The following is a 72,089-nucleotide window of genomic DNA, read 5'->3' as shown; positions in this document are numbered from 1 at the left end:
TTCAGCCTGAAGAGCTTTCTGCTCAGTTCACTTTCTGCTCCACAGTCTATTCCATATGCTATAAGTAGAAAGCATAACATCATTCAGGTTGAATACTACAGCAGTCACTCAAATCAAAGGGAAGGGGCTTTGGAACCAAACAATGCACAGAACAGAAAGCTCTTCAGGTTAAAAGCCATTGCAGAAACTGTATACCTGCATACAGAATTCACCTTTCACTTTGATACTGTACATTTGGCTATGGTGTGCCTCTTCCATGTGATACACTGACACATTTGGCATCACGCCGGATAAAGGCGCCCCATCTAGGCAAATTTCTTTCCAGGTGTAGGTCCATTTTGGTACTATTTCGGAATGGATGTTCTTTACTCGGTCACTGCCATTAATATTTCTAAGATATTGTAGTACCCTATCTACCTCCTTCAACTGACACATCTTTGCGAAGCTTGGATGCAGGCTATTCTGGTCTACTATGCCCCTGATGAGCCTATTTCTAAAGGTGAAACATGACATTCTTGACCGGGTATGACCCTGAAACCTATAACTGCCTACCTATTGCTGATACCTACTATCTTTACTGTCTAGGGTGCATTGTCCCTTTAATATAGATAGAGGTTCAGTTCTGACACTGTATATCTGTACTTGCCGAGACAGTTTCTTGGATCCCCCCTCCCCTTAAGTAGGGATCGTGGGCCTATAATAGGTTAAGGTTCCAGTGGGGGTGGCAGCTTTCTTGGGCTGTTGTGGAACAGGAAATTACAGTACCCCCCTCTTCCTCTAGGGCTTTATAGGGTACCCTGCACTTCACACACGTAAGAGTGCTCCCCTAAGCCCTGTCTTTTTTAGACACGCATTGTCTTTTTCCTTCTTTTACTACTTATTTTACATTCTGCTCCTGTATATGGTTTTTGGTCCATATCGAGGTGTATACCTCTCCATCCACATCCGAATATCTCTTATTACAGCAGTGCATACAGTAGATTTGCCCATACCTCTTAGTTAACAGATATATGACCACTTAAATGTGAGCTTGTTATGCACATAAGGGAAGGCATTGTATACTGTGCCCATGTCAGGAGTACATAAGTAATTTTCCTTGCTGGTTGGTGTCTTTAGCGCTCCAGTTGGAGTCTATTTTATTATTATTCACATTCTCTTTTATTATTATATATTTATTAAAAGTTAAGTTTTAGATAGGTCAACTGCTATTATGTGCTCTCTCTATTTCTTACTGACCTAGTGGTCATGGTAGGCAGTATACACTACCCTCCTCCCTTTGTACTTCTGTAAATTCCATTTAATGAACATGGTGCTCATTGATTACACATGTAGCACAGTTGTACCAGTTGTACAGCTTCTGCAATGACGACAGCAGAGCTTTTTATTGGATGCACTAAGCTGCTCCACAGCTCCTTCCCTCTGCTATGAGTAAAAGCTGCAACTGAATTCTAGCAGTCACTCAGAGCAGAGTAAAGAGAAATCCTAGTGCAAAGAGCAGGAAGCTCTAAGAGGTCTAAGACCTGATGACAGCCCTTGCAGGAGCTGTAGAACTAGATAGGATGTTCTATTCCCAGAATCATGCTGCCAATTCACTTTAATGTTCAAGCTATGAAATCAGTGTTTGAAATCAGAGTTTTTTTTATTGTGTTTTTCAGTAATTTTTGTAAACATTCTAGCATCCTGCTGAGTGACGACATGCAAAACTTTTTGAGAAATTGTTATAAATAGAGATGAGCAGACCCAAATTTTAAGTTTGGGTCCAGGTTCGGAGTATGCCCCATGCAACCAAGACTTACTGAGGGCTGGAGGCCAATCCGGCAAATGGACGCCGCTTCCTACTATTCATAACAGTGATTGTTCAAGGGTGTAGGTAGTCAGGGGTTTCAATTTCACGGATGGGTTGCATGGCCCTCAAACTGGCAATATTTCTCAGTTACATGGGATGCACCCAAACCCCGGACGCAAACTTAAGGGGGTTTCTCAAATTTCAATCCCCTAGTGATGTTTCCACAATAAAGATAATTTTAACCCCTTACAATTATACTCAGTTTTATTGCTGTTTTAGCTCCTATCACTCCCTTGGCCGGGGACTCTCTAAGCAGACACTTCATGATTCCTATGAGATGCTGTATTCTGCCAATGTGGTTAAATTTTCAGTGTCCTATTTATATACACTTAACTTCTATTTATTTAGCTTCTGAACACTCCCTTGTTTCTGACACTGAAAGAGACAGATCAGAGATGAGAGATAATGATAATTGATAAGATGGGTATAACACACAATTACATTCTTAGCTATGCTATATCTCATCCACAACATACACTGTCAAATCTGCTGTGCCTCCCCCCTTGGATAAAGACCTTATCTGTCGGTAGCTTGTAGATTTACTCTTCTCACACTGTTGCTTGCAGGCAGGAAGTCCGTGTGTGAGAGAATGTCTTGGAATGATAGGAGTGACTGCTGCAGTGAGACAGGGGAACAATATGTCTTCCCAACCCTAAAGTCAGAAGATTAACTGTCAGATCCAGGGGCAACCGATGTTGTGTACACTAGGACTAATAAAGACAAGTTGTAATTATGTCAATGAAATGCTGAATTTTTTGTGTTAAATTTTTATCCTGAGCATACTTTAGAATCCTGCTCACCAAGGCCGGACCAGAGGGACTAGGGCCCACCAGTGAAATCTATTCCGGGGGCCCAGCTACTGCTACATGGAAATATTACTTGTACTTTCTTATGCTGCATTTATACAATGCATTTTAATTGCATTTTGAAATACACAGCAAATGCATCACAAATCACTTTAGTCTTATTAATGGTAAAAATGGAGATGGCCCAAAATGGCCCACATTTATACCCTGCACCAGTTTTCTGTCTGACTTTTAAAGTTCTTTTTAGTGCAAACTTCTTTCACATGTATTTAAAAAGTGTCTGAGACACAGTCCATGTCGCATGCAACACATTTGTGTCACGGCTGCACTTATACCCGAAGCTACACATAATTCTGCACATAAAGGGGCGTTCCGGTGCGCCACATTTATCAATAGTGTCTGAAAGATTTGGGTGGCACGCCCTATGTTAAAGGTGCACCAAACATAATTGCGGGGGAAGTGAAGGGGGTGCCAGATTCATGAAGAATTCATGAATCTAGCGCTCCCTGCACTCTCCACTGTATGCAGTTAGGAAGGTTTTTGATAAATATGGGCCCAGCCTATGGCCATGTTCACAAAATACAACAGAATTTTGTTTTAAAATGCATTTTAAGCGTATCTGGAGACTCTCCTCCCTGATGTTTTAAGACCTAAGATGTTTTAAGACCTAAATGCTTGTGTTCGTTAAGTAGCAATGTGTTTTGCTGTGTTAAAAAAAAAAAATTGTCACTACTTACCAGACACAGACATTTGGATCTAATCACTTTTTCGTTTATAAAGGATAAATTCCTAATACGTTTTAAAATGCAATTCAATCTTTAGATCATGGAGTTAAGGTCCATCATTACATAGGGCCTCCTTATTAAAAGCATTCTTTGCCTCTGCCAACTCCTATTGTGGCCCCTTCACGTCCCCCTTAAATTGTTTCCCCATATCAGCTCACCCCATACTGTTGCCTTTCATCTTCCCCTTATATTTTGACCCCTGATTTCTGTCTTGTGGCCTCTCATCCCCTTTATATTGTGCCACCTCCCATCTCCCCCTGGTATTTTGGCCTCTAATCTCTCCCATTTCCCTCTCTTATATTCCCCTCATATATGTGGCCCCTCATCTCTTCCTCATATTATGACTTCTCTCAGCTCCTCCTCATAGTGTGGGTCCTCATCTCATGTGGCCTCTCATCTCCCTCTCATATTGTGTGCCCTATATCCCCCTTATATTGTGGGTCCGTATACATCCTTATATGGTGGACCCTCACACTCCCTGATCTGGAGGCCACATATCCCCTTATATAGTTGCCCATTATGCCCCATCATCTTACAGATTCTCATACTCTTTATATTGTGACCTCTCATTCCCTCCTCATCTTGTGGCCCCCTTACACACCCTCATTTTGGGGTTTTTAAATCCCACCTCATTTTGTGGACCCTCATCTCTTCCTCCTTTCCTTGTTTGAACTGTATTAAAATATAGTAAACACCACTTACTTACCTGTCCCCATTCCTTCGCAGCAGCCCTCCACTTCTCATCTTTTTCTGTAGCTGTGATGTTGGCAGATGATGACATCATTAGCGTCTGCCGGCATCACAGCTAAAGGGAAACAATGATGATGGAGAGAACAGAGTTGAAGCACAGGGGCAGAGCTAGCACAACAGGAGCATGGTAATTTACCAACAAGGGGTGATGTAAAATGGTGTTGGGGCCCACTGATGGTTTCCCCAACACACTGGTGACCCAGTTCAACCCTGCTGCTCATCCCTTTTTTATAAACCATGCAAAAATGTCTGTCAACCTCTATCTTCAATATTTTCTTGCAGATTTTTTGAAATCATTGCTATAAATGTTTCTTAATCTTTTTTTTTCATTGTGTATACCTCATCACGTCCTTTGTATGTTCTGCATTTTTTTTGTGAACTTTACTTTTGCGTATTGATACAAGTGTGATATTTTCCTTAGCTGATGCAAAGTGGGATTTGCCAAACAGAGAATTTCATGGCTTGTCTCCTGCTCTATATCCACTGGAGCTTGGTACTTTTAGCTAATTAAAGCAGCGAAGGGTGAAGAGAGGGAATTGATGACATGTTTTTCTATGATATTTTATGAATTTTGCTGCTTTCAAGCTCCATTTCTGCTTACAGAAACTTTTTCAAAGTCGTTTTCTTTTCAGCTACAGATCACCAGTGTAACTTTATGTGTCCGGTGTTGGCTTTGCTTTTTATAGGACATAAGCAGAATACATAAAACACACATAGCATTGGAGCAATCAGCAGACCAGACAAAAATGCCTCCCAGCACTTCTCCCCACTCCACACTCTTGTCCCTATAGATCGGTGAATGTCTATGTGGGTTTTACAAATTGGGATACGTAGCTTTACAGTTAGGGAAATTATACTCTCCCGTGCCGTTATAATAATTCCTTTTCGGGAGTTATTAGCCCTCTGGTGGTCCCTGGCCATATGGGTATTTCTTCTGCCTTCATTATGGGAAATTTCACATGATCTCAACTACCTTAATGGTGTTTTCACATACTGTTTTGGGAATTTCTCCAGATCTTGTTGTATATTTAGAATCTCTCTGCAAAATATGGAAAAAGAAGGGAAAATAAATATGTTTTCCTTTTGCCTGTAAAGCTTTATTCTTTTCCATAAATGGCACAAAGTCCACAAATGACTTTGGTTTTGTAATTTTTCCAGTATATGGACCTCTAGGATTGGAGGTAGCATGGGTAAATCCTACTTATTGGGGCACATTTACTTACCTGTCCTAATGTGTTTCCTGAAAGTGCACTGTGCGACCGGAATGCACTCTGCCCCGAGGCATTAAGATCGTGCGCCCGATATCCTGCATGTGTCGCTTCCCTGCTCAGGGCTGACAGAGTTCACCTTCTTCTTCCCGATGCATGTAAGTGCTTGGGCTTGCAACACAATTTAAATTCCCGCCCTCAGTCCGAATCAGTTGGATAGACTGACGGCACGCCCCCCCCCCCCATTTCTGTCGCATAAAAGCAAGCGCAGCTGCGCCAAAATCCAATCCCGTGCGACACAATCCCCATTAAAGTGCAGACAAGCCCCATTGTATTGGATATTCTTAAATATGAAGCTATAAATTAATATGCAATACCAGGTCTCACCACTTGGAACACTGCTGAAAAATAGTATTTGCAAGATTGATGGGTCACAAAGTATTTATTTCTGTCACAACACATGTATAATAATATGGGAGTGTTTAGGTATTAGTAAAATTGTCTCCTTTTTTCATCAATAAAAACGCTAATCATGTATTTTCCTCTGTTTATTTTAATCCAAAGCTAAAATACTGATAGGGATTAAAGTACAACTGTAAAGTAAAATTTCTTTTTGCCTAACTCTGCATTAAGCAAAAATAAGCAATTCTCTAATTTACTCTAATTAGCTATCTGCAACTGCTAAGCAACTAGCAGAGGTTTTACTTTGCTCCCAGGCTAATCTACATTTGCCATGCTTTCTGGTTGCCATTGGAAACCATATAGAACAGCAAGAGATGACAAAAGGCTTGCTTTGTCATCTCTTGCTATCTATAACTTACATATCAAGATAAAGTAGGCAGCATTGTCATTTATGTAAATTTTTTATCCATATTATGCTTAGTCATAACTAGAGATAATCGGACCCCAACTTTTGTTTCAGTTCTTCAGTTATGGGGCTCACAGAATTTCTATTGATCCCTAATATGACCCCACAGTGGATCCTGATCACTATCATCTACCTACAAATAGCATTTTTGAGCCTAGTGTATTCTATTTTTTTCTTTGTGTTATGGATGACTTAGGAATCTGCCGTTCACAAATTCAATCAGACTTTTTGTGAGATCTTATCAAAACAGATGTTTTGTGTCAAATGTCACTTTTTAATTTTTATTCAGCTCAAATCTGGTTCTTTTGAGTGGATAAAGAGGAATAACATACCCAAGCTGTTTGGTAATTATTGTTGAATTTGGCTCAAAGTAAAAGACAGCTGGATATCAAGTACCGGAATTACACAGCTGGCCGTTATATTTTACTACAGGCTCCGCTGAAATGCTCTAAAGTAACACAGGATATCTGCAAAAATTTGTAAAAAATGAAGTTTTAAAATCAACCAACTGACATAAAAATATAGTACACCATAGCAGTCAGTGGCCAAAAGCATTGGGATACTCGAAAAAGTACTTATGATACTGAGCACCAGTCATCATAAAATGTTTAAAACTCCATCATTTAACTGATTTGTACTTGGACAAGACTATTGTGGAAGTGGATTGGCAACTCACGTTACAAGGACTAAAGAATATTAAAAATAGTTGTAAAGTTGATCTTCGCCAACAAAAGTATTTGATGCAACCTCCATTCCCAAGCAAAAGTATAAATTATGTTTCAAGGTATATAAAAAAAGCAAAAAGATATATATTTGTGCATATGTGTCGAAAAAAAGATAATAAAAATTTACTTTTTGAATAAATCAAGCCTACAGGCAAACAAAAAATTTTGTAACTTATCTTGTAGGAAAATATCTCTTCTTACTCTTATCAGGCTCCTCCCCCTTAATTATGTGGTTAATAGGGATTAGTGGATCTGAACTGCAATGTTTGCAGGTGTTAACACTTTAAAGGCAACCTGTCAGAAGAAATTGACCTAATAAACCACTTCTGGTATCTTTTCAAGCAGCTTCAGACCTTTCAGATCGGGTCTATTTCATGGTCTAGTGCTATAACATCATCCAGAAAATCAACTTTGAAGACACATGTAAAATGCTTGCATAAAGTCAAGGACATGGAAAGTTCAGCACAGAAGTAAAGCTCTCTCTGCTTCAGAACATTTTGATCACTGTAGTTAACAATCCTACATCCAGGCAGATAATAACTTCACCTTCAAATTTGGTGAATGATATCAATCCCCGCAGTGGAGGGGCTATAAGCTAAAGAGAGCTTGACATCAGTGCTGTTACATCTTACCATGTTACATCTTACTTCAAAGTTGATTTTCTCGATGATGTCACCACTCTGGTCCATGGAAGAAACCAGATCTGGAAGGTGTTTATCTGTTTGACAACAAAGTGATAGTGGTTTATTAGATTAATTTCTGTTTGACAGGTTCCCTCTAGGATAATTGCTCCCCGTTACCATCATGGCTTTGCCGTTGGCATTTCGAGGGTAATATTTTGAGCGTTCAGGTTCATAAACCTGAACTGAACAATAATGTAGACCATCAAATTAAATGGTATTGTCTTTTTACTTGTTTTTCTGTCCCCCAGCACTGATCAGTCTATCTGATAGCTGTTGCATGTAGTTATGCCATACATACAGATAAGGAGAGGAGGCTGAAGCTGTATAGTAATAAACTCCTTAAAGGCGTATTCCCATGGAGACAAGTTTCTTATATGTACTCAGGATAACAAAATAACACATTCTCTAATTCACTGTTATTAACAAAAGTACAGCATTTCAAAGATATATATCAAACCTGTCTCTGTCAGTCCTGCTATGCACAATTTCAGTTTCCACTAGACACAAACCTGTAACTTCTGACTTGGATGCCATCTTGGATTCCTGTGTGACATTCTGGAGCTGAGAGTTCTCTCTATCTCTGCTGTGTGCCTGTTGCCCTGCCCAATGCACGGAGCTGAAAGACATTCACATCCTGTCAGCATATTGTGAGCAGAGAGAGAAGCTGCAAACTACAAGGAGATGAGTGATCCAGGGGAAGGGGGAGGCAGGCACATATCTGTGAGATGCAGCAGAGCTAAAAGTGTAACAGTGTAAAAGTCTGTCAGACTCTGTCTGTCATGCTGCTGTGTAATCTCATGCCTCTCATGCATCTCTGATCCGTCTCATCTCTCTTTCTATGTGTCAGAGTGTTAGTACAATGTCATAAGCCAGGTGAAAGTGCATATATACCTGTACCCTGATAATTTAACCACATTGTCACCCCACAGGACTAGTTGGGTAATAATGGGACACATTTACTTACCTGGTCCATTTGCGATCCCGCAGCGAGTCGTCCGACGTGGATTCGCATCCTGCCGGGATTCGCTAAGGTCATGCACCCGATATCCACCAGGTGTCGCTGCGCCAGAGTTCACCTTCTTCTCCCCGGTGCATGTAAGTGTAAGTTTCTTTCATGGGAAACCCCTTTAAAGACCTTAATAATTCTTTATTGCATAATATAGCTCTGTAGCGAGAGGTCCATGAAGTCAATTACTATCCAGTTAAGGCATAACGTTATTAAAAACTTTGACAAACTTATCTACTATCTGTATTAAGGTTGCAAGTCTATGGAGAGACACATTTTAGACACAATGATAACTGATGCGAAGGAAGAAAGGGAAAGTGCAGATTCCAGATGAAATCCAGGTAGCAGCTACTATATTCTGATCACTTTCTAGAGAACATTTATGCATTTGCTGCGATCACCACCCATAACACAGCTGTGGGGAGAACGGGTTTATTTTTAAAGATTCTAGTAATTTGCTCAAACATTGTAAAATTGATCAATCATGGTAAAAATACATATAATGGCACCAATTTATTACAATTAAAACTGTCAATTAATATTTTTCTTTAAAGTATCCAAAGTTTTGCAGATTTTGTTTGAATGTATAACAAAAAAAACAAATGCAACAGAGAAAACTCTGATCCAAAGTCCAACATTATTACTCTTTCTATGCTGGTGTATTTCACTCCTTATATAAGCCATGTGTTACCTGATTGCACTATTTTATATTTTTGTACAGTGTTGGGGGAAAAAAAATCCAAAGCAGAGAAATGGGATAAAGCACAGTTGTGCCAAATTCATACCAGTATTTTATGCAGTAAATTTGACATGATCTATTTCTAGGATCAGTTTTCATTTCTATGATCAATATGGTTACAACTTATACAGTTTTTTTGTGTTTTAATAAAAAAATGATGGAAAAGTCTTCTTTAAAATACATTAGAAAGTATTCTGATACCCTCTAACTTTTTTATGCTGATTTAAGGCCCTGAGCTAGCAGCATAAGGATCAGTTGCAGTTTTTTGGGCCCTATACATTTTATTGGGGGGATGAATCATACGCTGGTGCACCCTAAGCCAGCTAATGATCCAAATCCCGCCCTGCAGGAGGCTCCCTACACATTCAGAACTGAATACTACCAATTTATATTGTCAGTTATTATCTAGTAAACATTGTGTAACATAACAAAAGGGGATACTATCAGGGTAACCCTTGTTCTGAAAACATTTACCTCACTATAGAGCCAGTAAGGCTTTTGGACCCTGTAGAGAAGAAGTCAATGTTTCCATAGCCCCTTTTCTACTTCATTGTAACAGATCGGTTCAGTTCCACTTGGAATGGTCCCACCGGTCTTATAGGTTGCTTTTTCACTTGAGAAAATTGATGAAGAGATGACTACGGATGAGAAAATCATCAAAGATTTGATTTGGGGAAGCTTTGTCAAATTTTTAAAAGATTTTGGAGTTTAAAGAGAACTGCACTGGGCTGACCTGAACTGCAATGTTCAGGCTCATGACAAGCCAGAAGTTCATGCTCGCTATTTGGGCTCATCTAGAAAAACTGGTTCAACCAGTTTTTAACCTAAAGTTAAACATGCTTAAAGAGAGCTCATAGGCTGTTACACCAATTAAAGGGTTAACACCCGTGATCAGTGCTGCAACTGTGTGTTGCTGGTCAGTGTTTGCTGTACCCATGTCAACCTGGAGTCTGTAGAAGACTCTAAGCATGCCATTCTGTGTGCCTTGTAACAGTATACCGGTGGCACACTGTTACAGATTAGTAGACAGTTCACCATACTGCAATAGTGTAGACCCCTTGGATACTCTAACCAAACTTTTGTCCAAAGTTCAGTTGTACTTGGCGACACCTGAAACAAGTTTGCTTGTCACAACTCAGTACCTAATCAACAAATTTTGTTGGAATTATCTTGGAAATTGGATTGGATTTGGTGGCTATAAAATGGAAGACTTGAACTAAATCCATGAACCCACAAATACATTTGCACGTCTCTAGTGATGGCCTATTAGAGTGGGCAGTTTGGACACTTTAGTGGTGCTTTAAAACTCTTGATATCTTGCGTGAAGTAGGTTCTATAATAGAAACCAGCACCAGAAACTTTCTGGTTCTTTCAAACCAACTCAAAGATATACCATGTATTAAAAAAGTGCCTTTAGGGACTGTGTTCTCAGGACCACACATAGGTCCTCTGGGTAGTAATTTTTGTCTCTATATGATAACATCTACCTCCTATGTAGTACAAGATGAGCCACACCTTTAACTTTTGGTCCCTTTTATTAGTCGCAGCCAGAATCATGAATTTTTCTTTCGTAGACTCAGCTGTCAAAACCAATTTGGGATAAAGGAAGAGCAGGGACTGTGTCTCAGCAGTTTTGTTATCTTTCCTCACTCGGAATTGTAATCTTTGATTACTAGAATGGGTTACATCTTCTTAGTTCTTGGCAAAGGACAGCTTCAATGATTATTTGATTGCCCTTGTCCAAGGCTTAATAGATAACAGTTTTGTGTATTTTATCTCTCCTTAGTCAACAGTAAAGAATTTCTAAAGTAGTTGGTAAATTAATCTTCCCTTAAAATAGTAGAAAAACTTAAAATCTGTAAAAGTAACTTAAAGTGACAGAGATTAAAATAAAATCTTGAGTGTTCTAGCTAAAGTGACAAAAACATTGAAGTCAGTTGATAAAGGACTATGAGAAAAATTTGTTTGAAAAATGTCTTTTCAGTGATTACTTACTCTGGAGATAAGCAGACGTCCCATCCACGCTGATTAATAGCTCTTTGCTTTCATTAATACACCTCTTTCACTTGTAGATATGTGATAGATACACGCTGTCGTCTGGCAGTCCTGCTAAATACAATTACTTGGTTGACAGCCAAAATGCAGGCAAATGGTCTGCACTTTGCTAAGTGTATGGGTAATTTAAAGCAACAGTAATCTTATTTGGCTTTGTGCTTTCAAAAATTACAACAATAATTGGAATTGATAGTTTTTCGGATCGTGCTTTTAACAGAAAAAGGATTGCGTAAGACAAAGGGTGGTTATGATGGTGGGTGGTGCAGTGGCCCCTTAGTCTAGTCTACATACAGATCTGTTTACCTTAATCTAAGGTCAAAATTTTCTGGCAAACAACCTTATGCTGAGAATTTTTCCAGACTGGGACAAGGAAAAACACACCTCTTTGGCTACCTTGTAAGGCAACCCTCTTACCATTAAGCTGACATTCAGGAAGCCTAATGACATGATGAGGAATAAAAGTCAAAGAACTGATTCCCAACTGTAGACAGCACTGTTTCAACAAGTCTGCATCTCTTCAGTACAGTGTAGGAAACTTATATAAGCGGGGTGAGAAGCTTTCGACTGTACTGTACACTGTACTGAAGAGACACCATGTCAAAACACCACTGTCTACAGTTTTGTAATCTTTTCCTTCTGGAATAGATATACTGATTTGGCTTTAATGCCACATCATGTTACTAGGCTTCCTGAAAGCCATGCTTGATCTTAAGGGGTCTGACTTCTAATCAGCAAAAGATGCATTCCCCAAAACCCCCTAGTGGAGTATCATTGGCTAAAAGTCTCCACACACCTGCAAGGCACTCATAAAGGAAACCTCCCATGGGGAATCTACATTCTGAGAGATTCCCCATTGTTGAATCCCCATCCGGGAAGCAGCTGCCTCCCGTTTTTCACTAATTCAGGGATGCAGCTACTGCAGAAATAAAGAATAATGCTTAAAGGAAATCTACCATTTTGAAATGGGCATACTGACCCAAACATACTTTTACACAGGGGTAGGAAAGCTGATGCTGGAGGTGGTCTTGATATGGCACAGAAATTCCAATTGTGTCAAAAAATTAATTTATACACTATGGAAAGGACCCATTCGGCGCTCGTGGTCACCTGACACAGGGTGCTCTGTGCATGGTCTCTAGCATAACAATGCATGTGCCTTGCGTTCTTGAAACTTCTCCTCCGACCCCTGCTCCCGAGAGCCGGTGATGTCACCGAGCTCTCGGAAGCACTGGTGCATGTGCACTTTATCTTCACTTCGCACTGCGAAGCGGATGGCCGCGCATAATGAAGATACAGTGCGCACGCGCCAGTGCTTTCGAGAGCTCATTGATTTCACTGGCTTTAAGGAGCAAAGGAGGGTGGGGAGAGAAGTTTAAAGCATGCAAGGCACGTTGTTATGCATTGTTATGCTAGTGAAATTCTCAATTTTCAATACAATTTCTAATGCTAAGTAGATTGGCAGGATTCATGCGTAGTTTGCCACACTATTGTTGAGAATGGTTCCCAGCAGTTGGACACTCACCTATCACCATTTTATCCTGTTTTTAGGGGATTCTGTTTTTAGGGGATAGTTGCTAAGTTAATACAATCCGTGTAACCTGAATCCAAAACTTTATGCTCAAGGATATCACGCAACAAATGCCATTGAAATCTATGAAAACACATGAATGTTAAGCTTTGCGGAATCTGTTCACTTATTGTATATACTGGAGTATAAGCCGAGTACTGAAAAAGCCCCACTCAGTTTATACTTGCATATATAAAGAAAAAAATAAACTTAGTACTTACCTCGGGTGCTTCCCACAACTTCTCTTCTCCCCCAGCTCCAGATTCTTCTCCCTGCTTTCTGGCAGTGCAGGCAGAGGCAGGTCTAAGCACTGTGCCAGCGTACACAATATGATGTCAGCAGGTGGCGTCACCGCTGCTTCATAGAGTGTGCATGAAGAGGAGCTTGGGGAGCAGAGGAAGATAGAAGTGAGTATAGAGTTAACTATTTTTCAGTGGGTTCTGTTGTAGACATTTTATTAATGAGGGGAGGCTGCTATTAACATTACATTATTAAGGGGGCTCTGCTGCGGACTTTTCATTGATGAGGGATGGCTGCTGTGGACATTACATTATTAAGGAGGCTCTGCTGTGAACTTTTTATTGATGAGGGGAGGCTGCTTTGGACATTACATTATTAAGGAGGCTCTGCTGTGAACATTTCATTGATGAGGGGAGGCTGCATTGGACATTACATTATTGAGGAGGCTCTGCTGTGAACATTTTATTGATGAGGGGAGGCTGCATTGGACATTACATTATTAAAGAGGCTCTGCTGTGAACACTTTATTCATGAGAGGAGGCTTCTGGACATTTTATTGATGAGGGGAGACTGCTGAACATTTTATTACGAGTAGCTTCTACTAATAACACCTTAGGCTTATTATTGAGTCAATAAGTTTTCCCATTTTTTTGTGGTAATATTAGTTGCCTTGGCTTTTACTTGGATCCGCTTATACTTGAGTACATACGGTAACTCATTTACTGTCAAGTTAAACTTGGCTACATCTGTAATTTGACCCCATCTGGCATCCCGGGCATATTCCCAGCCAATGTCCTCTTAGCAATGCCCTTGCAGTTAACATTCATCAGAATAAATCTACCGAGCTGATCTTGTGTCTCCCAGTCATGAATTTCCCTCTTTAGTTGAACAAATCAATTTACATTATGAATATAAAATTGCATGTTGCTACAGTCTATAATTCCGAACGTTATTTGCGTAAACATGTCCTTGAGCTTTAACTTGCGATAATTAATCTCTGTCCGGTTTTAAATCCCTCCGATTTATGATTATCCCGTCTTCATTGTGGGAAATCATACCTTGTTTACTGGAGTGGCTCGATGCATGCTAAATAGCTTTGATTTTCTGTTTCATCAAATCAAAATGTTTTTCAACTATTGTTAACTTGTCATTAAGCATTTAGAAATGAAGCGCATTCATTGAGTGCCTTCATGATGGCGCATTCATTTACATCAGATCTCTCTGTCCCGTGAAGAGCTTTTGTGTCAAAGCTATTGATTCAGATTTAGTCCCGACTAATGCAAATGCAATAGGCAAATTTGTTTCATTTTGCAGTTGTCTGGATGTGTAACATCTCAACTCGTTTGGAATTTATCACATATAAATAAAATCTTTCATTCATGGAGCCATTAGAATAAATAATTTTCCTCATTACGGCTATAAACAGCAAGTAAAAATATATTTGCATTTTATCATCATCATTATAAATGGAATTTCTAATTATTATGGAGAAGTAAAAATTGTACGCGATCAGTGTCCTGACTCGCTCCCGCTGTAAATGAGATGAATATTTTGACTCTTGAATTAGACTTTTTTTTATAACCTTGAGAAGTTATAAGTCACGGAATAAACTTTGCTCTGGAAGTTTATTGGTTTGCAATTAGGATGAAGAAGAATTATAAATGAATGAAACTTGTGGCTGAGTCTTCTAAACACTGAAGGTCTATCCTTAGCATTACATAAACCGAGGGCTTTCTGATCTGTCCACTCTTGGTTTCGTATTCATTTTGTTGAGGGCTTTGATTTCTCATTATTTAGAGACTGTTAACCTTTGTCCACCTCATTTTCACCTGGAGCCACATAAGCCATGTGGTTGCTTCAGAAGGGCCATGCCTGGCATGTACATTCACAAAATCCACCCCCAACAAGGACCTTCTCCTTATCCCAACTCACCATTCTAGCAGTGATATTTGTCTAATGACACTCCAGAGCATGGCCATTATTCTTTTTGTACTGTAAATGTCCTTCCCACAAGGACACCTAAGGACAGAAACATTCTCCTTCATGTACCAAATATCTCCTTATAAAAATAGTAAAGGGCAGGAACATTCTCATTAATGTACCAAACATTTCCTTGCCAGGGCACCCCATGCATGGACATTCTCCTTAATAGACCGAATATCTCCTAGCCAGGATACTCCAGGGCAGGAACATTCTCTTTAATGTACCAAACATTTCCTTCCCAGGACACCCAAGGGATTGGGCATTCTCCTTAATAGACCAAATATCTCCTTACCAGGATATTCCTGGGCAGGAACATTCTCATTAATGGACCAAACATTTCCTTTCCATGACACCCAAGGCCATGGACCTTCTTCTTAATAGAGCGAATATCTTCTAGCCAGAATATTTCAAGGCAGGAACATTCTCATTAATGTACCAAGCAATTTCTTTCCCAGTGCACCCCAGGCATGGACATTCTACTTCATAGACCAAATATCTCTTTCCCAGGATACTCCAGGGCAGGAACATTCTCCGTAGTGTATCAAACATTTCCTTCCCAGGACGCCCAAGGACATGGACATTTTCCTTAATAGACCGAACATCTCCTTCCCAGGATACTACAGGGCAGGGACATTCTCCTTAGTGCACCCCAGCCACACCTAAAGCCCAGGGACATTCTCCTTATTGTACCATACATCTCCTTCCCAGGACACTCCATGACAGGGATATTCTGCTTATTGCTTCACAACCACCAATAATACCATCTCCCCATCCCCAACTGCACAGGACATTTACCATATTGCACAACTATCCCAACTAATATCTTAGGGCTCCTCTCCACCCCACAGTCAATATCGCCTAATTATACCTCCATGCAATGTTGTACAGAGGTGCCTGTAAGTGCATTACTACAGGTTAGGGTGTTACGCACAAGATGTACCGCAGGACCCTGTTGCACCATATGGATCTAATACATTCTCTCGCCAACAGGAACTCCAATATGATTCTCCCATGGGATTTGAATTTGACACATGTTATAAAAAGGTAGCAACGTTACTGAGTTCATAAATGTTATAAAAACCTGTTAGTTGAGAGTCTAAATACTGTACATGTGAATAGCCCTTTAACCATATCTTAGAACTTGTTGTAACAGGATATCATACAACAAAAGCTAAAATAACGTTTGCTGCATCATTGTTTCATTTTAAACTTTGCTTGATTTGTAAAAATATGGAAAATTTTAGTACAACATGACATGTTGGCAAAGTCCTTAAGAGTCCAACAATGACACTACTACTACCACTGGGGGCCCTCACTGGCTGGGTGGCACATCTTCCAATAAACTTCTGTAAAATCATGTCTTCTCCCTACTTGTGATCTCATTCCACAGATGTGGAGTTATGTCAAGCCAAATGGAAAGGTAAGAAAGGATACGTCAGCTGAACCTACAGCTCAGGGCCGGCAACAGCACTGGGCATACTCGGTTAAGTGCTGTGGCCTAGGGATCCTGGGGGGGCTCACATAAGGCTGTACATAAGGAATCCATGGGGATGAGGGGGGATTTATATCAAATAACCATGAGGGGGCTGTTCAGAATTATAAACTAACAAATATTTTAGAGAATAGGAGACTGCCTCCACGTGAGTTTACTGCAAAGGGGCCCACTGAGGCTCTGTCGCCCAGGGGCCTACTGAAACCTGGAGCCGACCCTGCTACAGCTAAGCCTGCAGAGCCAGACAACTATCTACTGTGTGTGTGAAATCTCATCCGCTGTACATTGTACCTAATGACCCGATGGCCCATATTTATTAAAGGGATCTGCACCAGTTTTCTGTCTGACTCGGAAAACTGCTTACACGTGTATTTATAAAGTGTCTCCAGAAGTTTTGTGTCCACTGTTTCCGACAAGACAAAAAAATGTGCACCTAAAGGGGCTGTTACTGCTTAGTGCGAGTTTGCGCCACATTTTTTACTTACGTGCGCCACAATACTGAAGCATGAATAGTGTGCACCAAAAAAAATGGTACATTCTGCCAGAGCAGTGCAGGGGTTGCCAGATTCATAAAGACTGTGGGGCACATTTACTTACCCGTCTGGAGAAGTTCACACAAAGTGCATTATCCGTGTATAATGCCCTGTGTCGCGATTCATTAAGATCGTGCGCCCGATATCCTGCATGTGTCGCTTCCCTGTTCAGGTCTGACGGAGTTCACCTTCTGTGGAGTTCAACGCATTGTTTTGCGACACAATTTAAAAGTTAAATCCCGCGCTCCCCAATTTGCGCCACATGGAGGCCAGCGCAACTGTGCCAAAAAAAATGATTGTGTGCGCCACAATCCCCTGTTAAATATCTGTTACAGCCATGCAAAACCCGAAAACAATGTAAAATCTGCCGAAAGTGCGTCCACGGAAATTTAGTAAATAACCCCCTGTGCGTGCATTCTGCACACTCCACAGGAAAACTGCTCTAGTTTTGATAAAGGTGGGCAAATTACTTTTTTTCAATGACCATTTTGCTTCCTAAGTGACGAAGAAAGATCTTGTTGTGGCTTCTTCCTAATTACAAACTTTGGACACATAAAATTTCCCTATTTGCCTATTAAAAGGAATTTAAATGAAATCTACCATCAGAATCCATCATGGTAAGCCACGGAAAATTACTCATAGATTATATTCTCTCTTATATTATATTATTACTCTTATATTTGATAACCATTGCCTCCATCCTTGCAAAATATACTTTTATAATTATGCAAATGAACATGAAGGGCTCTGGTGTTTACAGACCCTCTCTTTCTGTAGCTTCACAGACTGTTATACTATGCAGTAGCTTGTCTCCCCTCCCCCTACAATTCCTGCTGTTGCTTAATAACACAAGCAGAGGAAGGAGGGAGAGATCAGGGGGTTGGATCAGATGTTTTGCTAATTTGCTCTGGTAACGCCCCCAGAGCCCTTCAGACTCCTTAGCATAATTTTAAAGTTGCTTTTAGAAGGCAGGAGGCTGTGTATAACAAATATAAGAAGATTATCACAGTCCCGGTGCCTGGATCTATGAGTAATATCCCTGGTTTATCAGGAAGGGTTTTAATGGTAGATTCCCTTCAATGTTTCTGAATATTAATACGTTGGACTTGATGGACTTGTATCTTTTTCGAGCCTTATTTATACTATGTGATTATCAAGCAATTTAGTGTATTTCTGTAAACTGTTGTCTGACATGTCATTACATATGATAAATGAATATGTGGTTCTAGGCTTGTGTTTCTTGCTATTACGCCCTCTTAAAGCCTCCTCCAGCCCTAAATTCCCACTTCCTGTATTTAATTTCTGATATTCCTAATTTCTTTTTAATGCTCCATTGCTAATCATTTCATCAAGACGTTTACGTTCTGAAGACACACATGAGAATCCTGCTCATAATTGCTGCAGGACTAAGAGACATATTATATTATATTATAACTACATCTATAGGTTAACGATGTCTGACCATTCCAGTCAACAGAATACAATAAATTATATAGATGGAATAGATTACGTGGATGCCAGACATCCTTATTGTGTTGTAATTTATGTGTTTTCTCATCTTCTAGTTATTAGTTATTAGTGTAGTTATTGTTACGTTTCATGGCAGTTGCATCACAGGCATCAACCAATAAGAACTGGGCAGTGTATTCTCTGCTATTTCTGAGTCTGGCATCATTATCGGGGAAGGCAGAGCCTGATATTTACCCCAAGGGTTGTATTAATTGTGGAGTTCACGCTACACCATGACACTGCTGTAAGGAGTTATAAAACATAAGTTGTATCGAGACATAAGGTGATTTCTTACTCACTGTGGATGGCTAAATTCAGACCTGCAGTGTCGGCTCCAGGTTTCAGTAGACCGCTTGGCGACAGAGCCTCAGTGGGCCCCTTTGCATTGAAAGTCAGACAAAAATATGGTGCAAACACACAGCAGATAGTTGTTTTGCTCTGCAAGTTTAGCTGTAGGTGGGTCAGCTCCAGGTTTCAGTAGGCCCCTGGGTGAAAGAGCCACAGTGGGACCCTTTGCAGTAAGCTTACATGACTACATAAAAAATTCAGAAACTAAAACAGTCTCCTGTTTATCATACCAGTCCCTTCATGGCTATTTTATATCAAGCCCCCTCTTGGTTATTTTATATACAGCCCCCTCACCCCCTATGAATTAATTAGAAACAGCCCCTCTCACCTCCATGGATTCTTTATGGACAGCCTTATGTGGGCCCCCCCAGCAGACGAGGGGCCCTGGCACTTGCCCGGGTATGTCCAGTGTTGGCGCCGGCCCTGCAGGCCTTTAAGAAAAGTGAGTGGGCAAGTGATTCCTAGACTAAGATGAACATGGAGAGAAGAAACTCCCAGAATTGGCAAAGAAGGTTTGTGTCTTGGCAAGATTTTGAAGGCTAACCTCATGTGGAAACTAGGGCTTATTTGTCTGGTGATGTGCAGGATATTGAGCAAAAGTAATGTTCCTCCTCTGAGGTGTCCATAACCTGTGTGGAGGAGGTGTGTGGCAAGTGTTTTGCATCCACTAACTACTGGTAAGAAGTTAATGTGATATTTTAACTGTGAGCCATTTCTTAAAGAGGTAGTGTCTAGAGATGAGCGAACACTAAAATGCTCGGGTACTCGTTATTCGAGACGAACTTTTCCCGATGCTCGAGTGCTCGTCTCGAATAACGAACCCCATTGAAGTCAAAGGGTGACTCGAGCATTTTTCAAGGGGACCAAGGCTCTGCACAGGGAAGCTTGGCCAAACACCTGGGAACCTCAGAAAAGGATGGAAACACCACGGAAATGGACAGGAAACAGCAGGGGCAGCATGCATGGATGCCTCTGAGGCTGCCTAATCGCACCATTATGCCAAAATTATGGGCAACAGCATGGCCATGACAGAGTGACAGAATGAAGCTAGATAGCATCTAAAACATCCAATAATTGACCCTGACACTATAGGGGACGGCATGCAGAGGCAGCGGCAGCAGGCTAGAGAGTGTCATGGCGACATACCCTAAATGGACTCAGGCTTCAAACCAATGGGTGGCAGAGAGGAACCAAAGGAGGTGAGCAAGAAGCGCTCAAATAATATCGGTACATGATAAAAGTTTGCCAGTATATTTTGTGGATTACACAGCAGGGTGGCGACAAAGTTAACATGGAAGCCATGAAAACAACCCAAAATTCTGCCTGACACAGCTCGTTTGATAAGGGGACCATGTATGGAGGCAGTGAACTAGTAGTAGATTAAAGGTGCTGCAGTTAAAACTATGTTAGTTGGATCTTGGCATGGAGCTGGCGCTCCGCTGCCAGGCGAGCTTTCGCCAATCCAAGCCCCTGTCTATAGGCTACTCCCCAAACAGCACTTCTAAGAACCTTTTGTATAAGATCAAGTGTAGTAGCGTTCTTATAAGTTTAGGATATGGCGGGTGAGGGGAATGTAAACAGATGCGCAAGAAGCGCTGAAATAATATCCCTAAATGGTAAAAGTTTGCAAGTATATTTTGTGGATTACACAGCAGGGTGGCGACAAAGTTAACAACTTTGATGTGGAATGCCCTGTAATAGCTCTTGGGCGGTGTGCCTTTTATCGCCTAGGCTCAGCAGTTTCAGCACCGCCTGCTGTCGCTTAGCGACGGCACTGCTGCTGTGCCTAGAGCTACCGACTGATGGCGCCATGCCCACGGATGGTAATTCGGAGGAGGAGGAGGTGGAGGAGGGGTGGGAGGAGGTATAGTAGGCCTTTGAGACCTGGACCGAGGTAGGCCCCGCAATTCTCTGCGTCGGCAGTATATGACCAGCCCCAGGGTCAGACTCGGTCCCAGCCTGCACCAAGTTAAGTGTAGTAGCGTTCTTATAAGTTTGGGATATGGCGGGTGAGGGGAATGTAAACAGATGCGCAAGAAGCGCATGATGCGCATGGAGCTGGCGTTCCGCTGCCAGGCGAGCTTTCGCCAATCCAAGCCCCTGTCTCTAGGCTACTCCCCAAACAGCACTTCTAAGAACCTTTTGTATAAGATCAAGTGTAGTAGCGTTCTTATAAGTTTAGGATATGCCGGGTGAGGGGAATGTAAACAGATGCGCAAGAAGCGCTGAAATAATATCCCTAAATGGTAAAAGTTTGCCAGTATATTTTGTGGATAACACAGCAGGGTGGCGACAAAGTTAACAACTTTGATGTGGAATCCATGAAAACAACCCAAATTTCTGCCTGACACACCTCGTTTGATAAAGGGACGATGTATGGAGGCAGCTATATGGACGACTTTTGGAGGTAGCAATGGAGACAACGTGTGGAGGCTGCTATGGAGACAATTTAATTTGGATAGTGCCTGTATGTGGCAGTCCCAAACATTTTTCAAACCAGAGGAGCAGGTAGGTGGCCCTCCAGTAAAATGGGATAGATTGAGTGCCTGTATGTGGCAGTCCCAAAAATGTTTCAAACCAGAGGAGCAGGTAGGTGGCCCTCCAGTAAAATGGAATAGATTGAGTGCCTGTATGTGGCAGTCCCAAAAATTCTTCAAACCAGAGGAGCAGGTAGGTGGCCCTCCAGTAAAATGGAATAGATTGAGTGCCTGTATGTGGCAGTCCCAAAAATTGTTCAAACCAGAGGAGCAGGTAGGTGGCCCTGCAGTAAAATGGAATAGATTGAGTGCCTGTATGTGGCAGTCCCAAAAATTGTTCAAACCAGAGGAGCAGGTAGGTGGCCCTGCAGTAAAATGGAATAGATTGAGTGCCTGTATGTGGCAGTCCCAAAAATGTTTCAAACCAGAGGAGCAGGTAGGTGGCCCTCCAGTAAAATGGAATAGATTGAGTGCCTGTATGTGGCAGTCCCAAAAATTGTTCAAACCAGAGGAGCAGGTAGGTGGCCCTGCAGTAAAATGGAATAGATTGAGTGCCTGTATGTGGCAGTCCCAAAAATGTTTCAAACCAGAGGAGCAGGTAGGTGGCCCTCCAGTAAAATGGAATAGATTGAGTGCCTGTATGTGGCAGTCCCAAAAATTGTTCAAACCAGAGGAGCAGGTAGGTGGCCCTGCAGTAAAATGGAATAGATTGAGTGCCTGTATGTGGCAGTCCCAAAAATGTTTCAAACCAGAGGAGCAGGTAGGTGGCCCTCCAGTAAAATGGAATAGATTGAGTGCCTGTATGTGGCAGTCCCAAAAATTTTTTAAAACAGAGGACCGGGTAGGTGGCCCTCCAGAAAAATGGAATAGATTGAGTGCCTGTATGTGGCACTCACAAAAATTGTTTCAAACAGAGGACCGGGTAGGTGGCCCTCCAGAAAAATTAAATGCATGAAGTACTATAGCAAGAGCCAGTGGGCCCTGTCAAAAAATAGCCATTTTCCTCTGCTTTACTGTACAAAGAGGAGGAGAAGGAGGAAAATGAGGAGGAGGAGGAGGAGTGGATCAATTATTCAGGTTGAGCTTCCTTCACCTGGTGGAGATTGGAAATTCTGAGAAATCCAGCCTTTATTCATTTTAATAAGCGTCAGCCTGTCAGCGCTGTCAGTCGACAGGCGTGTACGCTTATCGGTGATGATGCCACCAGCTGCACTGAAAACCCGCTCGGACAAGACGCTAGCGGCAGGGCAGGCAAGAACCTCCAAGGCGTACAGCGCCAGTTCGTGCCACATGTCCAGCTTTGAAACCCAGTAGTTGTAGGGAGCTGTGTGATCATTTAGGACGATGGTATGGTCAGCTACGTACTCCCTCACCATCTTTCTGTAAAGATCAGCCCTACTCTGCCGAGACTGGGGACAGGTGACAGTGTCTTGCTGGGGTGACATAAAGCTGGCAAAAGCCTTGTAAAGCGTACCCTTGCCAGTGCTGGACAAGCTGCCTGCTCGCCTACTCTCCCTCGCTACTTGTCCCGCAGAACTACGCACTCTGCCGCTAGCGCTGTCAGAAGGGAAATACTGTTTCAGCTTGTGCACCAGGGCCTGCTGGTATTCATGCATTCTCACACTCCTTTCCTCTCCAGGGATGAGAGTGGGAAGATTTTGCTTGTACCGTGGGTCCAGGAGAGTGAACACCCAGTAATCGGTGCTGGAATAAATTCTTTGAACGCGAGGGTCACGGGATAGGCAGCCTAGCATGAAATCTGCCATATGCGCCAGAGTACCAACGCGTAAGAATTCACTCCCCTCACTGGCCTGACTGTCCATTTCCTCCTCCTCCAACTCCTCCAACTCCTCTTCTTCTGCCCATACACGCTGAACAGTGAAGGACTCAACAATGGTCCCCTCTTGTGTCTCGCCAACATTCTCCTCCTCTTCCTCCTCATCCTCCTCCACCTCCACCTCCTCCGATATGCGCTGAGAAACAGACCTCAGGGTGCTTTGGCTATCAACAAGGGAATATTCTTCCCCCGTCTCTTGTGACGAGCGCAAAGCTTCCGACTTCATGCTGACCAGAGAGTTTTTCAACAGGCCAAGCAGCGGGATGGTGAGGCTGATGATGGCGGCATCGCCACTGACCATCTGTGTTGACTCCTCAAAGTTACTCAGCACCTGACAGATATCAGACATCCACGTCCACTCCTCATTGTAGACTTGAGGAAGCTGACTGACCTGACTACCAGTTCTGGTGGAAGTTGACATCTGGCAGTCTACAATCGCTCGGCGCTGCTGGTAAACTCTGGATAACATGGTCAGTGTTGAATTCCACCTCGTGGGCACGTCGCACAACAGTCGGTGAGCGGGCAGTTGGAGGCGGCGCTGCGCTGCCCTGAGAGTGGCAGCATCTGTGCTGGACTTCCTGAAATGCGCACAGATGCGGCGCACCTTCGTGAGCAAATCAGACAGATTGGGGTATGTCTTGAGGAAACGCTGCACTATCAGATTTAACACATGGGCCAGGCATGGCACATGTGTCAGTCTGCCGAGTTGCAGAGCCGCCACCAGGTTACGGCCGTTGTCACACACAACCATTCCCGGCTTGAGGTTCAGCGGTGCCAGCCACAGATCAGTCTGCGCCGTGATGCCCTGTAATAGCTCTTGGGCGGTGTGCCTTTTGTCGCCTAGGCTCAGCAGTTTGAGCACCGCCTGCTGTCGCTTAGCGACGGCACTGCTGCTGTGCCTAGAGCTACCGACTGATGGCGCCGTGCCCACGGATGGTAGTTCGGAGGAGGAGGTGGAGGAGGGGTGGGAGGAGGAGGAGGCATAGTAGGCCTGAAACACCTGGACCGAGGTAGGCCCCGCAATCCTCGGCGTCGGCAGTATATGAGCAGCCCCAGGGTCAGACTCGGTCCCAGCCTCCACCAAGTTAACCCAATGTGCCGTCAGCGATATATAGTGGCCCTGCCCGGCAGCACTCGTCCACGTGTCCGTGGTCAGGTGGACCTTGTCAGAAACGGCGTTGGTCAGGGCACGGATGATGTTGTCTGACACGTGCTGGTGCAGGGCTGGGACGGCACATCGGGAAAAGTAGTGGCGGCTGGGGACCGAATACCGAGGGGCGGCCGCCGCCATGAGGTTGCGAAAGGCCTCGGTCTCTACTAGCCTATAGGGCAGCATCTCCAGGCTAAGCAATCTGGAGATGTGCACATTAAGGGCTTGGGCGTGCGGGTGGGTTGCACTATATTTGCGTTTCCGCTCCAGCGTCTGGGGTATGGAGAGCTGAACGCTGGTGGATGCTGTGGAGGATCGTGGAGGCGACGATGGGGTTTTTGTGCCAGGGTCCTGGGCAGGGGGCTGACTAGCAGCTGACACAGGGGAAGGAGCAGTGGTGTGCACGGCCGGAGGTGAACGGGCTTGTTGCCACTGAGTGGGGTGCTTAGCATTCATATGCCTGCGCATACTGGTGGTAGTTAAGCTAGTAGTGGTGGAACCCCTGCTGAGCCTGGTTTGGCAAATGTTGCACACCACAGTCCGTCGGTCATCCGGTGTTTCCTTAAAGAACCTCCACACTTCTGAAGATCTAGCCCTCGCCGCAAGAGCCCTCACCACGGGAGCTTCACTAGTTGACAGTGGCGCTGATGCACCAGCTCTGGCCCTGCCTCTCCGTCTGGCCCCACCACTGCCTCTTCCAACCTGTTCAGGTCGAGGACTCTCCTCCGTCTCAGAAGCACTGTGTTCACCCGGCCTCTCAACCCAGCTTGGGTCTGTCACCTCATCATCCTCCGATCCCTCAGTCTGCTCCCCCCTCGGACTTCCTGCCCTGACAACAACTTCCCCACTGTCTGACAACCGTGTCTCCTCATCGTCGGACACCTCTTTACACACTTCCACTACGTCAAGAAGGTCATCATCACCCACAGACTGTGACTGGTGGAAAACCTGGGCATCGGAAAATTGCTCAGCAGCAACCGGACAAGTGGTTTGTGACTGTGGGAAGGGTCCAGAAAACAGTTCCTCAGAGTATGCCGGTTCAAATGCCAAATTTTCCTGGGAGGGGGCAGACTGGGGGGGAGGAGGCTGAGGTGCAGGAGCTGGAGGAGTGGGGATTTCGGTGACATGGGTGGACTGCGTGGAAGACTGACTGGTGGTGGACAAATTGCTCGAAGCATTGTCAGCAATCCACGACATCACCTGTTCGCACTGTTCTGGCCTCAACAGTGCTCTACCACGAGTCCCAGTAACTTCAGACATGAACCTAGGGAGTGTAGCTCTGCGGCGTTCCCCTGCTCCCTCATCAGCAGGTGGTGTCTCACCCCGCCCAGGACCACGGCCTCTGACCCCTGCAGTAGTTGGACGCCCACGTCCCCGCCCTCGTCCTCTACCCCTAGCCCTCGGGTTAAACATTTTTAAAATGAGAGTTATAACTTTTTTTTTTTTTTTACTTCTTTTTGTTTTTTTTTGTGTTTTTTTGTGTTTTTTTTTTTTTTTGTGTTTTTTTTTTTTTTTTGAGTTTTTAAAACCAAACAATCCTATCCTATTGCTATGGCTATTTTCTAGCCAAGTATCAAAGGAAGCACACTACTATGCCAGATGAGATGACACTGAGTTAGTGCCTAATAGAAATCCAACCCCTACTGAATTTTGCCACTTCGGCCTTTGCTATGGATATGTGCGTCACTAAGCGCAGAACACAGCGGTCGCAAGTCTCACTACAAATTGCTCAGAATTGGCAAGTACATGCACTGCAGAAACTACAGCCACCAGCAGATCAACCAGAAATCAAATATATAGAACGCTACTGTAGGCTTCAAGAAGCTGTTTGTATTCTCCTATGGCTATTTTCTAGCCAAGTATCAAAGGAAGCACACTACTATGCCAGATGAGATGACACCGAGTTATTGCCTAATAGAAATCCAACCCCTACTGAATTTTGCCACTTCGGCCTTTGCTATGGATATGTGCGCCACTAAGCGCAGAACACAGCGGTCGCAAGTCTCACTACAAATTGCTCAGAATTGGCAAGTACATGCACTGCAGAAACTACAGCCACCAGCAGATCAACCAGAAATCAAATATATAGAACGCTACTGTAGGCTTCAAGAAGCTGTTTGTATTCTCCTATGGCTATTTTCTAGCCAAGTATCAAAGGAAGCACACTACTATGCCAGATGAGATGACACTGAGTTATTGCCTAATAGAAATCCAACCCCTACTGAATTTTGCCACTTCGGCCTTTGCTATGGATATGTGCGCCACTAAGCGCAGAACACAGCGGTCGCAAGTCTCACTACAAATTGCTCAGAATTGGCAAGTACATGCACTGCAGAAACTACAGCCACCAGCAGATCAACCAGAAATCAAATATATAGAACGCTACTGTAGGCTTCAAGAAGCTGTTTGTATTCTCCTATGGCTATTTTCTAGCCAAGTATCAAAGGAAGCACACTACTATGCCAGATGAGATGACACTGAGTTATTGCCTAATAGAAATCCAACCCCTACTGAATTTTGCCACTTCGGCCTTTGCTATGGATATGTGCGCCACTAAGCGCAGAACACAGCGGTCGCAAGTCTCACTACAAATTGCTCAGAATTGGCAAGTACATGCACTGCAGAAACTACAGCCACCAGCAGATCAACCAGAAATCAAATATATAGAACGCTACTGTAGGCTTCAAGAAGCTGTTTGTATTCTCCTATGGCTATTTTCTAGCCAAGTATCAAAGGAAGCACACTACTATGCCAGATGAGATGACACTGAGTTATTGCCTAATAGAAATCCAACCCCTACTGAATTTTGCCACTTCGGCCTTTGCTATGGATATGTGCGCCACTAAGCGCAGAACACAGCGGTCGCAAGTCTCACTACAAATTGCTCAGAATTGGCTAGTACATGCACTGCAGAAACTACAGCCACCAGCAGATCAACCAGAAATCAAATATATAGAACGCTACTGTAGGCTTCAAGAAGCTGTTTGTATTCTCCTATGGCTATTTTCTAGCCAAGTATCAAAGGAAGCACACTACTATGCCAGATGAGATGACACTGAGTTATTGCCTAATAGAAATCCAACCCCTACTGAATTTTCCCACTTCGGTCTTTGCTATGGATATGTGTGCCACTAAGAGCTAAACACAACGGTAGCAAGTCCCCCTGCTAATTCCTCACAAAATGGTAAAAGATGCAAATTAAAATAAAAAAGTAGAACGTTATTGTAGCCCTAAGAAGGGCTGTTGGGTTCTTTGAGAATCACTCCTGCCTAACAGTAAGCTAATAGAACACCCTAACGCTTTCCCTGACCAGCAGCAGCTCTCTCCCTAGCGGCATCCAGAGACAGAATGATCCGAGCAGCGCGGCCAGCGGCTAGTCTATCCCAGGGTCACCTGATCTGGCCAGCCAACCACTGCTATCGACGTGTAAGGGTACCACGTCATGCTGGGTGGAGTGCAGAGTCTCCTGGCTTGTGATTGGCTCTGTTTCTGGCCGCCAAAAAGCAAAACGGCGGGAGCTGCCATTTTCTCGAGCGGGCGAAGTATTCGTCCGAGTAACGAGCAGTTTCGAGTACCCTAATGCTCGACCGAGCATCAAGCTCGGACGAGCATGTTCGCTCATCTCTAGTAGTGTCCTTAATTGTGTAAATTTGCTATTATTGCAGTGTTCCAGTAGTGGATCAGGATTTGTAGAAGGTAATTGTTTGCATAAACAGTACTTCAAATAAAAAAGAAAAAACACAATGGGGCTCATTTACTAAGGGTCCGAATCGCGCACTTTCGTCGGGTGTCCCAACGATTTCCGATTTGCGCCGAATTGCCCCGGGATTTTGGCTCAAGCAATCAATTTTTGGCGTATCGCACGACGGATTTGGAAAAACCGCGGAATTTAAAAAAGAATTTGTGTTGCAAGATCAGCACTTACATGCACTGGGACGACACCTGCAGGATATCTGGCACACGGACCTTAGTGAATCCCGGAAGACCCGAATCCTCGTCGGAGAATGTGCCGCTGGATTGCGACTGGACCGGGTAAGTAAATGTGCCCCATGGTATATACGCCTGAAACGTAGGCCTTTCTTTCCTCATATGGTCAGTGGAATATGCCTGTATGTATTTTTATGGACATTAAATTGAATTAAAGCTTGGAAAAAGCACTGGCCTCAGCAGAATTTCATTGATGAGTCCAGTTATAGGTGTGTGGGTTACAGTAATGGCAGGACAGGTGCTTCACAGATAGAAATGGATACATTGTAAAAAAATATTTAGTTAAAGGTCTTGTCCAAATGCAGCAAACAGTATAAGTACAGTATATGTATCCCTGAAGCAAACATGTAGCACATTAGAAATCAACCCCTCTAGGCTGCTATGTGCTGGGATTTCCATACATAAGGTCTGCAGATAATGAATATGGTGTAAGCTCTTTGCTCTTTACAGAACATTAGTGCCGTACTGTTTTCTTTCTTGCATTGTTTTCCTATTAGATCGGATTAACTAAAGTCAACTTTTATTACATGAAGAAATCTTCTTATCAGTCCGTGCAGCGGGACCACAGCACCTACTGTCATGATTTATACCTCGCCATTATGAACCTGATCTCTTTCTTCCTGAGCCGTTGCCTTTCATTACCTCATGTGTCCTTTCAGTGTTGCAAGACAATTACTATTTTTGGGAAGATTAAATTGTAGTAGATACTTGTGCTCCAGTGATTTAATGCTGGGGAAGGAGGGATGACACAAGGGACACGGATTGCTCCATTAACTTATGGAAATTGCAAATTAGTTGCATTATAACTGTTATTCCCTTTATTTCTCTGCCACGTCGCTTTGCTAAATTTCTTGCTTTTAGTTTGGCTTCTTTGGAGATCGTGTCCTCCATCAGTAGATGACATAGGCAGTCTATGGAAAGAATGGGAAGTATCAGCATTATATGGTTAATGAAATGTACAGGGAATAGAAATTATCCGTCAAGGCAAAGGACAATACAACAAACAATGTAACCGCCAAATCTGTTCCTCTGCTGAGCCGAGTAATTGCATGAGATCTGGTCTGTAGTTACCTGGTCTTACCACTAGACCGGGAATACTGCTCCTACCCCTGCAGGCGACGGAGGTACACTTACAGTATCTTTTCTCTCTCTAGTCGTTGTGTCAGTTCTTTTATGGGTAATAACTTAGTGTAATTTGTCTTAGGTGTTTTCTTGTGTTAAATTGCAATTGTTTATTTAACATGTTTCCCTGGTGTGGAGGATGCAGCTTCATCTGGTGTGGAGGATGCAACTTCATCTGGTGTGGAGGATTCAACTTCATCTGGTGTGGACGATGCAACTTCATCTGGTGAGGAGGATGCAATTTCATCTGGTGCGGAGGATGCCACTTCATCTGGTGTGGAGGATGCAACTTCATCTGGTAAGGAGGATGCAGCTTCATCTGGTGTGGACGATGCAACTTCATCTGGTGAGGAGGATGCAATTTCATCTGGTGCGGAGGATGCAACTTCATCTGGTGAGGAGGATGCAACTTCATCTGGTGTGGAGGATGCAACTTCATCTGGTGTGGACAATGCAACTTCATCTGGTGTGGACGATGCAACTTCATCTGGTGAGGAGGATGCAACTTCATCTGGTGTGGAGGATGCAGCTTCATCTGGTGTGGACGATGCAACTTCATCTTGTGTGGAGGATGCAATTTCATCTGGTGAGGAGGATGCAATTTCATCTGGTGTGGAGGATGCAACTTCATCTGGTGTGGACAATGCAACTTCATCTGGTGAGGAGGATACAACTTCATCTGGTGTGGAGGATGCAGCTTCATCTGGTGTGGAGGATGCAGCTTCATCTGGTGTGGACAATGCAACTTCATCTGGTGAGGAGGATGCAACTTCATCTGGTGTGGAGGATGCAACTTCATCTGGTGAGGAGGATGCAACTTCATCTGGTGAGGAGGATGCAACTTCATCTGGTGTGGAGGATGCAACTTCATCTGGTGTGGACGATGCAACTTCATCTGGTGTGGAGGATGCAACTTCATCTGGTGAGGAGGATGCAACTTCATCTGGTGTGGAGGATGCAACTTCATCTGGTGTGGAGGATGCAACTTCTTTTTTTTACTCGTGCACAATGGGGGAGATTTATCTTTTTTTCATTCTAGTTTTCCTGACAGTCTAGTTCCTTTTTTGTTGACTAACTCGTTGACAGTTTTCTGGGTTAGAAGATGTGAAATAATTGCTAATTCTGGCACAGTGCAAGAATTTGTGACTAAAATATCGAATACGCCCTGTCCATGCCATATGGGCACAGAGGGTAGTGACGACCAGAGAAGGGGGTTGTTTGGGTACTTTTGGAAAAAAAAGGGGACTGTCGTTTGCTCGTTTTTACGCAAAACCTATCCCAGGTTGGACCTGCCGTAGTTTTGCCCGGCAGGCGGCTCCACCCACCAGATAAATGAAGAGGCCTTAGCCTCTAGATGTCTCTGGTGCAACAAGGGGGCCATGTCCACAATAATAAGCATCGATTTATGATAAATCTCAAGTTAGTTGCATCAGACTGGCTTGTGGGCAATAGACCTTAGTCTAATTTGTCTCAGGTGGGTTTTCGTATGTTAAATTGCTCCTCTACCTGTTAGTCCATCATTGCTGTGTGGTGTGGAGTGTGCGGCTTCTACTCCATTTTCTTACTGCTGTCCGACTATATACTGCTCAATGAGACACTGTTCACACTGATGGCAAGTTTATTCTTGTTCAGTGGTCTCTGCGCAAATTACCATGTGATAGCCGGCCAATAGAAAAAAGGGCCTCCAAAATCCATTTTCCGTTCTTGTTGGTTCCATGCCTTGTGCTGAGCTGAACAAGCAAAAAAATTATATAAGTAGAATTGATTTATACAATATACGCATAAGGGTATAGTTCCCAAAACCACTTTGTCTCCAAATTCATTTTTACTACTTGAAAACAACAGAAAAATAGAAATGGAAAGGTTCTGCCTTTTTTCTTGTAACATTAAAAAAATATATTACATGCATCATCTTATTGCATAAAACTATAGTCTAATCTTTCCTGAAAAAAACAATATAGAACAAATGTATGTTAAATTACAGAGGTAATAGTTATTTGCAGTCAGGGCCTGCGATAGGGGGCGGCAAATTGGGCATTAGACCAGGGCCCCCTATACTAAATGGGCCCCCTGCATGTGGACTTTTGTGGGCAGGGGAAGTTTTGCTCTTTTAATACCCCTTGGTTGAAAGCCTGAGTGAAGATGCTTTTCATCTACCTCCTGTCTATAAATGTATCATCTATCTGTCTAGTTATCTATCACCTATAATTTGTCTATTTCCTACCTATTTAAAGGCCTTTGTAGCCATTTATCTATCTAGCTTTTTTCTATCTATCTATCCATCTATCTATCTATCTATCTATCTATCTATCTATCTATCGTTCTTCTCTCTTCTAATCTATCTCTTTCGCTTCTACTGTATATATCTCTCATAACTCTTCAATCATCTATCTAGATATCTATATATAATCTACTTTATATGTATACATCCATAAATCTATCTATCTACCTATCTAGCCCCATATTACACATTACCATTAGAGATGAGCGAACACTAAAATGCTCGGGTACTCGTTATTCGAGACGAACTTTTCCCGATGCTCGAGTGCTCGTCTCGAATAACGAACCCCATTGAAGTCAATGGGAGACTCGAGCATTTTTCAAGGGGACCAAGGCTCTGCACAGGGAAGCTTGGCCAAACACCTGGGAACCTCAGAAAAGGATGGAAACACCACGGAAATGGACAGGAAACAGCAGGGGCAGCATGCATGGATGCCTCTGAGGCTGCCTAATCGCACCATTATGCCAAAATTATGGGCAACAGCATGGCCATGACAGAGTGACAGAATGAAGCTAGATAGCATCTAAAACATCCAATAATTGACCCTGACACTATAGGGGACGGCATGCAGAGGCAGCGGCAGCAGGCTAGAGAGTGTCATGGCGACATACCCTAAATGGACTCAGGCTTCAAACCAATGGGTGGCAGAGAGGAACCAAAGGAGGTGAGCAAGAAGCGCTCAAATAATATCGGTACATGATAAAAGTTTGCCAGTATATTTTGTGGATTACACAGCAGGGTGGCGACAAAGTTAACATGGAAGCCATGAAAACAACCCAAAATTCTGCCTGACACAGCTCGTTTGATAAGGGGACCATGTATGGAGGCAGTGAACTAGTAGTAGATTAAAGGTGCTGCAGTTAAAACTATGTTAGTTGGATCTTGGCATGGAGCTGGCGCTCCGCTGCCAGGCGAGCTTTCGCCAATCCAAGCCCCTGTCTCTAGGCTACTCCCCAAACAGCACTTCTAAGAACCTTTTGTATAAGATCAAGTGTAGTAGCGTTCTTATAAGTTTAGGATATGGCGGGTGAGGGGAATGTAAACAGATGCGCAAGAAGCGCTGAAATAATATCCCTAAATGGTAAAAGTTTGCAAGTATATTTTGTGGATTACACAGCAGGGTGGCGACAAAGTTAACAACTTTGATGTGGAATGCCCTGTAATAGCTCTTGGGCGGTGAGCCTTTTATCGCCTAGGCTCAGCAGTTTCAGCACCGCCTGCTGTCGCTTAGCGACGGCACTGCTGCTGTGCCTAGAGCTACCGACTGATGGCGCCATGCCCACGGATGGTAATTCGGAGGAGGAGGAGGTGGAGGAGGGGTGGGAGGAGGTATAGTAGGCCTTTGAGACCTGGACCGAGGTAGGCCCCGCAATTCTCTGCGTCGGCAGTATATGACCAGCCCCAGGGTCAGACTCGGTCCCAGCCTGCACCAAGTTAAGTGTAGTAGCGTTCTTATAAGTTTGGGATATGGCGGGTGAGGGGAATGTAAACAGATGCGCAAGAAGCGCATGATGCGCATGGAGCTGGCGTTCCGCTGCCAGGCGAGCTTTCGCCAATCCAAGCCCCTGTCTCTAGGCTACTCCCCAAACAGCACTTCTAAGAACCTTTTGTATAAGATCAAGTGTAGTAGCGTTCTTATAAGTTTAGGATATGCCGGGTGAGGGGAATGTAAACAGATGCGCAAGAAGCGCTGAAATAATATCCCTAAATGGTAAAAGTTTGCCAGTATATTTTGTGGATAACACAGCAGGGTGGCGACAAAGTTAACAACTTTGATGTGGAATCCATGAAAACAACCCAAATTTCTGCCTGACACACCTCGTTTGATAAAGGGACGATGTATGGAGGCAGCTATATGGACGACTTTTGGAGGTAGCAATGGAGACAACGTGTGGAGGCTGCTATGGAGACAATTTAATTTGGATAGTGCCTGTATGTGGCAGTCCCAAACATTTTTCAAACCAGAGGAGCAGGTAGGTGGCCCTCCAGTAAAATGGGATAGATTGAGTGCCTGTATGTGGCAGTCCCAAAAATGTTTCAAACCAGAGGAGCAGGTAGGTGGCCCTCCAGTAAAATGGAATAGATTGAGTGCCTGTATGTGGCAGTCCCAAAAATTCTTCAAACCAGAGGAGCAGGTAGGTGGCCCTGCAGTAAAATGGAATAGATTGAGTGCCTGTATGTGGCAGTCCCAAAAATTGTTCAAACCAGAGGAGCAGGTAGGTGGCCCTGCAGTAAAATGGAATAGATTGAGTGCCTGTATGTGGCAGTCCCAAAAATGTTTCAAACCAGAGGAGCAGGTAGGTGGCCCTCCAGTAAAATGGAATAGATTGAGTGCCTGTATGTGGCAGTCCCAAAAATTGTTCAAACCAGAGGAGCAGGTAGGTGGCCCTGCAGTAAAATGGAATAGATTGAGTGCCTGTATGTGGCAGTCCCAAAAATGTTTCAAACCAGAGGAGCAGGTAGGTGGCCCTCCAGTAAAATGGAATAGATTGAGTGCCTGTATGTGGCAGTCCCAAAAATTGTTCAAACCAGAGGAGCAGGTAGGTGGCCCTGCAGTAAAATGGAATAGATTGAGTGCCTGTATGTGGCAGTCCCAAAAATGTTTCAAACCAGAGGAGCAGGTAGGTGGCCCTCCAGTAAAATGGAATAGATTGAGTGCCTGTATGTGGCAGTCCCAAAAATTGTTCAAACCAGAGGAGCAGGTAGGTGGCCCTGCAGTAAAATGGAATAGATTGAGTGCCTGTATGTGGCAGTCCCAAAAATGTTTCAAACCAGAGGAGCAGGTAGGTGGCCCTCCAGTAAAATGGGATAGATTGAGTGCCTGTATGTGGCAGTCCCAAAAATGTTTCAAACCAGAGGAGCAGGTAGGTGGCCCTCCAGTAAAATGGAATAGATTGAGTGCCTGTATGTGGCAGTCCCAAAAATTCTTCAAACCAGAGGAGCAGGTAGGTGGCCCTCCAGTAAAATGGAATAGATTGAGTGCCTGTATGTGGCAGTCCCAAAAATTGTTCAAACCAGAGGAGCAGGTAGGTGGCCCTGCAGTAAAATGGAATAGATTGAGTGCCTGTATGTGGCAGTCCCAAAAATTGTTCAAACCAGAGGAGCAGGTAGGTGGCCCTGCAGTAAAATGGAATAGATTGAGTGCCTGTATGTGGCAGTCCCAAAAATGTTTCAAACCAGAGGAGCAGGTAGGTGGCCCTCCAGTAAAATGGAATAGATTGAGTGCCTGTATGTGGCAGTCCCAAAAATTGTTCAAACCAGAGGAGCAGGTAGGTGGCCCTGCAGTAAAATGGAATAGATTGAGTGCCTGTATGTGGCAGTCCCAAAAATGTTTCAAACCAGAGGAGCAGGTAGGTGGCCCTCCAGTAAAATGGAATAGATTGAGTGCCTGTATGTGGCAGTCCCAAAAATTGTTCAAACCAGAGGAGCAGGTAGGTGGCCCTGCAGTAAAATGGAATAGATTGAGTGCCTGTATGTGGCAGTCCCAAAAATGTTTCAAACCAGAGGAGCAGGTAGGTGGCCCTCCAGTAAAATGGAATAGATTGAGTGCCTGTATGTGGCAGTCCCAAAAATTTTTTAAAACAGAGGACCGGGTAGGTGGCCCTCCAGAAAAATGGAATAGATTGAGTGCCTGTATGTGGCACTCACAAAAATTGTTTCAAACAGAGGACCGGGTAGGTGGCCCTCCAGAAAAATTAAATGCATGAAGTACTATAGCAAGAGCCAGTGGGCCCTGTCAAAAAATAGCCATTTTCCTCTGCTTTACTGTACAAAGAGGAGGAGAAGGAGGAAAATGAGGAGGAGGAGGAGGAGTGGATCAATTATTCAGGTTGAGCTTCCTTCACCTGGTGGAGATTGGAAATTCTGAGAAATCCAGCCTTTATTCATTTTAATAAGCGTCAGCCTGTCAGCGCTGTCAGTCGACAGGCGTGTACGCTTATCGGTGATGATGCCACCAGCTGCACTGAAAACCCGCTCGGACAAGACGCTAGCGGCAGGGCAGGCAAGAACCTCCAAGGCGTACAGCGCCAGTTCGTGCCACATGTCCAGCTTTGAAACCCAGTAGTTGTAGGGAGCTGTGTGATCATTTAGGACGATGGTATGGTCAGCTACGTACTCCCTCACCATCTTTCTGTAAAGATCAGCCCTACTCTGCCGAGACTGGGGACAGGTGACAGTGTCTTGCTGGGGTGACATAAAGCTGGCAAAAGCCTTGTAAAGCGTACCCTTGCCAGTGCTGGACAAGCTGCCTGCTCGCCTACTCTCCCTCGCTACTTGTCCCGCAGAACTACGCACTCTGCCGCTAGCGCTGTCAGAAGGGAAATACTGTTTCAGCTTGTGCACCAGGGCCTGCTGGTATTCATGCATTCTCACACTCCTTTCCTCTCCAGGGATGAGAGTGGGAAGATTTTGCTTGTACCGTGGGTCCAGGAGAGTGAACACCCAGTAATCGGTGCTGGAATAAATTCTTTGAACGCGAGGGTCACGGGATAGGCAGCCTAGCATGAAATCTGCCATATGCGCCAGAGTACCAACGCGTAAGAATTCACTCCCCTCACTGGCCTGACTGTCCATTTCCTCCTCCTCCAACTCCTCCAACTCCTCTTCTTCTGCCCATACACGCTGAACAGTGAAGGACTCAACAATGGTCCCCTCTTGTGTCTCGCCAACATTCTCCTCCTCTTCCTCCTCATCCTCCTCCACCTCCACCTCCTCCGATATGCGCTGAGAAACAGACCTCAGGGTGCTTTGGCTATCAACAAGGGAATATTCTTCCCCCGTCTCTTATGACGAGCGCAAAGCTTCCGACTTCATGCTGACCAGAGAGTTTTTCAACAGGCCAAGCAGCGGGATGGTGAGGCTGATGATGGCGGCATCGCCACTGACCATCTGTGTTGACTCCTCAAAGTTACTCAGCACCTGACAGATATCAGACATCCACGTCCACTCCTCATTGTAGACTTGAGGAAGCTGACTGACCTGACTACCAGTTCTGGTGGAAGTTGACATCTGGCAGTCTACAATCGCTCTGCGCTGCTGGTAAACTCTGGATAACATGGTCAGTGTTGAATTCCACCTCGTGGGCACGTCGCACAACAGTCGGTGAGCGGGCAGTTGGAGGCGGCGCTGCGCTGCCCTGAGAGTGGCAGCATCTGGGCTGGACTTCCTGAAATGCGCACAGATGCGGCGCACCTTCGTGAGCAAATCAGACAGATTGGGGTATGTCTTGAGGAAACGCTGCACTATCAGATTTAACACATGGGCCAGGCATGGCACATGTGTCAGTCTGCCGAGTTGCAGAGCCGCCACCAGGTTACGGCCGTTGTCACACACAACCATTCCCGGCTTGAGGTTCAGCGGTGCCAGCCACAGATCAGTCTGCGCCGTGATGCCCTGTAATAGCTCTTGGGCGGTGTGCCTTTTGTCGCCTAGGCTCAGCAGTTTGAGCACCGCCTGCTGTCGCTTAGCGACGGCACTGCTGCTGTGCCTAGAGCTACCGACTGATGGCGCCGTGCCCACGGATGGTAGTTCGGAGGAGGAGGTGGAGGAGGGGTGGGAGGAGGAGGAGGCATAGTAGGCCTGAAACACCTGGACCGAGGTAGGCCCCGCAATCCTCGGCGTCGGCAGTATATGAGCAGCCCCAGGGTCAGACTCGGTCCCAGCCTCCACCAAGTTAACCCAATGTGCCGTCAGCGATATATAGTGGCCCTGCCCGGCAGCACTCGTCCACGTGTCCGTGGTCAGGTGGACCTTGTCAGAAACGGCGTTGGTCAGGGCACGGATGATGTTGTCTGACACGTGCTGGTGCAGGGCTGGGACGGCACATCGGGAAAAGTAGTGGCGGCTGGGGACCGAATACCGAGGGGCGGCCGCCGCCATGAGGTTGCGAAAGGCCTCGGTCTCTACTAGCCTATAGGGCAGCATCTCCAGGCTAAGCAATCTGGAGATGTGCACATTAAGGGCTTGGGCGTGCGGGTGGGTTGCACTATATTTGCGTTTCCGCTCCAGCGTCTGGGGTATGGAGAGCTGAACGCTGGTGGATGCTGTGGAGGATCGTGGAGGCGACGATGGGGTTTTTGTGCCAGGGTCCTGGGCAGGGGGCTGACTAGCAGCTGACACAGGGGAAGGAGCAGTGGTGTGCACGGCCGGAGGTGAACGGGCTTGTTGCCACTGAGTGGGGTGCTTAGCATTCATATGCCTGCGCATACTGGTGGTAGTTAAGCTAGTAGTGGTGGAACCCCTGCTGAGCCTGGTTTGGCAAATGTTGCACACCACAGTCCGTCGGTCATCCGGTGTTTCCTTAAAGAACCTCCACACTTCTGAAGATCTAGCCCTCGCCGCAAGAGCCCTCACCACGGGAGCTTCACTAGTTGACAGTGGCGCTGATGCACCAGCTCTGGCCCTGCCTCTCCGTCTGGCCCCACCACTGCCTCTTCCAACCTGTTCAGGTCGAGGACTCTCCTCCGTCTCAGAAGCACTGTGTTCACCCGGCCTCTCAACCCAGCTTGGGTCTGTCACCTCATCATCCTCCGATCCCTCAGTCTGCTCCCCCCTCGGACTTCCTGCCCTGACAACAACTTCCCCACTGTCTGACAACCGTGTCTCCTCATCGTCGGACACCTCTTTACACACTTCCACTACGTCAAGAAGGTCATCATCACCCACAGACTGTGACTGGTGGAAAACCTGGGCATCGGAAAATTGCTCAGCAGCAACCGGACAAGTGGTTTGTGACTGTGGGAAGGGTCCAGAAAACAGTTCCTCAGAGTATGCCGGTTCAAATGCCAAATTTTCCTGGGAGGGGGCAGACTGGGGGGGAGGAGGCTGAGGTGCAGGAGCTGGAGGAGTGGGGATTTCGGTGACATGGGTGGACTGCGTGGAAGACTGACTGGTGGTGGACAAATTGCTCGAAGCATTGTCAGCAATCCACGACATCACCTGTTCGCACTGTTCTGGCCTCAACAGTGCTCTACCACGAGTCCCAGTAACTTCAGACATGAACCTAGGGAGTGTAGCTCTGCGGCGTTCCCCTGCTCCCTCATCAGCAGGTGGTGTCTCACCCCGCCCAGGACCACGGCCTCTGACCCCTGCAGTAGTTGGACGCCCACGTCCCCGCCCTCGTCCTCTACCCCTAGCCCTGGGGTTAAACATTTTTAAAATGAGAGTTATAACTTTTTTTTTTTTTTTACTTCTTTTTGTTTTTTTTGTGTTTTTTTGTGTTTTTTTTTTTTTTTTGTGTTTTTTGTTTTTTTTTGAGTTTTTAAAACCAAACAATCCTATCCTATTGCTATGGCTATTTTCTAGCCAAGTATCAAAGGAAGCACACTACTATGCCAGATGAGATGACACTGAGTTATTGCCTAATAGAAATCCAACCCCTACTGAATTTTCCCACTTCGGCCTTTGCTATGGATATGTGCGCCACTAAGCGCAGAACACAGCGGTCGCAAGTCTCACTACAAATTGCTCAGAATTGGCAAGTACATGCACTGCAGAAACTACAGCCACCAGCAGATCAACCAGAAATCAAATATATAGAACGCTACTGTAGGCTTCAAGAAGCTGTTTGTATTCTCCTATGGCTATTTTCTAGCCAAGTATCAAAGGAAGCACACTACTATGCCAGATGAGATGACACTGAGTTATTGCCTAATAGAAATCCAACCCCTACTGAATTTTCCCACTTCGGCCTTTGCTATGGATATGTGCGCCACTAAGCGCAGAACACAGCGGTCGCAAGTCTCACTACAAATTGCTCAGAATTGGCAAGTACATGCACTGCAGAAACTACAGCCACCAGCAGATCAACCAGAAATCAAATATATAGAACGCTACTGTAGGCTTCAAGAAGCTGTTTGTATTCTCCTATGGCTATTTTCTAGCCAAGTATCAAAGGAAGCACACTACTATGCCAGATGAGATGACACTGAGTTATTGCCTAATAGAAATCCAACCCCTACTGAATTTTGCCACTTCGGCCTTTGCTATGGATATGTGCGCCACTAAGCGCAGAACACAGCGGTCGCAAGTCTCACTACAAATTGCTCAGAATTGGCAAGTACATGCACTGCAGAAACTACAGCCACCAGCAGATCAACCAGAAATCAAATATATAGAACGCTACTGTAGGCTTCAAGAAGCTGTTTGTATTCTCCTATGGCTATTTTCTAGCCAAGTATCAAAGGAAGCACACTACTATGCCAGATGAGATGACACTGAGTTATTGCCTAATAGAAATCCAACCCCTACTGAATTTTGCCACTTCGGCCTTTGCTATGGATATGTGCGCCACTAAGCGCAGAACACAGCGGTCGCAAGTCTCACTACAAATTGCTCAGAATTGGCAAGTACATGCACTGCAGAAACTACAGCCACCAGCAGATCAACCAGAAATCAAATATATAGAACGCTACTGTAGGCTTCAAGAAGCTGTTTGTATTCTCCTATGGCTATTTTCTAGCCAAGTATCAAAGGAAGCACACTACTATGCCAGATGAGATGACACTGAGTTATTGCCTAATAGAAATCCAACCCCTACTGAATTTTCCCACTTCGGCCTTTGCTATGGATATGTGCGCCACTAAGCGCAGAACACAGCGGTCGCAAGTCTCACTACAAATTGCTCAGAATTGGCAAGTACATGCACTGCAGAAACTACAGCCACCAGCAGATCAACCAGAAATCAAATATATAGAACGCTACTGTAGGCTTCAAGAAGCTGTTTGTATTCTCCTATGGCTATTTTCTAGCCAAGTATCAAAGGAAGCACACTACTATGCCAGATGAGATGACACTGAGTTATTGCCTAATAGAAATCCAACCCCTACTGAATTTTGCCACTTCGGCCTTTGCTATGGATATGTGCGCCACTAAGCGCAGAACACAGCGGTCGCAAGTCTCACTACAAATTGCTCAGAATTGGCAAGTACATGCACTGCAGAAACTACAGCCACCAGCAGATCAACCAGAAATCAAATATATAGAACGCTACTGTAGGCTTCAAGAAGCTGTTTGTATTCTCCTATGGCTATTTTCTAGCCAAGTATCAAAGGAAGCACACTACTATGCCAGATGAGATGACACTGAGTTATTGCCTAATAGAAATCCAACCCCTACTGAATTTTGCCACTTCGGCCTTTGCTATGGATATGTGCGCCACTAAGCGCAGAACACAGCGGTCGCAAGTCTCACTACAAATTGCTCAGAATTGGCAAGTACATGCACTGCAGAAACTACAGCCACCAGCAGATCAACCAGAAATCAAATATATAGAACGCTACTGTAGGCTTCAAGAAGCTGTTTGTATTCTCCTATGGCTATTTTCTAGCCAAGTATCAAAGGAAGCACACTACTATGCCAGATGAGATGACACTGAGTTATTGCCTAATAGAAATCCAACCCCTACTGAATTTTCCCACTTCGGTCTTTGCTATGGATATGTGTGCCACTAACAGCTAAACACAACGGTAGCAAGTCCCCCTGCTAATTCCTCACAAAATGGTAAAAGATGCAAATTAAAATAAAAAAAGTAGAACGTTATTGTAGCCCTAAGAAGGGCTGTTGGGTTCTTTGAGAATCACTCCTGCCTAACAGTAAGCTAATAGAACACCCTAACGCTTTCCCTGACCAGCAGCAGCTCTCTCCCTAGCGGCATCCAGAGACAGAATGATCCGAGCAGCGCGGCCAGCGGCTAGTCTATCCCAGGGTCACCTGATCTGGCCAGCCAACCACTGCTATCGACGTGTAAGGGTACCACGTCATGCTGGGTGGAGTGCAGAGTCTCCTGGCTTGTGATTGGCTCTGTTTCTGGCCGCCAAAAAGCAAAACGGCGGGAGCTGCCATTTTCTCGAGCGGGCGAAGTATTCGTCCGAGTAACGAGCAGTTTCGAGTACCCTAATGCTCGACCGAGCATCAAGCTCGGACGAGCATGTTCGCTCATCTCTAATTACCATACTACTGTGAGTAACTTCAAACTGTTATTATTGTGAAGGGCTAGAGGTGTCTCTTACTGACTGTGACTTCATAAAATAGTTTTATTTTTGGCCCCACTTTCAGCATTGCCCAGGGCCCCATTTTGTCTAAAACCAGACCATTGCTTAAAGCGAACATGTCAACAGGAATGTAATTTTTAGCTGGTAAGACATTCCAATAGCCTGTGCCATACTGATTTTAAACATTTTAAAATTTTCCGTATTCTGAATCAGTAGTTTATATCAGTTCAATTCACATTACCTGGCTTCCTGCCCGCAGCGTGTGGTGAGTCCCTGGGAGGAGGAATCTACTGCCTGTGTCTCCTCATGCTTTCTTCCTCTACATCATCCTTCTCTGTCTTCTGAATGCACATGACAGGAAGTGGACAGGGAGTTACATGAGTGTGGAGGAGAGGAGACTGAGATTCCCCCCCCCCCATCGGGACTCACTACACACTGCTGGCAGGGAGCCCAGTAATGTGAATTACACTTATATAATCTACTGAAATGATTCAGAAAGCTGACAAAGACATTTTGATAATAGCATAACATAGGCTATTGGAACTTGTCACCAGCAAAAAATGACATTCATGGTTCACTTTAAACTAAAAAAGTGGCTCGGTAAGAAAGGGGGGGGGGGGTAAACACTCCGGTAATTAAGTGGTTAAAAAGTCAAAAATTTGCTGCAGAAAAAGTAGCAAAGTTGGTTATCCTGCTTTTTGCTGCCAAGTTCACCACCTGAGACCAGGTGAGCTTTTGCACAATATTTTTGTGACTTTTTCAAATTTTGCAGATGGCCAATACAACTATCTTTAATCTAAACAGCTGGATTACTTAGGTAAATGAAGCAAATCCATCTAAAATCTGTGTACCACGAGTTGTGGTGCAAATAAGGAAAAGTCACTGAAAAATGAGCAAAAAACAAAGATTCTCAAAAATGTACAACTTTTATGCACTAAACATTTGAAAGAAAAATAAAGATAAATCTCCCCCAATGAGTTGTAGTGAAAATACTAAAAATTAAAAAAAATGTGCAACTTTCCCATCGCTCAAAAAGTTTCGACTTTTTTTATAATGTAACCTATAGTATTGGCAAAAAGATAGCTCTACCCTTAATGCCAGGACTGACTGTATAAGGGAGGCACCCGAATTACAAGGACACCCGAATAAGGACACCCGAATTACAGACGACCCCTAGTTACAAAAGGATCCCTCTGCCCACCTGTGGTGAAGCTCTCTGGATGTTACTATAGTCCCAGGCTGCAATAATCAGCTGTAAGGAGTCTGTAATGAAGCTTTATTGATAATCCTTGGTCCCATTACAACAAATGATTTTAAAACTCCGATTGTCACTGGAGCAAAAAAAAAAAATTGTCTGGATCTACAATTATAAAATGTGCAGTTTTCGACTTACGGTATTTAAAAATTCAACTTAACAACAAACCTATGGACCCTATCTTGTATGTAACCTGGGGACTAGGGTTGTAGGGTGTTGTAGGGTCTTGAAGTTACTCATCGGTACTTGTTTATTAAGAAGAAAGCAAGAAGTACGAAGTGCAATGCACCCTGGGAGAAGCTCATTCTGTTAGGATTTTCTTTCATTTCAATGGAGATCACAGGCTGATAGTAAATACTTCTAATAATATAGTGAGGCCTCGATAAGTTCCTAATAAGAATGTAGTGTTTAGCGGTGCACCGGGAGGCGCATCTCTACAGAAGAAATACTTATCAAGACGCATTGCCACATTTTATTCTTTGAGTCTCATTGTGAGCTTTGCTTTTACCTTATCTGCTGGCACCATTCCTCTTTTCATCCTCCCATCATTTTCTATTCTCCAGATAAAGCACCAATTACTTCCCGAAGCTTTGATGTCAATTCAGTCGCTGGAAAGTGGCTTGGGTATTTGACATTTCAGAAAGTGAAAAAAACAAATGCTGTAAAAAAATAGGTTCTTTTAGTTGTACAGCCTTGACGACGACTAAACTACTTGGTATTCACATATTCGTCAGAGATAATTCTTTGTGGTGTTTCTTTTGTACAACACTGTATTGTATGAACTTGTTTGACTTTTCCATTGGTAGAACATTGTGTTGAAGTAGAATGTGGTGCTTTGTATTATTATACGATTAGTGTGTATTCACAAGTGAACTATTATTTAAGGACTTTCAAGTTTTATTTTCTTTGTCCTATATCGCACACACGCTACTTTGGTATAAATGGTTACCATTCAATACCACACCTATCCTGTGGTGGTGCGAATGGGATATAACAGTGGTGGCGAACCTATGGCACGGGTGCCAGAGGCGGCACTCGGAGCCCTTTCTGTGGGCACCCGAGCCATTGCCCCAGCACCAGACAGGACTCAAAGAATCTTCCTGCAGTTCCAAGCAACTTAAAAGATGCTGCTTTCGGTCATATTTTCATACTTTCTTCGCTACTTGGGACTGTAGGAAGAGGGAGAATGAATAGACATGGCCGAATTATCTTTGGAGGACCTCCTGCTGGCCCCGTGATTCTCTGTACGGAGGGACACTGGAAAGAAGCTAAAATGATGCAAATTTTCCATCTTTCTACTGTGTTTCTGTCCAAAGGAGGCCAATATGATTGAAAGTTGTTAAAGAACAGGGAGCAATAAGTTACTGCTTTAATTTTTGGTTGGCACCTCGCGATAAATAAGGGGGGTTTGGGGTTGCAGTTTGGGCACTCGGCTGCTAAAAGGTTCGCCATCACTGGGATATAAAATTCTCACAGCTAGTTTTACAGCCTATCACTGGAGATCATAGCACAAAGACAATAAAGATTCTTAAAGTGTAGCTGCAAAGTTACTGACAAAAAAAATTGTTTTAGCACAAATGGAGAGAGTTTTTGATAACAATTCCAAAGCTACCTGTATCATGGTGATGGCTTCTTCCTAGCCTAAGATATATCTGGAATATATAACATTAGATTCAGATTTAGCTTTTCCTGATGTGGGTGGGAACTTCCTGGTTGTAACATCAGCTCACCCCACTGAAGCCAGAAGAGGACAGCTTGTCTGGAATTGGCTGACTTGACGTATGTGATGAGTCGCATTCTTGTGACATCACTAAAGGTCCTTCAGCCCTTCTCAACAAGCCTCCTGTCATTTCTAGCTGTTCTATACAGTTTCCCATGGCAACCAGAAAGCTTGGCAAATGAAGATTAGCCTGCTGGGCAAGGTAAAACCTCTGCTAGCAGCTGAACACCTACTAATAGATAATTATAGAAAATTAGAAAATTGCTTATTTTTGCTTAGCGGCAAAAGTTTTTATACTATACCGTATTTTTCGGCCTATAAGGCGCACCAAAAATCCTTTAAAGGGGTTGTCCGAGTTTTGATAAAAAACTATATATGGCCGGGAGCGGGCTGACTAAAATAATAAAGCAGTACTTACCTCCCGGTGCCCTCCCGTATCCATCGCTGCTGTCGCTCCGGGCGCCATGTAAACAAACATTGCCGCCGGAGCAGCGCTACATTCAGCTTCCGGCCGGACCCGACAACCTTCCGGCCCCCATACACAATGCTGTGTATAGGGACGGATAGGCGTACCCGGCCACGGCCGGCCGGAAGCTGAATGCAGCGCTGCTCCGGCGGCCATGTTTGTTTACATGGCGCCCGGAGCGACAGCAGCGCTGGATACGGGAGGGCACCGGGAGGTAAGTACAGCTTTATTATTTTAGTCAGCCCGCTCCCGGCCACATATATATATATTTTTTTAAACTCGGACAACCCCTTTAATTTTCTCAGAAATCAAAGGTGCGTCTTATAGGCCAGTGCGCCTTATATATGAACTTATACAGAAATGTACTACAGACAAGATGTACTGTACATTTACCAGTGTTTAAAAGCTCCATCCCCAGAAATTTCCTGCACCTTCCCACACAGTACACAGGGTCCCTAGCTCCAGAAGTGCCCTGGCACCACAACTAACATTGTGCCCATCCTGCCCTCCCCTAGCACGGAGAGACCGGAGCTGCCATAGTGCCACGAGGCAATCATCATCATCATCAGTAACCAATCCCCCAAACCTGACAGTCCTGTAACAGGGGAAAGAGAAGGAGCCACAGGGAACCCCACAGGAATAACACCCTGCCTGAGGAGGGAAGGAGAAGGGACAGAGGGAGACCGCTTAACCCCTGCTGCATCACCCTGCATTAACCCCCAGCAGCCCATACCTCTGAGATCGGAGCTCTCTGACACGCTGAAGACAAGTTTCCCGGGAAGTGTAGCTGGCTTGAACTGTGCACAGGTCTGCCACCTGCTGGTCATTTTTAGGTACTGCATTTGATCCTGCGCCTTATACTCCAGTGTGCCTTATATATGAACCTAGATGTCTTAGCAGGCATTTATTAGAGGTGTGCCTTATAGTCCGGTGCGCCCTATAGGCCGAAAAAGTACGGTATATATATATATATATACACATAACATATGGTCTAATTACTCTTACGTCTTATGCACATTACTGTGTGTTTTGCCAATGAGTTGGCCCCACAAGATGGAACTAAATGTTTACTTCTATGGGCATGTCCTATCCCTGTCCCTCTTAGCGGCAGGGGCAGTTACTTTATATGGATATCGGTTGGGTGAGCGACGCTCACGGGGGCTGATATTAGACAGCCTTTAAGCAAAAGCACTTTGCAGCCTGCAAAATCCACGGGTCCTAATCCTTCTCTTCTTTGCGGTGGGGGCAGTCACTTCCTATGGGCATCGGTGGGATGGACATCGCTCACCGTCTGATGTCAGACAGTCATAGGTAATGGCACATGTCTTGTTACTTTAAGCTCAAAACTGCACATGTACGTGTTACATGAGGCCTTACAGTAAGCACATTGGTCTTTAAAAATGGTAAAAGCATGTATCCGTTAGGTGTAGAGGACAACCCCTTGTCTTCAGTAAAGTTCTAGATGTAAAAAGATTATCAGAAAGTCCTCGGTCCATTCAAGTAGAAGCAGATTTTGATACAGGCAACTTTCAATGGATGACAGCAGAGCAAGAGCAAGATCTGTAGGTTCAATGCCCTGTAGGGTCCAGTAGAGTCACCAGCCATTATTATTCTTCTGTCTTACACTGTTATTAAAATTTCAAAATTAATGGAAACTAGTGATGAGCATAAATGGAGAAATCCGCAGCACCCAGAAGCTCCCCTTGTATTCAGCCCGACAGAGTGTTATTAAAGATTTTCCTCCAAAAGTGACTTGATATATTCATTAACCCGTGGAAAATACTGACCCGCAGTTATTAGTTGTCTCATGCTTGACATACGATTAAAACATTGCTTGCCTCCTGGCTGTTTATGTGACGGTTGGAGGAATTACTCTGGTAATCGTATCATTGCAGCCTAACCACCTGCAATATCTGCCCGGGAAAGAGCCGGCCGATAAAATTAAATGAAGAAAATCCAATAATGTGAATTCCCAGAGAGTCTTTTTGTTTTTGTTTTTCGCAGTTTTAATAAAATGTGAGAAATGTATTTCTTTTCTGATTACATTTGTTTACATGTATTGGATAATCACATTTTATGTGTTTAATATATTGCTTAGGCCGTAGAAATGGGATCTGGTGTTTATTTGGAAATCTATAGAACTCAACTGTGCGGAAAATCGAATTCGATAGGAGGAAGACAGCGCCACTTTCTGCTTAGTGACCGAGCCAAGTAATGCAGGTCAGTGCTGCAGTAACCAGGTCTGGCCACTACAAAGAAATCAGAGCTGTTTGCTTCTTGTTCCTTGCTCTGCTCTGAGCGACTGATGTGTGGCCAGGCGTCCGACCCCATCATTCTCATATTGATGATCAATTACGCAGATCAGTCATCACTATTTTTAACCTCAAAAATTCCTTCAAGCAGTGTTCACATATATAAAGTGCCAACTCTTTCTGCAGTCCTGGAGTTTTAGAGTGTGGAACTGTAAAAAAACCTTACATTACTTACATTGTTGTTAGGCAACAATAAAAACCACTGAGACATTTCAGATGATTGGATCTACTGCGCATGCGCAGAAGCTCCCTGGCAGCAGACACATCTCCCGCAGCTAAACAGGTTCTAAGGCGCTTGTGCAGAGGTCGCCTGCAGCTGGAAAAGCGCAGCAAAGAGGAGCAAATGGCGGGCGTAGAGTAGCCTTCACCCCTGGAGCTGTCTGAGGCTACTCCACGCCCCCAGTAGCCGCTGCAAGTAATCTCTATAAAGAACAAATTAACATTATTTCACAAAGGGCAGAATAAAATATTTAAATAAATACGGTGTGGAAAGGCGGAAATTAGATTCCCGATGGTGGATTTCCTTTAAGTAAACACTGGATTTATTGTTTTATGAATGAATTGAAATCCAAAAAAGGAGGTCTCCCCTCTAGTCCAAACATGTGGACTCCATTTTTTGTGGTTGTAGAGTTATGTGACCTTCATTAAAATGGTTTGGTTACTTCTTTCTTTTTTTTTTTTTTTTTATATAATTGTGTTTTTATTAAAAGTTTAACAAACAATGTGATGACACATGTCAGCAAATAAACAGGCAGTAAAAGATTTTTTTTTTTAAACAATACATACAAATAAAGAAAGACAGGATTTGTCGGATCTGAGAATACAAGCTTTCAACAATCTGCTTCTTTAACTAGGGATTAACCCTTCATCAAACATATTTATTATACAGCGATTCTCCGGTCTATGACCGTACAATATGAAATGCAAACAGGGTTGGGACCTGAACATACGCAACCAATAACCTCATGTGGTGCCTGAAGTTGTTGGCCTCATAGCTGAGGTATGCAATCAGACTTATCCGCTTATGTGCTAGCACATTTCCAGCAAAAGTTCTAATACACAAGAAAGGAAAAGAGAACCAGTAGAAGAGACACAGGGACCTCAGTCATACCCACAAGCACAAAAGACAACATACGAATCTCAAGACAGAGCCCCCTCAAACAGTTGGGCGCCCACTTAACTCCTCCCCGCGCCCCAACTCCTCCGCCCAGAAGCGATCCCACTGTTCCCACACTTTATCAAAGGCCAAAGTACGATTATCCAGGGAGGCAGTTGGGGACTCCATAGTGCGAATACTTCTCACTCTGGAGAGGAGGTCCAGGCGGGAAGGGGGGGGCCTGCCTCTTCCAGAATTGCGAAATCAGGCATCTGGCTGCCGTCAGAATGTGTAGGCGCATCTTGGTGATTGTCTTGGCCAGGGGAGGAACATTCAGTAGGTAAAATAGAGGGGAAAGTGGGACATCTACCGCTGTGACTGCTTGAATAAGGGCCTGCACCTCTTGCCAGAAGGGCTGTATGAATGGGCAGCTCCAGAAAATGTGCTGAAGGGTCCCGCCGGCGAGACCACAGCGCCAGCAAGTATCGGATGTGTCCGGAAACAGTTTATGTAGCAAGGAGGGTGTATGATACCATTGCATCATTAGCTTGTACTGGTTCTCCTTGTACGTGGCAAAACGAGACGTCTCCGCAGCCCTCCGCCAAATCAACTGCCAAGTCTCCTGCGGTATCGCCTCCCCCACTATGGCCTCCCACTTGGTCATGTATGGATGTGAGATCACTTCTTCTGGGTCTGGGTGCAATAACACCATGTAAATATCTGAAATGAGACCAGCCGTGTGGGTAGCGTTTTTACAAATGTGCTCAAATACCGTGGGTATCGAGACCGTTTCAGTGCTCTCCAGGGATTGTAACAATTGCCTAACCCGCATGTAATATAAGAGGGCGGAAGATTGAACTTATCTCGCAAGTTCTCAAAGGGCAAAACCCTCCTATCTCGGTAGTCCACAATATCTGCAAATCTGAATAGACCCTTTTCATGCCAGGGCTTGGAATCCTGTGCACTCCCTGAGCATTGCAAGGAAGGAGTATGTAAAAAGGACTGCATTGGGGAACACTGTGACACCAAAGGGAATTTGTTCATACAAGCTTTCCAGACTCTGATTGTGAAAGCAATGGGACCTAGCAAGGAGCTAGGTGTCGGGGGCGGTTTCTTAGACCAGAGGTAGGAGTTGGGATGAAAGGGGGCTAACCACAATTTTTCAATCTCCATCCATTTGGAGAAAGCCCACAAGGTGGACCAAGCCGGAATTCGTCTCAGGTGGGTCGCCCAATAATACTTAATTATGTCTGGGACTGACAAGCCTCCTCTGGACTGGATAGCAAAACTGATTTGGAAATCCTATGTCTCTTTTTGGCCCAAATAAAGTGCAAAATCCTCGCCTGCAGAGATCGCAGGACGCTCAACGGAATCGATACTGGTAGAGTCTCGAATCCATAGAGCAGTTTGGGCAAGATGGTCATTTTGACCGCAGCTATCCTACCAAAAAGAGACAGGGGGAGGGAGTTCCACTTATCCAGCAGGGTTCTTATCTCCCGGAAAAGACCGGGGAAATTCTGCGTGTAAAGGGAGCCATAGGAGGGGGCCAGCAGTATCCCAAGGTATTTGATGGCATCTGTTTTCCAGTTATATTTGAAGGTCAATTTAAGGTTGTCCACTAGGGGTGGTGGTAGATTAAGCGGCAGGACCTCCGTCTTGGAGGTGTTGACCTTATAACCGGATAGACGCCCGTACTGTAATAGCCGAGCTTGCAAATTGGGCAGGGAAATGAGGGGTTGGGTTATGGTAAGCAAGATGTCGTCTGCAAACAGCGCCAATTTAAATTCTTTATCTCGAAGTGCAATGCCGTGTATGTTGGGATCTTGCCTGATGATGGAGGCCAGGGGCTCTATGCACAGTATAAACAGGAGAGGGGATAGCGGGCAACCCTGTCGGGTACCTTTTCGAATCTGCAGAGGTGGGGAAGACGCGTGCGGGAGCTTAATTTGAGCTGTGGAATTTGAGTATAGCCCTTTCAATGCCTGAAGGAAGGGACCCCGTATGCCTATTTGTTCTAGAACCTGGAACATAAAGGGCCAACTGAGGCGGTCAAACGCCTTCTCAGCGTCCAGGCTCAAAACTAACGCTTGATCACCCCGTTTGTTAACCAAATCAATAAGATCAATCGTTCTTCTGGTGTTGTCACCCCCCTGCCGACCAGGGACAAATCCCACCTGATCTTTATGGATCAAATGAGGGATCCACTGGATCAGACGGTTGGCCAGTAATTTCGTAAAAATTTTTAGATCCGTGTTCAAAAGTGCTATTGGCCTATAGTTAGCACACTCAGTCGCATCCTTCCCCGGTTTGGGGATGAGGGTGATATATACGAATGGGTGAGGGTCTCAGGCAGGGGTTCACCTTTAAGAAAGGTATTAAATAGCTTTGTCATTCGGGGCAACAACACATCAGAGAAGGTCTGATAGTAAAAGTATGTGAGTCCATCCGGCCCAGGAGACTTCCCATTAGGCATTTCCTTTATTACCTCTCCTATTTCATCCATTGTTAGTTCTGAGTTAAGAGCCTCAACCGCCTCCCTGGACAACCCTGGAAGGGAGCAGGAGTCTAAAAAATCCACCAAAGCTGCTTTCCTGTGATTTTCATCTCGGGGCAAGGTGTCTGTCAGGGAGTACAATTTGGCGTAACAATCGTGGAAGCGGGATGCTATAGCCCTTGGGTCATGTAGTAAGCCCCCAGCCGCGTCCTGTATGACATGGGGTACCTGATGGTCTCTTTTTTCCCTCAACTGTCTCGCCAACAGGGAGTGTGGTTTAATGGCCTGTTCATAATACTTTTGTCTAGTAAACACAAGTAGCGCTTGGGTTTGAATTTCCCGGAGCTGCTCCCTCGTCTCTGTCAGCCGGCGTAGGCGACTCTTAGTGGGTTTAGCCAGGAGTGCTGCCTCTTGTTTGCCTAGCTCTTTTCACAGTTCCCCTTCCAGGTGCAGCCTGTTCTTTTTTGAGTCTGGCCCCTTGCTTCATACAGCGTCCCCTAAAGACTGCAATTGTGAGCCTCCCATATCATAGGGATGGAGGGAATAGATTCCTCATTGAATTGAAAGTACTCTTTCAGAGCTGCAATAATCTCTTCCTTAATTAAGGTTTTTTTTAGAAGGGACTCATTTAAGCGCCAGTGACAAGCCCTAAATGAGGAAAAATCCTCCTTGAGTGCCAGATGGACAGGCGCATGATCTGACCACGGAATATTTGTATATCCCCGAACTAGTAATCGATCCGGGTGTGCGTGCCATGCGGAGCGGAATAGAAGGTGAAGGAGCGGTCGCCCGGATTACCCACCCTCCATAGATCGTACAAAGCGAATCGTCGGATAACCCTACGAAAGGCCGTCGAAATGCTGTTTTGGGATCTTGCTGGAGGTGTTGGGTTAAATGCTAAGCGGTCCATAGTTTCTGAGAAAATTACGTTGAAGTCACCCCCTAACAGTAATGGCGCAGGTGGAAGTTTGGCTAATTTGTTCAGGACTTTGGTGATAAACCGAACCTGAGACTTATTAGGGGCATACAAATTGCATAAGAGAATTGGCGACCCAAACATTTTACCCTGAATGATAATGTATCGCCCATTGGGATCCGAGGTCACCGATTCCGGGACAATGGGACAGGAAGTAGAGAATAAGATCGCTACTCCCGCTTTTTTATTGTCTGTGGAGGCCATATAGGAGACGGGATATAGGTGTCTCGCGAAGTTTAGGTTCCCTGTGGTGTCAAAGTGCGTTTCCTGCAGGAAAACTATATCAGCTCTAGACCTTTTCAGCTCATTGAGCGCTAGGCGGCGCTTACGGGCTGAATTGAGCCCCTTCACATTCAAAGTCAAAAACTGAACCATGATGAGCTAAACAGTTAGAGCTTGGATATGATGCGGCTGATACACCCTAAGCGGGTTTTACCTTAGACCGGCTTCTGACGGGTGAGGTCTATACACTGCTACTGCCACACCGCCTTTAAGTGTGCACAGCACCCTAGAGCAACAGGGAGACAAAAATGAAACAAACACAGACACAACAGATACCTAGGAAGACAATCACTCGATCCGAAACAACAGGAAAGGGAAAACAAATAAAATAGAACGAATCCAAGAAAACAAAGGGAGAGAGGGAGGGAAAAAGGACGGAAGAAAATAGAACAATCAACCTATAACTAGAGAGAGGAGGCACCTCCTATCTCCAGTGTAGGCCTAATCAGCCGATCTACCCCTGGACTCGGGGAGCACTGTCGGCTGGTCCAGAATCCTTCACCACCTAAGGGTTAGGAGGAAAAGGTCTGAGCAAGACCTACTTACCAAGGGTATTGTGGCAACGGAAGCCTCTAAAAGACTATAAACCTTGTAATACACAAGTCGATAACAGCTTAAGAAAATGATTAAACAACAGATTACAATAAGACATCACACTGGGAGAAGCACCCCAGTGCCTTAGTGCACGTATGTAGTTAACAAACATAGAGAGGAAGTCCCCCGGAGGTACACCCAGATAAAAGAAAACCCCCCTCCCCCCCGGACCAACATAGCTAAAGAAATTAACTTCAAAGGATATGTAGCAGGGCAGGCAGCCGCCCTCAATCACACTAGTCCCTGGAGAAGGTTCTATTTCCCGGTTTTCGTCGCTTCTGCTGGGGCTGGCTTGCCTCTGATACATCGGTGGAGGGAGAAGGTCCCAGTCATCCATCTCCGGAATCGGGATATCCCAGACCTCGCAGAATTCTCGTAGGTCCGCGCTCGCTGATAGAGTGGTCGTGACTCCGTCTTTAGTAGCTGACAGAGCAAATGGAAAGTTCCAACGGTAGGAAATCCCGTGTTCACGTAGCACATTCAGCAAAGGTCGCATCATCCTTCTCTTCTGTAGCGTAATTCCTGACAAGTCCTGGTGAAGCTGCACCTCTGCGCTGTTAAAGGTGAAGTCTCTCTTCCTCCTTGCCAGGGACATAATCTGCTCTTTTAGCTCGAAGTCATGAACACAGCAGATGATATCTCTCGGGTTTGCCCCCATCGATTTAGGCCTCAGTGCTCGGTGCGCCCTGTCAAGCTTAACTTGTGTCTCCGGCTCATCCAGCAATGCAGAAAACAAAGCTTGAAGAGTAGAACGGACATCCTCCTTACCCTCTACTTCGGGGATGCCCCTCACCCGGATATTGTTGCGTCTGCCCCTATTATCCAAGTCTTCCAGATGTCTGGCCATATCTTGTATCACAGAGGACTGAGTACGCAGGACTTGTTGCGTGTGTGAGATTTGGCGTTTCGCATCCGCTTGTTCGGCTTCCAGGTTGCCAATTTTCGGAGTCATAGTCTGTATATCGCGCCTCATCTCCGAGAATTCGGATTTGAAAGTTTCTTTAACATCCGCAATCAGACATTTAAAGTCCTCTTTAGTGGGCAGATTCTGCAAGTGAGTGTGCCAGCTTAAGTCAGGGGCTGGTGTTCTCCTATCCGCAGCAGAAGCGGTGAATTGTTGCTCGGGTGGGGACTCCCATTCTGGTGAGGGTGCTGCATAACGTGCCATAGCAGGGGTAGCACTAATGTCATCTCCAAATGACTGTGACAGCGGAACATACGGGATTCCGGGTGTAAACACCCCTGGTTGCGGGACAGTAGGAGATCTGAGAGGCGGCACCTTTGTTTGAAAGTCCTCTCGGTCTGATGCCGTGAGGGCCAAGCTGACCTTGATAGGCGAGGGATGGGGCGAGGGATGGCCTTGATAGGCCACGATGGCGACCGGAGACCGCATGGTGCGGGGAGGCGTCCGCATGGCCTCGTACCTGTGGTGGCTGCACGGTGGCGTCTGGGGAGCTGCGTTTGCCTGCAGGAGCTGTGGGCGACAGCTTGGTCCCTGGAGGAGCTGACGGCGCCATTTTCGCTGGCATCCTGCTACTGGGTGCAGGCCCCGCCGGTGGTTCAGTGGCAGGAACGGAGCGGAGGTACCGGGTAAGTGCCGTATTCCCTCCTGATGCAGCTGGTTTTGGTCCAGGGGTCTTCACTCCCCTTCCAGGGGTCTTTCTGGGTTTGGGGGCCAGGGTAGCTCCTCTCTTTTGGGTTGAATCAGACACCGGGGTGGCAGAGCTCTCTCAGTGTGCGGCCATCTTCCTTGAGGTCCAGCCACGGCCCCTGGTTACTTCTTTCTAACCTCCACATACACCATACACATGAACATCAATACAATTGAAGTTATTGGACATATCCAATCCTGGTTTTCTTTAATAAGATCTAGTGTCACAGAAAATCTGGTTTCTAACACATTGGGGCTCATTTACTAAGGGTCCGAATCGCGCAATTCCGTCGGGTAGCCCGTCGATTTCAGATTTGCGCCGAATTCCGCCGTGATTTTGGCGCACGCAATCGGATTTCGCGTCGGGTTTCATGCGATGGAAATCAGGGGGCGTGGCCGGCGTAAAACCCGACGGATTTGGAACAACGGTGGTATTTTTAAAAAAAGAAATAGAAGGTGATCTCCGGTGAACTCCAGCAGACCTTGGCGCAGCAGCGACACCTAGTGGATATCGGTGCTCGGACCTTAGTGAATCCCAGCCGGACCCGAAGCAGCGCCGGAGAACCCGCCGCTGTATCGCGACTGGACCGGGTAAGTAAATGTGCTCCATTATGTACAACATCCGAAACAATAATAATAATCTTTATGTATATAGCGCCATCATATTCTGTAGCGCTTTACAAATCATAGGGGACAAATACAAATATAATATTACATTACAGAGTACAAACAGCCATATGGAACAATGTTATGAACTTTATATATGATTATGGTTATTATTACATCATGACAGCCATATTACACCCTATTCAACAATTATTCATGTAGATCCTTCTTACTGATCATATAAAAATGATGACAGCTTTGGCCTCCCCCGGATTTGCTTTCGGTAATGTGGAAGAATATAATCTCCTAGATGGTCAGAGCTGTGGATGACACTCTGTGGCTTGTGCCAATTAAAAAGTGTAATCTAGAGGCGCATAAACATAGCTTCTACGGAAAAATATAGAGATTTACATCTAAAGCAGTCATGAGAAATATCAGGATATAAATAGGGCCTGCCCTTGCCAGTTTGACATTTAGAGACATTTGGTTCAAGCCAATTAAGTTAATTCAATAAGAATTTAATGTTCTTTTCAAGCTCTTTAGAAGTTAATGACTGTACGTTTAGCAGGTTACAAAGAAACTCTTTACTGAGCAATATATGGCAATATTCTATCCTTACTTCTTGCCTTATGTTCACTTAAAGGTATCTATCTATCTATTTATCTATCTATCTATCTATCTATCTATCTATCTATCTCATATCTATCTATCTCATATCTATCTATCTATCTATCTATCTATCTATCTATCTATCTATCTCATATCTATCTATCTATCTATCTATCTATCTATCTATCTATGTATCTATCTATCTATCTATCTATCTCATATCTATCTATCTCATATCTATCTATCTATCTATCTATCTATCTATCTATCTATCTATCTATCTATCTATCTATCTCATATCTATCTATCTATCTATCTATCTATCTCATATCTATCTATCTCATATCTATCTATCTATCTATCTATCTCATATCTATCTATCTCATATCTATCTATCTATCTATCTCATATCTATCTATCTATCTATCTATCTATCTATCTATCTATCTATCTATCTATCTATCTATCTCATATCTATCTATCTCATATCTATCTTTCTATCTATCTATCTATCTATCTATCTCATATCTATCTCATATCTATCTTTCTATCTATCTATCTATCTATCTATCTATCTATCTATCTATCTATGCAGGGTCGGACTGGGGGGCCTAGGGCCCACCAGTGAAACTTATTCTGGGGGCCCACCTACTTAAAATTGATATATTGAATGTCGAATTTTAGGCCTCATGCATATGGACACAATGATACAATACAACTACATTGTCCAATGCACTATAGCAGTTAGTATTTTTTATGCAAACATGGCATATGGTAGAGAAAGCTTATATATTTAAAGAATTGTTCCATAGAAGAAACTATTTACCATATAGGGGAAAATTTTGCATCGGGCAAACTGCATCCCCACAGAACAGCAGCGTCAAACTGTGTTCATATTACATATATCGTCATTATGAAAGGAGTCCAATACTTTGTCCTGGATTTATGCACTGACATGGACACGTCCTTCTGGCCTAAGGGTACAGTCACACGTGGGTTGCTGAAGAGAGACTTGCCTAATTAAATTGATTTTAACATTTGCGTTTACAAATTACAACTGTTAACTGGTTGTTAACACACATAAAACTTGTGTGAACATATGTATTTGTTAACTTTGTGTTAATACATTTGTTAACGGTTGCTTTTTGTAAACGCAAATGTTAACACATTTAATTAGGTTAATGTCTCTGCCGCTGTTGCAGTGCATTTTAAAACTAATGAATTAAATGTGATGTGTGACCGCACCATGAAGTTGGGGACCAGGACTTAAAGCAGTAATTTTCCAGTGGCTGGGGGGCCCAAGTTCAACCTTAGCATTGTAAAAGTGGAATTTTGCCTTTTTCCCCCCTTTCCCCTTTTGTGGAAGTGGGGTTTAGACACAGATTTAGGCTTCCCACGTACTACACATGTAGTTCTCAGGCTGCAAACAGTGGTCCCGCGGACCATTGTCTCCGGCTTGTTTGTCATCGGCATGTGAGCGCACAATAATAGACGGCCAGAAACGCAAACATGGGTATGGACCCTCTCTGTATTTTGCAGCCCGGGCAGTTGGCTCATACACAGGGCTGTGGTATTCATAGCCTTCTGCATTTGCCTATTGAAGTGAATGGGGACGTGTGCTACCTGCATGTCCCTACAATGCTAGTGCATGTCCCTATTTCATCCTAAACATTGCACGGCTCGGTCCATTTCCCATAAACATATCACATAATTGGCAAATATTTTTCAGTTTAAAGCTGCGTTCACATACAATTGGGCACATTTACTTACCCGATCCATTCGCGTTCCAGCGGCGGCTTCTCCGACGAGCGTTCGGGTCTTCCGGCGATTCATGAAGGTCCTGCGCCCGATGTCCACCAGGTGTCGCTGCTGCGCCGAGGTCCGCTGAGTTGCGTCGGAGTTCACTGATCTCTTCCTGGTGCATGTAAGTATGGCGCGTGCGACCAATTTTTTTTTTTAATGCGGCGGTTTTTCTGAATCCGTCGGGTTTTCGTTCGGCCACGCCCCCCGATTTCCATCGTGTGCATGCCGATGCGCCACAATCCAATCGCGTGCGCCAAAATCCAGACGGAATTCAGGGAAAATCGCCGCATATCGGAAATATTTGGGTAACATGTCGTGAAAACGTGAATCGGGCCCTTAGTAAATGACCCCCAATGTTTACAATGGGGCACAATGACTAAGGGCTTTGCGCAAGTTTTCTGTCTAACTTTGCACGTTCTTTCTAGTGTAAACTGCTTGTACATGGATATAAGAAGTGTCCACGCCACATTTGTGTCACATGCCACCCTTTTGCAGCGCAGCTGTACTAGTCATCATGTGACACAAATTAGGGGGCATTCTGGTGCTTAGTCAGACCGTGCTCCCCATTTATCATGCAGAGTCCGACAGAAGTGTGTTGTACACTCCATGTTTTAGGTGTACCAAAATAAGCAGTGTCCTCTGTTAGGCCAGTGCAGGGGGCGCCAGATTCATGTGTAGTGTAGTTTTAAACTGTTCTTAGTAGATTTGCCCCAGTGTGTTTTGAAACACATACAACAGCTATGTACAGCTGCATATTGCAGAATATGGTAGGAACAACCTACCTCCTTTCAGTCTGCAATTACAGTGAAAAAAAGAGAAAAGTCAAGTCACCCCCTTACTTAGAAATGATAGAAAAATAAACAAATATAATCCTAAACATGTTAAGTATCGCTGCGTCCCAAAATATCCGATCAATATATAATAACGGTTATTCCTGGCAGTGAACCACATGACAGAAAATAGCACTGAATGTCTGAAATGCCACTTTTTTGCCATTTTGCAACAGACAAAAATTTAATAAAAAGTTTTACATTGGTAACATTGATACCGCCATCACGTGCTGCAAAAAGTAACAGCTACGTACAATGAATTATGAAAAAGTTATTAGCGTCAGAAGATAGTGAAACATAGAAAAATCTTTTGTACCAAAGGTTTTACAATTTTTAGATCTTTTTACAGTGAAAGCCCACAAGAGAGTGGCGCAAATGTGTTTTACCGTCAATTTTACTGCATTTGGATTTTTTTTCTGCTTCTCCGCACACGGTATGGAATATTAAATATTGTCACTAGGAAATGCGATTTTTGTTATGCAGAAAAAAATTCTCATGCACATAAAAATAAAAGAGTTATGGAGTTAAAAATGGAAACATTAAAAAGGGTCAGTTTTATTACAGGCTCTGTTTTACCATATTTACCATGTTAACCCTAACACACCTTTTTTTTTACTTTGATTTACAGAGCTGGACATTTTCATTACTATTAGGCTACATTCACAAACATGTATGAGGGACGTATATACGGCCGACGTATGTACGGCCGATATACGTCCCCCATACATTTCTATGGGCTCACGGCCCTGTACGGGAGCGGTACGGTGCAGCACATGTGCGGCACCATACCGCTCCGTACCCCGGGAAAAGATAGGACATGTCCTATCTTTTCCCGTGATACGGCGCCATGCGCTGTATCTTCCTATGGAGAGGGCCGGGGGTGAGCAGCGCTCATCCCCTGCTCCTCTCCGCCGCGCCGATGTATGCCCGCCTTACTACTGTACAGCGGGCATACATCATGTGCATGTAGCCTCAGTTTGTAAAATGTACAATCACTTTTTATTGAAATATTTGTGTGTGTTGAAATCTGCACTGTGGCTGCTCTGACAGGAAAAGTAAATCTACATCAATACAAAATGCAGTAGTTTGAAAACCCACAACATTCAGCAGCTCATTCAACTGCTGGGAGTTTTAGTCCTTCAGCTCACTGCAATTTTGTATGAATGTAGATTTACTTATCAGGGTGTACAGACTGTAGAGATGTGTGTGAATGTAATGCACTTTTACCTATTTTTTCTTCAAGAACCTGTCACATAAGGGCAGCAGAGCATCTCCTCCAGTCTCTTCTTCTCTGAGGACCCGCCGCTGCGTACATCAGGCGGGGCCACTTTATGGAGGGCAGTCTGATCCTTCAGCAGCTGCTGTTCCATTGGTGGCCCCTGCTGGCTGTCAGGAACAGGAGGAGGGCCCACAGTGACATTCAGTGGACCCATATCCTGTATGCAGGGAGACCTGTGGCCGGAGTTCATGCTGTCAGCTCACCTCATGTGGCCGCAGCACAGTTACACAAGGGCTGAGGTGCTGCTCCTGCAGGGAGGAGTAAATGTGAGTGGTTACTCCTCACTGCCTGAGTGCTTCTGCGGGGAGAGCAGAGACCTGGTTCCGGCTCAGTGAATCTGTCTCTCGCTCCCCGCACGAAGTTCACCTCCTCCTCCAGGCTTCAAGGAATGTGCCTGCTCGCTTGTGCTTCTAGCGATCTAAGAAGCAGGCACATATGGGCTTGTACAAGTGCCTGGAAGGAGGCACTGCATGTCGCAGGCTAATCAGGGGGCGGAGCCAACAGGCGTCGGGGCCCACCGGGGATTTCACCGGCACCCCGGCGGGCCAGTCCGACTCTGTATCTATGTATCTATCTCATATCTATCTATCTCATATCTATCTATCTATCTATCTATCTATCTATCTATCAATCATCCATCTATTATATATATATATATATATATATATATATATATATATATATATATGTAATTTGGAGGCTGCACAATCATGTAGTTTTAATTGGCAGCTAATAAGTAAGAAAGAGTCTACCAGTTATCAAATCATCCACTGGCTTTTACCAGAACCCGCCGCAAAGCGGGTTGGACTTGCTGCGGTGTGGTGCCACCAGGTTGTTCCACAGGCGTGACTTCTCCGCAGTGGCAAGTTCGAGGTACACAATCAGCAGGCAATCTCGTGCTCGGGGACAGGCAGTTGATGCAGGCAGCAGATGTTCAAGGTCAGAGCTGAAGCAAGAGGTCAGGGCTGGCATTGGAGGAGCAAAATCGAGAACAGGTCCAGGGTCACAACGGGAAATCCAATCACTAGCAAAAGGCGCAGGGAACAGCATTCTCATCGGCAATAGCACGAAGATCCAGCAGGGTATGCAGGAAGAGGCAGACTTAAATGTCCTTCTGGAAATGGCCAGCACCAATTAAAAGCGCGCTGGCCCTTTAAATCCAGTATAGCTGGCGCACGTGCACCCTAGGAGTCGGATATGAGCACGCACGGCAGAGGGAGCTTGGACAGGTAAGGAGTACGGGCAACACACCAGTGGGGGAAGAGGGGCACGGGTAAGCCCGCAACCCGCGATATGCGTTGCGGGACCATCCATCCCAATGAGCTTTCCAGATGTACAATTGTTAGCCCACAAAGTTCACCCAGGCATTTGAGCAAATTATCAGATGTAGTGTTTTAAGGTCTATAACTTGATTTTTTTGGAAGCTACCTTAACATTTTTTAAGGTATGCTGTGGGTTTTTTTGTAACACATATTGTTAAATTTAACAAATGTTAATGATTTTTATTTCAACCTTAGTTTTGTTTGCGGTCAAAGTTGCAATAGTTCAGGAATGAGGACGATTGCTGTTGAAAGGCTTCAAGATAGGGACTGATCCACTACTCTCACCCCATGGGACCCCTCATTCTCGGACCTCTCATCACTGAGACCACCACCGATCAGCAGGTTAGGCCTTATCCTGTCTATAGGGTCTAACTTGAATCTGTGGGAAAACCTCTTTAAGACAGAGACTCCCATGGACAAGGTGCACATCAATCATTTCCTGAAAACTTCAAGGGATTTTTGCCTAAAACTTACTGATCATTGACCATGCACAAGTTCTCGATGACAATGTGTTATCCACTAATTGTCTCCACTTCAATGAATCTGCAACCTCGGGCAACAATCTTCTCAAGTCTAAAATTCTTTGTTGTGGATTAGTGGTAGAAATACCATAAATAGATATTTTGTATAATCCATAATTGTAACAGAAGGATCATTAAAGTGACCGCCGATCCGTTCAGGTTTATGTTTATGATAAAGTGTATAATATATACCTGTCATTATAATGTATTGGTGATATCATTAATCAGTAGGGGGATAAATAAAACTATGGGCCACATTTATCACTTGTTTTTTCTGTTGTTTTTGCGCCTTTTCGTTTAGGCGCACAGTTTTTGCGCCATTTTTGCGATTAAACGTCAAATTAGCCGCGCAGCTAAAATAACCACCTTTCCCTCATCTATCGTTCAATTCCAGATGTTTTGCTGCGCCTAATGATATTCATCACGTGCGACTTTTGCATTTAGGCGCAAAAACGGGCGCAAAAACACTCCAGCCCGAAGGTGGCGTTATCTGAGAAGAAAGCACTGAGCCCCTTTGCAGACCAGCTCATTTCTAGCAGCAGAGCTCAGCCAGACACTAGAACATATAATAGATACATTAGATACATTACAGACAGGAGCTGCAGACTCTATTTACAGTTCATCACCTTCTATTTACAAAACATTCTGCAAAACGCTGAGCTCACAGCAAGAGCAAGAGAAGTTTGCACAAGTTTGCAGAATGTTGCAGAAACTACAAACAAGTGTCCCCCATGTAATTCTGCACAGTGTCTGAGGGGGATATTGTGCAGAATTACAGGGGTGCAGCAGGAGACCAGCACTGGGGGATCCCCTCCAGGAGAAGCCCCTGCTGAGGAGGTCACTGGGTGCAGGGTGTCACACACCTGGGTGCTGCTGTGAGTGTTATCTTCATTCTGGGATGTGGTAGAAGCAGAGAGGAGCTTGTAGCAGGATCACATGTAAGTGCCCGAATCTAACATTGCGCCTAAACTGCGCCTAAACTGTGTTAAAGTAAAGTGATTAATAAGAGGCAGAAAATATACTTATCACAGATGGTTGTAGCTTGTGATAATTCTGGCAAAACAGTGCGCCCGAATTTAGGCGCAACTACTACACTTAGGCGCACAAAAGTGATAAATGTGGCCCTATGTATAAGGCGGAAGTAGAATCTTCCCTAATTTCCATAACCCTAGATCTCTCCATTAAGAGTTACAGTTCATCGAGTGACATATACTGTATGTGAGCTTCGTGTTGTATATCAGGAAAAAATAGTCATAATGATCAAAAGAATTTCTGCTTTATCCTCGAGGTATTGCCAACAATTGCATCAAAGCCATGTCTACTGATGAAATCAATGAGAGGGTTGACCCTGAATGTTGTGATTCCCGTTAAAGCGCTCCTGTCATCTCTCCTTACATGTCTATTGGAGTAAGTTGTTGAAATTCTCTTTCCTTAACCCCTTTAAGGGGTCTGCGTATTTACCTTCTCTGTAGTTCCCAACAGAAAAAAATATATAGATTCAAATGGGATGGGAGATCATTATAAAAAGGGGTCGGCGCAGATATAAGAAAAAAACAGTTTTCTGTCAGATTCACAGGTATTTAAGAATTGTCCGCACCACATGTGTGTTCCACGCAACCGTTTTGTGGCGTGGCTCCACTTTAAGATACAACACAAATTTCTGCATTGAAGGGGGCAGTCCGGTGCTCTATCTGACTGTGCATCCCCCATGTTAAAGGAGCACCAAAAAAAAAGGGTGTACTCTGTTGGAGCACTGCAGGAGGCACCAGAAATCCTGAATCTGGCGCCCCCTGCAGACTACACAGGACACTGCACAAAGCACACACTGCACTGTTCTTAGTAAATGTGCCCCAGTGACTTTTGGAGAACTGTACCTTGAAACGGGGGGTTGGGTTCTTGGAGGGAGGAGGAGGCTGGGTTTATTGGGGTATTGTTCTAAGTGTGGTAAACGGAAAGTGTGAGGTCAGAATGTAACAAATATGTTCTAATTAAAAAAAAATGTGCCCCAGTATATTTACTTTACTCCCACTTCCAGTCCCAGTTGTTGTAGCTCTGGTCTATCAATCTGAAAGATAGAAGATTATATAAATTCTGTGTGTTACATAATCTGTACGAATATCTCCTTTTTGTACATTTTCACTAAGTTGTAATATGTGTATCCATGCCCCTATTAGTGGTCATATGTACTAGTAAACCCTCTGCAGGCTCTGGGACTCATTTACTAAGGGTCTGTCGGATGCACTTTCGTCGGGTTTCCCAAATATTTCCATTTTGCGCCAAATTGCCCTGGGATTTTGTCGCACGTGATCGGATTTTGGCACATCGGCGCCGGCTTGCACGCAACAGAGATTGGGGGGCGTGGCCAACGGACAACCTGAAGGATTCGGACAAACTGCAGAATTTAAAAAAGGTTTTGTGTCGCAAGATCAAGCACCAGGAAGAAGCAGGCGAACTCCGGTGGACCTCGGCGCAGCAGCGACACAGGAAGGAACTCAGATGCACGATCAGGTAAGTATATCTGCCCCTCTATGTTTATTTCCCAGGACTATAATTTCTTATATGTTCTTGTAGTTTGGAGTTACTTGCAATCATAGAGCAGGGGAAAAAGAAATGTTTACAGTAAATAGCTGCAATTTGATTAGTGAATTTAATGAAACTTAATTTAAGATTTGGAACTTTAAACAATGGGGATATTTACTAAGGGTCGCTCTACTAACTTTTGTTGGACTTTGCACCTTTTTTGGGGATTGCACGGCTTAAACAGGTATTTAACAGGTGTCTGCACTGGGATTGTGTTGCACATGATAATTTTTGGCGCAGCAGCACTGGCTTCCATGCGTGCACAAATTGGGGGCGTGCTGTTGGACGATCCAATTGATTCGGACTGAGCGTGGGATTTAACTTTCAAATTGTGTTGCAAGATCAAGCACTTACATGCACCACTAAAAAGATGGTGAATTCACATGATGAAACACATGCAGGATATCGGGCGCACAATCTTATTGAATTGCGGCACAGTGCATTATCGACGGACAATACACTTTCGGTGAACTCCAGTAGCCAGATAAGTAAATATGCCCCATTATGTTCGATTCAATACATTTTCTGCCCCTATGGTGGATACATTTTTTTTATTCTGCATCGGGCAACTTCAGCATTCAACACAGTTGAGCTCTGGCTCTCAACTCCGGGGAGTATCCAACCTGCGGCCCACATTGCCAAAACAGAGCTCTAGCAAGTTTGATGAAATTGCACTCATCATTTAATGAAGAGGTTATTAATGGCAAACATTTAAGAGCATTTAAGTTTGACTTTATTGAACTAAAGATTTCTTTGTATTTCAGTAATGAATAGAGCAGGTTATAATAGTAAATTTGAAATGTATGTAATTCATTAAAACCGTTCATTGTATATATTTGTGTAAAAGTGCCAATTTTTTATAGCACATTATGAACTCTAATCTTTTCCCTCCTAGCAGTTTCAATTGATCATGCGGATAGTCAAAATAACGGCTCAGCCAGGCTCCAGGCAATGCGTTTAACGTCCTTTAATTGAACATTGACAATACAACATCCACAATGTGGGGAAACAGCAACAGCTGACGCGTTTCGGGCGGGTTAACCGTCCTTAATCATAGCTGGCACATTGTATCCTGACAAACAATATATACTAAAACTACCCCCTAAAGCCCCGCCCCCACCGGAAATCAATTAACGTTCCCAAACAAGATGTTAGTAGAGAACATAACAATTACATACAATTTAATGCATTATAACAAGGAGGTAAGTATGCGTCTTCATAAGTAGTTAAAAATGGTCATCTCCACACAGCATACTGTATAGTACGTTTCATTGCAGGAAGCGTGTGCAGTGATACGAGTCACGTGATCGCGAGGTCACGTGACCACGCCGTGTCCTTAGCAACCGCATCATGTGATGCGTAGTCATAGAAGCAATACGTCTGCTGTGATTGAAAAAGGATGGATTCGTTCGGCATCGCCACGGAGATCAAAATGAATCCAAACCGGCGTCGGCCATGTATGTGGCATGGAGAAACCTTGGGAAAAGAGACCAGCGCGGCGGAGCTGAAGGCATATCCTCCTTACGGTGAGTGGGGCGTGCATCTAAAATTAGATGAAACACAAGTTAGTGGCTACAAAACGTTCTAGATAATAACAATGAAAGGGATAAAAACAACACTATTGACGTGTAAGAGTAAAAAGAGTAGCAGGAGAGAAGCGAAATAGAGCAATAATTATAATATTTATAATATTTGACATTGTTTAAAGTGGCATCATGTGGTATGGAGGAGAGAGGAATTAATAATGGTACATAAGTTCACGTTTGGCATTTAATCCATGTGGATGACATGTTTCCAGTGTGAATATCCAATAAGCCTCTCTGTTCAATAGCCGGGATGTTATGCTGCCTCCCCTAATATTTTTGGCCATTCTTTCAAAAGCAAATGTTTTGAGAGAACTAACATCACCTTTGTGTACCTGGACAAAGTGCTTAGAAGCACCAGACAGGTTACGGCCCAACGGGTTGGAGATGTCGTAGAGATGTTCTACAAACCTGGTTTTGAATTTACGCACGGTCTGTCCCACATAAATCAGATTGCACTTACTGCAGTATATGATATAGACAACATTGTACAATTCCTCTCTCCTCCATACCACATGATGCCACTTTAAACAATGTCAAATATTATAAATATTATAATTATTGCTCTATTTCGCTTCTCTCCTGCTACTCTTTTTACTCGTACACGTCAATAGTGTTGTTTTTATCCCTTTCATTGTTATTATCTAGAACGTTTTGTAGCCACTAACTTGTGTTTCATCTAATTTTAGATGCACGCCCCACTCACTGTAAGGAGGATATGCCTTTGGCTCCGCCGCGCTGGTCTCTTTTCCCAAGGTTTCTCCATGCCACATACATGGCCGACGCCGGTTTGGATTCATTTTGATCTCCGTGGCGATGCCGAACGAATCCATCCTTTTTCAATCACAGCAGACGTATTGCTTCTATGACTACGCATCACATGATGCGGTTGCTAAGGACACAGCGTGGTCACGTGACCTCGCGATCACGTGACTCGTATCACTGCACACGCTTCCTGCAATGAAACGTACTATACAGTATGCTGTGTGGAGATGACTATTTTTAACTACTTATGAAGACGCATACTTACCTCCTTGTTATAATGCATTAAATTGTATGTAATTGTTATGTTCTCTACTAACATCTTGTTTGGGAACGTTAATTGATTTCCGGTGGGGGCGGGGCTTTAGGGGGTAGTTTTAGTATATATTGGGCCACATTTATCACTTGTTTTTTCTGTTGTTTTTGCGCCTTTTCGTTTAGGCGCACCGTTTTTGCGCCATTTTTGCGATTAAACGTCAAATTAGCCGCGCAGCTAAAAAACCACCTTTCCCTCATCTATCGTTCAATTCCAGATGTTTTGCCTAATTATATTCATCACGTGCGACTTTTGCATTTAGGCGCAAAAACGGGCGCAAAAACACTCCAGCTCGAAGGTGGCGTTATCTGAGAAGAAAGCACTGAGCCCCTTTGCAGAACAGCTCATTTCTAGCAGCAGAGCTCATCCAGACACTGGAACATATAATAGATACATTAGATACTCTGCAGACAGGAGCTGCAGACTCTATTTACAGTTCATCACCTTCTATTTACAAAATATTCTGCAAAACCCTGAGCTCACAGCAAGAGCAAGAGAAGTTTGCACAAGTTTGCAGAATGTTGCAGATACGACATACAAGTGTCCCCCATGTAATTCTGCACAGTATCACCAGTATCTGAGGGGGATACTGTGCAGAATTACAGGGGTGCAGCAGGAGACCAGCACTGGGGGATCCCCTCCAGGAGAAGCCCCTGCTGAGGAGGTCACTGGGTGCTGGGTGTCACACACCTGGGTGCTGCTGTGAGTGTTATCTTCATTCTGGGCTGTGGGAGAAGCAGAGAGGAGCTTGTAGCAGGATCACATGTAAGTGCCTGAATCTAACATTGCGCCTAAACTGCGCCTAAACTGCGCCTAAACTGTGTTAAAGTAAAGTGATTAATAAGAGGCAGAAAATATACTTATCACAGATGGTTGTAGCTTGTGATGATTCTGGCAAAACAGTGTGCCCGAATTTAGGCGCAACTACTACACTTAGGCGCACAAAAGTGATAAATGTGGCCCATTGTTTGTCAGGATACAATGTGTCAGCTATGACTAAGGACGGTTAACCCGCCCGAAACGCGTCAGCTGTTGCTGTTTCCCCACATTGTGGATGTTGTATTGTCAATGTTCAATTAAAGGACGTTAAACGCATTGCCTGGAGCCTGGCTGAGCCGTTATTTTGTCTATCCGGATGTTCCACCCTGGCAGAGGGGAGGCCCGTGCCTCGCTCGGCACATCCTGAACAGGAGGTGAGCTGGTTTTCCCTGCTTATACTTCATCAATTGATCATGCACCACACCCAGCAATGTTATTTCCGGTTCACAAAAAGTGAACCTGTTGTGATGGACAGAATGCTTATCCTTTCTGTGATGACAGAATAATGACATAACATAAAAGGCCCTGAGAATCAATCCTAGTTCACACCTGACCATGCTTGTGTGTATTCTGTATTATTTCTGTATTCTGCTTATATCTGGTATTTTATAACCCATTGCCTTGTCTTCCTGGTTATCCCTTTGGTACTGATTTGGTACTTCATTGTTCTCTAGGTTTTGACTCGGCTCTGGCAAACTTTCATTTGTTTGTCTTGTCCTCGTCTCCCAGTTGCTGGCCACCACCTAGGGTGGTTTTGAATAGGTAGGTAAGGTCCACCAAGAGGGTTCAGTTTTAGGGCTCACAATCTGTGTGGTTGTCTTTCTCTTTCCTTTATATTTCACGTTATATCAGTGTTCACCAGATTCTGTCGGAAACAAAAAAAATCAATACTCATCTTCCCCATTCCCTGTTTCCCCGCTGTTTTCTTTTCTTCCTTTACTTTTCTCTTGGGTCAATGCACGGCTCTATTGCCATCACACGCGATGATGTCATCACATTGGGTCTGTTAGCTATAGAGCCGTGCATTAATATGGAAGTGAAGGAAGAGAAGACAACAGAAGGGGAACAGAAAGGTGAGTACTGTGTTTTTATTGATTTTGCTTTTCAACACACTTTGGCTAGGAAGGAAGAAGGGGATGTAGACAGTTAAAGGGAAGGGGAAATGAGAGGGGATAACTACAGGTAAGGGGACACTGGATGGGGGCATATACAGAAAAGGGGCATTGGAAGAGGGCAGCTACAGGAAAAGGGTGCATTGAAAGCAGGGAGGCTGCTACAAGAAAGAGGACATTGAAAGCAGAGGGTGTGGACGAGCAACAGGAAAGGGGACATTGGAAGTGGGGAGTGGCCAACAACAGAAAATGGGACAATGGAAGCAGGGAAGGCATCGGACAGGAAAGGGAATAGTATTAGTGGTTGGGGGTGCTTCTTTAAGAGATGGGACAATATAAGCTAGGCACACAGGGAGTTACAGTGGGGAGTACCAGCATACATTTTTGTCTAGACACCATACCTCATCCCACCAATCCCTGGATAAAATGTACCCTTCACAGCTGGTTCCTGGGCACAAAAAGGTTGCGGACCACTGCGTTACCTTAAGGTGGGCTGCAACTGGTTACTTGACTCTGTAGCGGTAAAGTGAAAATTGGCTACATCTGTACAGTAGATTGACTAAATGTTCACTATAGAGACTCTTGGTTCTGCAGCTATTTCCCTGACTGATGCTTTTGCTTCCTGGTTCCAATCATATGTATAAAGAAAAATATTATTTTTGTAGAAAAGATTTTTTCTTCTTTTTTCATGAAATGTTACATCCCTCAACAAGTATTGCTTTTGTAATTTTAAGTATATTGTGAAGGAACTATTAGCTCAGAAGATAAAGCACAACTCAGCAGTAAAGTCGTTTTCAAAGGCTTCATACAATCTGCGTTTCTAAAGATTTCTTCTTAAAGAATATAAAACTACACAGATATTTAAACAGAAGCCAACGATAATTATAACGTTATTAAATATTTTATGTGGTGGAAATAGATGGTAAAGGACTTTGTAGATTAAAGCCCGTCACCTTCAGCGCAGGATTATGGGACTGGCTGCACATGAATACGCGTCAGACATCTAAGGACTTGGTTCTTCTTTATATATTTAAGATCTCATATAGACATGACATTGGTAGATGCAATGATCCAATATGTCTGGGCACAGAATCTATTTGGAACCATGATGAAAACCTATGGGCAATCCTTGAAGAATTATATGTTCCTCTATATTATGGCATGTTAAGAGAAATATTTGCTATTCCTTATTCTTTTTGTGACCACTTTTTTGATTTGAAGACACTGACCAGAAACGGTGATACCCCACTGAGCCAAGTCATTAATACCATTATGTTTCCTATGGAGAGATTGACTGTGGTTATATAATATTAAAACAGTAGAAGAGTGAAGGAATCAGGCCATACCTTTTTGAGGCAGTGATGATCAAATGATATTTAAAAAAAAAAACTTTAAAACAACAGAATGATGTATAGACAGGCAACTTATTTATGACAAGATGGTAATAAACAGACTAAAAACTTGTGAGAAAGTCAGGCTCTTACCTGCTTGTGACCTCAAGGTCAGAGATAGGAGGTCATGAAGCTGGTATAGATATAAAGACCACTTTGTATGGTGTTAAATTGTTGCATTAATTTATGGAGAGTGAGAGACAGGCAGGAAGAGTGATAGACTAGCAGGGAGACTGAGAGACAGGCAGAGCGAGTGAGTGAGAGACAGGCAGGGAGAGTCAGAATAAGAGGATGCAGGAGAGTGATAGACAGGAAGGGAGAGTGATAGACAAGCAGGGAGAGTGATAGACCAGCAGGGAGACTGAGAGACAGGCAGAGCGAGTGAGTGAGAGACAGATAGGGAGAGTCAGAATGAAAGGCAGGCAGGGAGAGTGAGAAACAGGAAGACTGAAAGTGACAAGCAGGGTAAGAGAGAGAGAGACAGGCAGAGAGAGTGAGAGACAAGCAAGGAGAGTGAGTGACAAAGTGACAGTTAGGTAGAATGAGAGACTGACAAAGAGACAGGCAGGGAAAGTGAGTGAGAGACAGAGACAGGCAGGGAGTGTGAGAGACAGAGAGACAGGCAAGGGGACTGAGAGGCAGGCAGAGAGAATGAGTGAGAGACAGACATGGAGAGTGAGAGACAGTTATTCAGAGATAGATATACATTTATTTTTTGGTTAATTTTGCTACAGCTAAGAGCAGTTATTTGCCATCCCGGGATCTATAGCTAGTTTTTAATATAGTAGCCAACACATTACGGTTTGTTGAGACCTTTAGTGAAAATGGCGGTGGTCCTCATATTACCACCTAGACCCACAGTTCATGGAGTTGCAAAGTTGAATCAATGACCCCCTCAGACTTCAATGGACAGGGCAGATGTTATTGGCTGGGTACAATCACTGGGGGTAATTTATTAGGATTGGTGTATTGAATGGCAGTCTTGTTCCCCCTTCAACATTAGTCCATGACGCTTTTCCCCGGGGGATCATTGTCAAAGATATATCAGAAAATCAGAATTTGGAACAGTGTGAAGTGACATTTATGATTCACTGTGAGAAGATCAAATTATTAAAAGAAGTGAAAAAAATGAGTGACATAATAGGGAATTAAACATTCAGAAATCTCTAATGGGTTCAGTCGCAATAACAAGACCAACTCTCATTCTTCCTCATTTACATAATCTAAGAGATGAACTTCTTTACTAGAGATGAGCGAGTATACTCGTCCGAGTATACTGCTCGGTCGAGTATTAGCATACTCGGACCGGCTCGTTACTCGGACGAGTATCTCGCCGGCTCGAGATCGAGCAGTAAATTAATAAAATAAATTGAATAAAAGTATTTTTATTGTAAAAAAAAATATCCCAGATGTTTGCAGATGTTTTACTTGTAAGAACACATTGAAATAACACTATTCTTCACTTTGCAGGTGTTCGCGCGTGTCTCCCGCTAGGTTCAGAGATGTTCGGAACATCTGGAATGTGAAGAATATTGTTCTTTCAATGTGTTCTGCACTTAAATGGTCCTGTATTCACTGTTTTTAATGTTTTAATTCTATTCTTCACTTTGCAGCTGTGCGCGCGTATCTCCGAACCTATCACCTATCACCTGCAATGTGAAGAATAGAATTAAAACATTAAAAACAGTGAATACAGGAGCATTTAAGTGCAGAACACATTG

At 44.3% G+C, this 72,089-nt stretch overlaps 1 long non-coding RNA gene across 2 annotated transcripts; it reads right to left on the bottom strand.

Moving 5' to 3' along the window:
* Positions 1-29,253: 29,253 nt before the first annotated feature.
* On the bottom strand, positions 29,254-45,029 carry LOC140113284 (uncharacterized). Of its 2 annotated transcripts, none has more exons than XR_011852713.1 (4): positions 44,857-45,029; positions 43,753-43,903; positions 31,223-31,446; positions 29,254-29,505 (listed from the first exon to the last, which is right to left on the bottom strand). It is a non-coding gene; the product is annotated as an uncharacterized lncRNA (long non-coding RNA). The 2 variants fall into 2 exon arrangements; XR_011852714.1 differs by having other exon boundaries at positions 29,262-29,505; positions 31,368-31,446.
* Between the last annotated feature and the right edge of the window lie 27,060 nt (positions 45,030-72,089).

The sequence above is a fragment of the Engystomops pustulosus genome, chromosome 1, assembly GCF_040894005.1.
Source record: "Engystomops pustulosus chromosome 1, aEngPut4.maternal, whole genome shotgun sequence".
Lineage (NCBI taxonomy): Eukaryota > Metazoa > Chordata > Amphibia > Anura > Leptodactylidae > Engystomops > Engystomops pustulosus.
Note: the sequence above shows the minus strand (reverse complement) of the source record. Positions and strands in the feature narration are given on the sequence as shown.